Source organism: Cricetulus griseus, chromosome 6 (genome assembly GCF_003668045.3).
Source record: "Cricetulus griseus strain 17A/GY chromosome 6, alternate assembly CriGri-PICRH-1.0, whole genome shotgun sequence".
Classification (NCBI taxonomy): Eukaryota; Metazoa; Chordata; class Mammalia; order Rodentia; family Cricetidae; genus Cricetulus; species Cricetulus griseus.
In genome coordinates this window covers 138,110,068-138,171,015 of record NC_048599.1, presented here as the reverse complement: position 1 = coordinate 138,171,015, position 60,948 = coordinate 138,110,068, and the positions used below count along the sequence as shown (strand labels likewise).

The 60,948-nt window shown below is 45.7% G+C and overlaps 2 protein-coding genes across 2 annotated transcripts; both read right to left on the bottom strand.

Annotated features, from left to right (window-relative positions):
• Window positions 1–19,845: 19,845 nt before the first annotated feature.
• Window positions 19,846–24,091, bottom strand: LOC113836462 (vomeronasal secretory protein 2-like). Its single transcript, XM_027422730.1, has 8 exons — window positions 24,064–24,091; window positions 23,864–23,970; window positions 23,223–23,356; window positions 22,926–22,993; window positions 21,749–21,859; window positions 20,615–20,716; window positions 20,297–20,323; window positions 19,846–19,871 (listed from the first exon to the last, which is right to left on the bottom strand). The coding sequence occupies exons 1-8, from the start codon at window positions 24,089–24,091 to the stop codon at window positions 19,846–19,848; spliced, it is 603 nt and encodes a 200-aa protein (XP_027278531.1).
• Window positions 24,092–51,777: 27,686 nt separating this feature from the next.
• On the bottom strand, window positions 51,778–56,859 carry LOC100768300 (vomeronasal secretory protein 2-like). The gene is made up of 6 exons (XM_027422719.2): window positions 56,767–56,859; window positions 56,170–56,303; window positions 55,864–55,934; window positions 54,210–54,320; window positions 52,715–52,816; window positions 51,778–51,830 (listed from the first exon to the last, which is right to left on the bottom strand). Exons 1-6 carry the CDS (start codon window positions 56,857–56,859, stop codon window positions 51,778–51,780), a joined length of 564 nt encoding a protein of 187 aa, XP_027278520.2.
• Window positions 56,860–60,948: the final 4,089 nt, after the last annotated feature.

Below are 60,948 nucleotides of genomic sequence, written 5' to 3'. Positions count from 1 at the left end.
AAAAACTGCCTGAAATCAACCCAAACCTTCCTCAAAATATCTCTGAGCCTTTCAGAATCTTTTGCTGATTTCTTGGATGCCTTATAAAAGTAGTAAAAACACAGGTGGTTGCTCAGGCAACAAAAACAAAGTCTTTGTCCATTAGAGACAAGCACTGAGGCTAGGTAGGCCTATCTGCTTTAGATGTAGGAAACCCAGACACCTACAGAAGGACTGTAGAGATGCCTCAGTGGCTCCCAGACAGTCTAATGTTAACTTTAACATGCAAATTCTGCACTTGTTGGGCTTATCAATGGAGGATAAGTTTGATAAAGATGGACAACCCCTTGCCTGTCTTCCTGTGACACCAGGAAATAACTGCAGTTATCAATAACTCAGGGCATATAGCTCTTACAGGGTAAGGACACCAAGACCACTCAGCACCACCAAAGTTTGGATTGAAATCTCTATTAAGCAGACCAGAGGCTGCCTTGGGAGAAACTCTTCTTACAGAGCAGCCCAAATGCATATTGCAGGGATTATTTAAAGACAAAGAACACAGAAAAACCACATCCTGGCTGGCAGTTGCATGGAAAAGCAAGCAAGCAAGCAGTTGAACAAGAACCAAGAACTTGAAGTTAGCTGGGGCATCTTGACCCTGAGTTTCTGGAACAGGGTTGGGTGCTTTCCCACAGAATTTGTCAGGACAAGGGTGGAAACCAAAGATGGCTTCAGCTGAGACAAGATAGAGAAACCTTTGTCCTGGTACAATACCCAGTGGACAATGGAATGTTTCATCTCTCCCAGCAGCAACCACAGGGGGTGCAGGATTAGGCCTACCAGCAGCTGGGAATGTATTCTTACAATTGCAGTGGGCATACAAATAGTGCCTACAGTTTTGGGGGATCTATTCCCCAGCACAGTGGGATCAGGTCTGGGAGAAGGTAGTCTAAATTTAAAAGGAGTTTCTGCTGTTCGTGCTGTACTTGATGAAGATGATATTGGAGAAATTAAGGTACTTATGTCTTCAAGAGGAAAATTGTCTATTGACAAGGAACACTCTATTCCCCAATTGCTGTTACTACTTTATGACCCCATGAACCAAAGAAGTTTAGAATGTGGATACCAAGGGGTTGGAAGTACAGGAAAATATCATATCATGTGGGTCATAGTACATTACTAGGAAACAGTGCTCTTTAACTCCTTACTTCAATGATAAAAACCTTTTCTGGTCTTATCCATTCTGATGCTGATGTTACTATTATTGCTGCTCCTTTTTGATTATGAAATTGCCTACTCTGACACCATCCTCTATTTTGATTAGTCATGGTCCTCTTGGGCTGAAAACAAGAAGTTCTGAGATACTAAAATACAGAAGTCAAAGGACATACCAAAACCATATATCCTTTTGTGGCAGATACTCCTGTGAATATATGTTATGTTGGCTGTTCTTGGTTGTCAACAAGACTACATTTGGAACTAACACCCACAATTGAGGGCACACCTGTGAGGGATTTTTACTTAATTTGAAGTAGGAAGATTCACTTCTAATCCAGATCTTGAGATGGAAAGACCACACTTTTAACCCAGATCATGTGAGCTGGGAAAAAGCAAACTTTGTTTAACAAAGATCTAATCTGGCTCAGGCCTTCTGCTGGAAGCTTATATAAGGACATGGAAACAGGAAGCTTTTGCTTTTTGCCCATTTGCTCTCAAATTGCTAGCAAGCCCATTCCTTCACTAGCATCAGAGCCTACATCTATGGGATTCCAGCATCTGTTGAAGACCAGGTGAGACATCCAGCTTCACGGACTGAACAACTATGGGATTCTTGAACTTTCCATCTACAGTCAGCCATTGTTGCATTAGCTGAACTGAAGCCTATAAGTCATTCTACTAAGTCCCCTTTTTATTTATATAGAGCGAGTTTCATTCTATAAGTTCTGTTACTCTAAAACAATGGTTCTCAACCTTCTTGTGACCCTTTAATACAGTTCCTCATGTTGTAGTGAGCCCCCAAGCATAAAATTATTACATTGCTGCTTCATAACTGTAATTTTGCTACTGCTATGAATTGTAATGTAAATATCTGATGTACAGCATATCTGCTATGTAACTCCCAAAGAGGTCAGTCATGAACCACAAATTGAGAAACACTGCTCTGGAGAACACTGACTAATACATATAGGGATGAGATTTGTTGTTACTATCCCTTCTAATACAATTAAGGTACCTATGCTCTTAAAATTGGAATAAATTAAGGTGGTTTAATGTCACACCTTGAGATTTTTGTTTAAAATGGTCAATTTGGTTTAGGATATCCAAATTTATAGGAATGGTCACTGATAATGCACCAACCTAGATGTCGGCTTTTCCTATCATATGGTTTACTTGTTTCTCCAATTTGAGTTGAGCACTGGCCAATAAAAGTGGGAGATGGAACATCTTAAAGTAAGGCATATAGGACCCTCCTGTGGTCCTCAAAATACTCCTGTTTTCAGCATACCAACAAGACCAGAAAAATGGCAGTTGCTACAAGACTTACATGCAGTCCATAGGGCCTTTGAAACCAGGTTTACAATCAACCACAGACATTCCTACAGATTAGCCTCTTACTATAAGAAATTTAAACAGCTGCTGTATTTGCTATTTAGCCTACAAGCATAAAGAAAGTTTGCCATTTCTGTATCTGTACTTAACAACAAGGAACCTCTACAGGGAGATCAGTGGAAATTTCTTCCTCCTGGAAGGATTAACAGCTCCAACATGTGTCAACATTTTATGGCAGAAACCTTGTTGCCAGTGCAGCAATATTATTTCAAGCTCATATTATGAATTACATGAATAATATTCTTTTTACTTCTAAAACAAAAACCCCACTGTTCAAAGTTTTCCAGTGTGATATTAGTTGTCTTGAAAAGGTTGCTCTCAAAATTACACTAGAAAAAAATAAAACAAAAGTCACTTTTGTTCAGGCAGATCTCTGTGAGTTCAAGACCAGCCTGGTCTACAAAGCAAGTTCCAGGACAGACTGCAAAGCTACACAGAGAAACCTTGTGTCAAAAAACTAAACCAAAAAAAGAAAAAAGAAAAACAAGTCACTTTTCAATAGCAGACATATATAATAGGTGCATGTACCCTACACCCTCAACAATTAAGCTTCAAACATCAACCTTTAAAACATGAAATAAGCTGGGCATAGTAGCACTTGTCTTTAGTTCGAGCACTCTATAAGAAGAGGCAAATGGATATCTTTGAGTTCTGGGCCAGTCTGGTCTACAAAGTGAGTTTCAGGACAGCAGGGCTATTACACAGAGAAACCTGGTCTGGAAGACCAAGATAGATAGATAGATAGATAGATAGATAGATAGATAGATAGATAGATAGATAGACAGACAGACAGATAGATGGATGCATCTTATTTAGGGTTTCTATTGCTGTAACAAAACACCACAACAAAAAAGAAAGAAAGTTGGGCCAGGCAGTGGTGGCACACGCCTTTAATCACTGCACTCGGGAGGCAGAGGCAGGTGGATCTCTGTGAGTTTGAGACCAGCCTGGTCTACAAGAGCTAGTTCCAGGACCGTCTCCAAAGCCACAGAGAAACCCTGTCTCAAAAAACCAAAAAAGAAAAAGTAAGTTGGGGGGAAGGGTTTATTTTGCTTACACTTTCAGATCATAGTCCATCTTTGGATGAAGTTAGAACAGGAACTCAAGCAGGGCTGGAACCTGGCGGCAGGAGCTGATATAGAAGCCATGGAGGGGAACTGCTTACTGGCTTGCTTCCACAACAACCCAGGGATGGTACCACCCACCATGGGCTGTGTCTTACCCTATTGGTCACTAATTGAGAAAATACCTTACTGCTATATCTCATGGAGGCATTTCTTCAACTGAGGCTCCTTCCTCTCTGATGACTCTAGCTTGTGTCAAGTTGACAAACAAAACTAGCCAGGGCAAATAAATAAATAAATGAATATTAAATAAATAAGACATAAAAATCACCAGGTGGTGGTGGCAGATGCCTTTAATCCAGCACTTGGGAGCCAGAGGCAGGTGGATCTCTGTGAGTTCAAGGCCAGCCTGGGCTACAAAGTGAGTTCCAGGACAGCTAGAGCTGTCACACAGAAAAATTGTCAAAAAAAAAACAATAAAAAAGAAAGAAGGGAGGAAGTAAGAAAGAAAGAAAGAAAGAAAGAAAGAAAGAAAGAAAGAAAGAAAGAAAGAAAGAAAGTACCTCTCCACTGGATTCTACATTATGGCTCACAACCTCCAGCAGTTGTACCAGAAGCCAGAGCAGTCCTTAGGACCTCAGTGAAGACACTGACCACTGTCTGCTAAACCCTTTTAAGCCTGTCCAACAACCCCAGGCTGCACCCCCTACCCTGGGACCCATTTCCCAGCCTACTCCTTTGTAAGAGGTCTTTGGTTTTACCAGAGGCCAGATAGGATCAAGAAAATCCAGGCAAGACACTGCCCACCAACAGACACTCTTTAAAGGCTACCCGGCAACACCAGACTGTACCCACTCCCCTGGACTTCATAATAGGGCCCACAGCCCAAGCAGCCTTACAGGAGGCCAGGCTGCCCCCAGGAACCCCAGAGGCCAGGCCAGATATTGGAACCCCAGGTCTACAGCTTCAGAAGAATTCAGCCTTGCTGGAACACACCTTTAATCCCAGCACTCGGGAAACAGGGGCTGGCAGGTCTCTGTGAGTTCAAGGCAAGCCCAGTCTACCAAGCTTGTTCCAGGACAGCCAAAACTGTTACATAAAGAAGCCCACTCTTGAGGAAAAGAAGGAGGAGGAGGAGGAGGAGGAGGAGGAGGAGGAGAGAGGAGGAGAAGAAGAAGAAGAAGAAGAAGAAGAAGAAGAAGAAGAAGAAGAAGAAGAAGAAGAAGAAGAAGAAGAAGACTGTCAACCACCGTAAACAGAGAAAACAAGATATTCAGGACAAACCCAAGTTTAAACAATATCTATCCACAAGCCCAGCCCTACAGAAGGTACTAGAAGGAACCCTCCAACTCCATGAAGTTAACTACACCCATAAAAACAAGACCAATAGATAATCTCAAAGCATCAAAACCCAAAAAAAGGGAAACACAAAGACTCTCTCTCTCTCTCTCTCTCTCTCTCTCTCTCTCTCTCTCTCTCTCTCTCTCTCCCTCTCTCTCTGTTTCTTTGCCTGTCTGTCTCTCCTCCCCCTCCCCCATCTGTCTCTCTCTTCTCTTCTGCTGCTCCTTTCCCAGAGGCTGATCTCGCCTCTCCCTTCTCCCTTCCCCCCTTTTCCCAATCACTTTCCCCCAATCAAAAGCCCCTCCACCCAAGCTCTGTCACATGTGTCTTTCTTTCACACAATGCTTTTTTAACTTACAACAATGGTGAAATCCAGACCAGGGCTGCTGCAGAGGACCATGGCAGAGTCCATAGTCCTACTGTAGCTGGGGTCTGTTTTAAAGCCACCAGGGACCACACAGAGGCCCAGGGTCTGGGAAACAACATGTGATCTTCTTGGAGTCTGGGGGCCATGCTGCAGCTGAGGCCAGACAGACCTGAGTGGCCTGCACTGCTGCCCGATGCCATGGAGACTTCCAGGCCAGAGCAGCAACTGAGGGCCATATCTGGGTCTGTAGCTCTACTGCATCTAGAGTCTGTGTTGATATCCAAAGTTCCTGTTGCCATTGAAAACCACGTGAATGCCCAAGATCTGGGGCTATGTTGGTGTCTGGGAGCCACGCTGCCACTGGGGCCATGTCATTCTGGATGGCCTGCACTATCACCAGGGGCCATAGTGACATCCAGACCTGGCTACTGCCAAGGACCATGCCTGGATCTGTGGTCACACCACAGATAGGGTCTGGGTTGCCATCAAGGGTTGCATGGGAGCCATCCAGATCTGAGTGGCCTGTGCATCTACTTTGAGCCAGGATGTCATCAGGACCCAAACTGCTACCAATGACCATGTCTGGGTCCATGATCTTTCTGTGACTGGGGTCTGTGTTGATGGCTATGGCCCATAAAAACCTGGGAACCATATGTGATGGAATCATAGGGCCATGCTGGTCCGGCCCTGCCCTTCATTGACCCTGGGATAGCTGGCCCTGCCCCTTGCTGGATGCTACATCAAGAAGAGCTGGTTCCAGGGGGTGGGAAGCAGCTAGGAGAATGAGAAGGGGAGAAGAGGAGGTATGCAGAGGACATGAGGGAGCAGAAAGGTTGACTTGGGGGGAAGAATAGAAGATAACAACAATGGAGATACCATAATAGAGGGATACATTTTAGGTTTACAGAGAAATCAGGCACTAGGGTATAATGAGAGCTGATCCGTAGTCTGTATGGTTAAGGTATCTTTATTCAGATAAACACCAGCCAAAAGCAAGCCAGAGCGTGCCAGGGGCAGCGTGGCAGGCAGGCCAGAGAGAAGGGTCTCCCATGTGCCTTGCAGCCCCTTAAAAACCATCATGCATCATCCTGACCTCACCTTGACCACGCCCTGACAGGCATGGTCAGGCACACCTGTAGCCAGCCTTTAGGAGGCATGATTATGGTGTCTCCCTACAATTCCCCTTTTGGTCTAAAAGAGGATTAAAACTTAACAGTGTAAAGTATCCAAAACTAACAATCATAAAGGTGAATTACAAGAAGATACAATAATCTGCTATTGCACATCCTAACCATGTCTATTTCAGCTAAACCCTAAAGTCATCTGAAAGAGGTGTCCAAACCTGAACACCTCCTTCCAATCCCAACCCTAAACAATAGGAAAGTAGCCTAACTAAGTGTACATTATCCTTAGTGGCAAATGGGGGAAAGGGGACGTAGCATTCTCCAAGTTACTTCCTACTGAAATCGGACAACAGTAGCCTTGTGGGGGCCTGTGGGAAGAAAATGTTAGTATAGTGAAAGTCTCTAATGGACTATATCCAGTCCATGTTAGATGGGATTTGCTTGATTGAAGATCTAGGTTGAAATCCTCAACTTGACTGAAGTCAGTACTTGAAGCTCTGGTTGGAGTGTCAGTTGAAATGGAGTAAGTTGTATCCAGTGCAGTCTAGAAGGTATGGCCCAATTTCCTTTCAGAGTGTCCAAGGATTGCTGTCAGGCAGGTCTTCATTGGCTGTGTGGGACTCAAACATAAGTGTTAGCAGAGTAATGTTTGCTTGTATATGTATGCATGCTGGAAAAGGCAAATAATAAATGATTATGGAAAAAATAAATGATTTTGAGATGGTGTACAACTTGAAGGAAAGAGCCAAGAAAGACAAAGACAGTCCCCAAATTCTTCTCTCGTTCTGTATTACATCAATTGACTTCTTGATATAATACAGAAACTCTAAAGTTTAGTTAAACGATGTGCTTGGATTTTAGAGGAGGAAAGCCAAATCCAACTCTAAAACCAGCATTGATTTACTTGAATAGGGACTAGAAAGATAAAGAGGAATAGAGTTATTTGAGAGACAGCTGTAAAGTTTACCGTATGGCACGTTTCTTTTTGTTTGATGGTTATAGCTTCCTTCTCTTCTTAAGCATCTACCCATGTAGTGTTCTTGGACTTCTGGAGATGAGTTTTCCTGTGAAGATAGAAGCAAAACACTTCCCTTTCCTTTGGGAGGTTTCTATTTAGTGTATGAGATATACCTTAGTAAAATACCTGTCAGTCGTCCTTATCGAGAGGTTTATCTTTTTCAATTCGAATCTTGATCAACTTTGATGGTATCCAAAGTTTTTCTTCTCCTGTGGAAACAAATGAAAAACCCCTACCCCAACGGAACACATGTCCAGGCTTCCATACTGAGGTTAGTACATCTTTGAAGTATATCGGCTTATTCAGTTCAGCAGTTTTTTTCCCAGAGTCCAGTGCCTTTCTGCAGCTGTTTGTCCTTTTTCATTGGCATTAAGAAAGCTTAGTATCAATACAGCATTATGCAACCTATGTTTGGGGTGTTTTGACTTCCCACCCTGTCTATGGAGCATCTCCTTAAGTGTTCTATTAGATCTCCCAACCACTGCTTGTCCTGTAGGATTGTGTGGTATACCGGTGACATGCTTTATGTTATAATATTTGAAAAACTGTTCCATTTTTGTGGAGACATGCCAGAACATTGTCAGTTTTTATTTGTGCAGGTATACCCATAACTGCCATCACCTCTAGCAGGTGTGTAATAACAGAATCAGCTTTTTCAGAGTTGAGAGCAGTAGCCCATTGGAACCCTGAGAATGTGTTTATAGTATGATGCACATATTTCAAATCTCCAAATTCTGTAAAGTGAAAGACATCCATCTGCCAGATCTCATTCCTCCGAATGTCTTTAAGATTACAGCCTGCTGGCAGTAGAGTTTGGTTATAAAAGGAACAAGTAGGACAGTTTCTCACTATCTCTCTGGCTTGTTGCCAAGTGATGGAAAAGTGCTTTTTTAAACCTTTGCTATTTACATGATGTTTCTTATGAAATTCTGAGGCTTCTAGCACACTTCCAATTAATAAACGATCAATCTCATCATTGCCTTGTGCTAGCAGGCCTGGCAGACCCATATGGGATCTGATATGTGTAATGTATATAGGATTACTTCTGTTTCTGATTGTTTCCTGTAATTGTATAAACGGAGAAGTTAATTCTGTATTATCAGGAATGAATTCTGCAGTCTCAATGTGTAACACGACTCTCTCTGCATATTGGGAATCAATAACTATATTAAGAGATTCTGTAAAATCCATAAGCACCATGAGAATTGCATATAATTCTGCCTTCTGTACAGATGTATATGGACTTTGAACTGCTTTACTTACCTCACCTGCTTTATAACCTTACCTAATTTGTTGGCATCAGTGTAGAAGGTAAGAACTCCAGAAATGGGAGTTTGTCTTACAATACAAGAATCTGGACTGTCTTTTTATGAATTTAATTCTGTCAGTTTTTGGATAGTTGTTGCTAATCACTCCCAAAAAGTCAGTAAGAGCTATTTGCCAATATTCATTATCTTTCCATAAGGAGGAAATTTCTTCATTAGTTAAAGGTACTATAACTTCTGCTGGATCTTTTCCAGTCAGTTGATGAAGTCTTAATTTGCCCTTTAAAATCAAATCAGATATATATATATATATACATATATATATATATATATATATCTGATTTCATACATATATGTCTTTAACTTTTTATTCTGCTTATGTGGCAGAAATATCCACTCCAAGATGGTGTCTTCCCTCTGCATCAGAACTCCAGAAGGATATTCTCTGGATGGCAAGATAACCAGAATACAGTCTAAATCAAGGTTTATCCAATCTACATGCACATCCAATATTCTGTTTTCTACCCATTGTAATTCTTTTTCTGCCTCATTGGATAATATTCCTGGACTGTTTAGGTCCTTATCACCTTTAAGAGCCATTTTTAAGTGTTTTAAGTCATGGCCTTCTACCCCAACAATTGTCTGTAACTTAGAAATTTCTCCTAGCAGCTTCTGAAGACTATTAAGAGTTTGATAGTGAAAAAAAAAGAGTTTGATAGTCATCTATCAAATTTGTACCTTCTGTGGCCTGATTTTTTGTAATTCTATCTTATAACCTAAATAGTTAATAAAATCTCCTCTTTTCCTAATTTGACTTCCCTTGATAATGGACTACAATCTGTAATCCAAATAAATAAATTCACCCTGAACCTCACAGAAGAGAAAGTGGGAAATACATTTGAACACATAGGCACAGGAGACAACTTCCTAAAAGGAACACCAGTAGCACAGATACTAAGAGCAACATGATACTAAGAGCAACAAGATACTAATAAATGGGACCTCCTGAAACTGAGAAGCTTTTGTAAAGCAAAGAAATGGGTCAACAAGACAAAAACAGCTCCCTACAGTATGTAAAAAGATCTTCACCAACCCCATATCTGACAGAGGGCCATTCTTCAAAATATACAAATCACTCAAGAAACTAGAAATCAAACTACCAAATAATCCAATTAAAAAATAGGTACAGATCTAAATAGAGAATTCTCAACAAAACAATCTCAAATAGAAGACAGACACTTTAGGAAATGCTCAATATCCTTAGTCGTCAAGGAAACGCAAATCAAAACAACTCTGAGATTCCATCTTACACCAGTCAGAATGGATAAAATCAAAAACACCAATGACAGCTTATACTGGAGAGTATGTGGAGAAAAGGGAACACTCCTCCCTTGCTAGTGGGAGTGCAAACTTGTACAGCTGCTGTAGAAATCAGTATGGTGATTTCTCAGAAAATTAGGGATCAACCTACTTCAAGACCCTGCAATACCACTTTTGGGCATATACCCAAAGGATACACATTCATACCACAAGGACATTTTCTCAAATGTGTTCATAGCAACATTATTTGTAATAGCCAGATCTTGGAAATAGCCTCGATGCCCCTCAACTGAAGAATGGATAAAGAAAATGTGCTATAATTACACAATGGAGTAATTACACTACTCAGTGGTAAGAAAAAATAACATCCTAAAATCCACAGGAAAATAGGCAGAACTAGAAAAAAACCATCCTAAGTGAGGTAACCCAAAACCAGAAAGACAAGTATAGTATTACTCACTCATAAGTGGCTACAAGACATAAAGCAAAAGATACCCAACCTACAATCCATAACCCTAGAGAAGCTAGAACCCTCTTCCAGAAACAGATAGAAGCAGATGCAGAAATCTACAGCTAACCAATGGGCCAACCTCCTGTAGTTCAATCAAAGTGAGGGAGGAGAGATAATATGAACAAAGGAGTCAAGACCATGATGGGGAAACCCACAGAATCAGCTGACCCAAGCTAGTGAGAGATCACTGACTCAGGTCTGACAAATGGGGAGCCTGCATAAGCTGAAGTAGACTCCCTTAACATAGGTAACAATGGTATGACTGGGGCAATATTTGAGGCCACTGGCAGTGGGCCCAAGACCTAACACTAATGTACAAACTGACATAGTGGAGCTCATTCTAAATGGAGAGATACCACGCCCAGCCTAGACACAGGTGTGTGGCAGTGGAGAGGTACCTTGGCCCTGCCTCAACTAAATGATGGGAAAGACTTAGTAGGCTTCCTGTGAGAAGCCTTACCCTCTCTGAGGAGCAGATGGGAGTAGGGGGTAGATGAGGGAGTGGGAAGGAAGGAGGGAGAGGGAACTGGGATTGGAATGTAAAAACTAAATTAATTTTTTAAAGGGAAAAAAGAAAAAGAAAGCAGGCTGAGCAAGCCATGGTGAGAAAGACTGTTTCACTGGGGTTCTTAACCAGAGTATGGATGAAGGGTTACATACAGGAGCAGGGAAGACTCAAAAGCCCACCCCAGCATGGTGACAATCAAGAACGCTGCAGCCCTGGTGCTCTCTGCCCAGATTACAGACAGCTCTCTAGTCAGGGAGTATCCTCTCTCTGTGGACTGGCTGGTTGAATATCCTCCTCCAACAGCTGTTTAGTCCTTTTATAAAGATGGGGAGGGGCCTTCCAGAATCTTCCAAATTTTCATTTCCCAGATATGTGACTTGTTTACCTCCTGATGTGACAGTGATCTGTCTGTGACATCTGTCACCCCATTGATCAGCAGGGTTGATTCAGCTGCTCTGGCTGTCTGGGGGGGGGGTCCCTTTCCTCCCTGACCACTTTATGTGTGGCTCTCCCAAAGCTACTCTCAGTCAAAGAGGACGACCTTCCCTGAATTGAGTGTGTATTTAAAGCCACTTTTCTGATGACTTTCCCAAGGACCCATGGGAGGTGTTATTTTTGGTTCAGCCCATCACTGATCCATCACTATCTTGTCACTGTGGTCCAATAAGTTGTCAGAACTGGATGAAACTCATTTCCTGGGAGACATGTTCACCCCCTGCACAAAGCAGTAGGCTCCCAGCCTTTCCTTGTCCCAGCATGAGATTCCTGCCAATCATGTGTAGCATTCCCTCCCAATTCTGTAGTTACCTCACTTGGTGGCATCCAATTCAAACCCAACCTGAGGACCAGGCTTTATCTGTCCTGGCCAATTCTAGAGTTCTCTTTACCTGTTGTGTGGTTGGTTTTTTGTGCTTTGTACGAAATAAGAACCTCAAAAAGCAGAACTCCCCCACCCCCACCTTGTGGGATCTGGCATTACCTCCTTGTGATGTTAGCATTGTCAACTTAGCAGGCTCTGGAGTCACCTGGGATCCCAGCCTCAGGCACTTCTATGAGGCATTATCATGACAAACTCCACTTGGCCATGTCTGTGAGAATTTATTCTGATCTGTTTCCTTGAAGCAGAAAAAGCAACTTCATGTTTTTGTCTATTTGCTTGTTTTGAGACAGGGTCTATTTATGTGATCCTGGCTATCCTGAACTCGCTACGTAGACAAGGTTATCCTTGAAATTACAGCGATCCATCTGTCTCCACCACCCAAGTGCTGGGATTAAAGGCGTGTGCTACATGCCCTTCATGGGAAGACCCACTCTAAAGCAGAACCATACACTAGGGTTGGGTCCTGGACTTCATAAAAAGAAGGAAGCTAGGAGCTCAGGAGCATTGTTCTCTGCTTCCTTGGTGCTGATGCCATGTGATCAGTTACCTCAATTTTCTATGTCCAGGACTTCTCCACCAATATAGACTATACCCTACAACCAAGAACCAACATAAACTCTTTTTTTTTCTTTAAGTTGCTTTCGCCAGGGTATGTCATCATAGCAACAGCAAAAGAAACGAAGACACCATTCAATCCAGTACAGAAAATGCACCAAGTCCCTCACATGGCAATGGAGTCTCAGGAAAGAACATTAGTGTAGCCACCTTCCTTTTGAAAAGTGTCACACAACTAACCCTAGCACTTGGTAGGCAAAGGCAAGTGAATCCCTGTGAGTTTAGGACAAGCCATGTCTATAGAGAAAGTAGCAAGACAGCCAGGGCTACACAGAGAAACCAAAAAAAGAAAAGAGAAGAGGAGAGGAGAGGAGAGGAGAGGAGAGGAGAGGAGAGGAGAGGAGAGGAGAGGAGAGGAGAGAAGAGAAGAGAAGAGAAGAGAAGAGAAGAGAAGAGAAGAGAAGAGAAGAGAAGAGAAGAGAAGTTTATCAGAGTTAGGTTAGTATAGATATAGCACATAACCAAAGTCAAGTAGCGCTAGAGCAAACGGTGTAATGCACACACACAGTCACCAAAGCAGGAAAGTGAGGGAGACTGTGCAACATGCTACAGTGTACACCAGAGGGAATTTGTAACTGTAAAGGAACAGGGAGGTCTGTGGCCTCAACTCAATTGTTGGAAAAGAATAAGCTTGTAGTATCATAAAAGAACACACAAACAAAATGAAAGCAACTCAGCAAACCAACTTCTTTTTGTCAAAAGGGTGAGACAGAACCCAAATGCAGCCAGCAAGCATGCATGGCTAAGAAAACATGCATGGCCAAGATGGCCTCTGGCACCCACAGTCCAAGGCCCTGCAGCCAGGATTATGTTGATCTTATTCCTGAAGTCAAGATCTGTGTTGATACCAATGCTTCCTGTTACTATCAAGGGCTATGCAGATGCCGGGGTCTGGCCTGCCACCTGAGGCCATGTTGGAATCCAGGGACCACACTGCTGCTAGGCCCATAAAGACCTGATTGGCCTGTGCAGCTGCCCGGGGCCATGGAGACAACTAGGCCGAAGTTTCTGCTGAGGGCCATGTCTGGGACCATGGTCCTGGTACAGCTGAGGTCTGTGTTGATACCAGCTGCATGTGTTAACATACAGACCCATGTGAACCACGTGTGTTGTGGTCCTAGGGCCATGCTCAGCTGGACCCTCCCCTCATTAGCACTGGGAGAGCTGGCCCCACACCTCACAGGAGATCTGGCCCTGCCCCTCACCAGCCCTGTGACAGCCTGCCACCAGAACAAGAGAGCTAATGTCTCCCATCATAGGAGAGATGCCACCCCATTACACTTAGGAAATCTGGCTCTACCCCCCACCAGGGGAATGGGAAAGCTGACTCCACCCCTTGCCTGAGAGGGTAGTCCCACGGGCTCAAACTGACCAACTCAGCTACCATCTAGGCACACATCCAGGGTCTGAGTTGGCCAACCCCAGCATCTAACCCATCTAAAACCTGCTGGAGCATGCTAAGCGACAGGTCCTGCAGAACTATAGCTGCAGGACCTCCATGACTCAGAGCAACAGCAGGATATATGAGAGGAGTTTCCATGAGGGCCCAGGGATGATGGTGCGCCAGGATCCAGAGGCCTTGAACCTGACCAACAGCTCACTACACGGTGAACATTTGCAAGGAAAGCTGTTTGGACAAAAGGGACTACTGTGTGACACACCTCAGCACCCAGAGCTGCTAGAATGAATGAAGGGGTGATGGAGAGGAGGGGAAAGACAGAGGAGGGGCTTGGTTTTTGTTTGTTTTGTTGTGCTCCTTGTTGTTTTTGGTTTTATTTTCTATTTTATTTTTTAGTTAATATTTTAATTTTATTTCTTTTTAAATTTTCTTTTGGGGGAATGCTACAAGGGTGAAGGGCAAATATGGAGGGAGTAGGAAATGAGTGGGATTAGGGTGCATGATGTTAAATTCCCAAAGAATCAATAAAAAAAAACTTTGTTTAAATAAAAAGAATGACACCCATAGTCTCATATGTCTGAATACTTGGCTCCCAGATGGAGGAACTATTTGGGAAGGATTAGAAGGTGTGTTCTTGTTGGAGGAAGTATGTCACTGGGGGCGGGCTATGAGGCTTCAAAAGTCCATGACATTCTGAGTCTTTCTCTTTCTATGACACCTACTTGTGGATCAAGATATGAGTTCTCACTGCTGTCCCAGCACCATGCCTGCCTGGCTGCAGCAATGCTCCACACCATGGTGGTCATGGACCTTCTGCAACTATAAGGCCCTTTAAACGATTTCCTTGGAAAGTCGCCTTGGCCATGGTATTTTGGTCATGGCAATTGAAAAAGTAACTAAGCTTGTCTTTTATCCTGAATCCTTTTATCTTCCCATTGGTGGGTGAATGATTCATAATCTTACAAAACTGGCTAATCAGTGAGAAGGGGAAGGGATAGTTAAGGCAATATGGGCCTCTGTTGAGCTAAAAACCTTTGATTTAAAAAAAAAAAGGTGTTTCTCAGACAAGGAAAGAAAGTTTATTCCTACAAAGTGAAGAAAATCCAGTAACCAGGCAGAAACACAAAAGATGATGTAGGGGACACAGTAACCATGCCTGCTAGGGGCTAGCTACAGGTGTGCCTGACCATGCCTGCAAGGGCATGGTCAGGGTGACGTAGGGAAGGTTTAAGAGTGAGTGGCGGGCACATGGAAGGCCCCTTCTTCCTTTTCATCATTGGCTTGCTGTACTTACTGCCCTGCTGGCTGGCTAAGTGGCTCTGTAAGACATCTATGTAATAAATACCCTTATATTTTTACCTAACTCCGTATTGGTAATTCCCTCATTATCTGGCTGTCAGGAGTGGGACATTGCAAGCCTAGGCCCTGTTTTGGGAGTGCCTGCGGTCCCACCAGGACAGCGGACTAGCCCACCGGGAAAGCCCCCTTTTCTCCACAGCTGCACCCGCCCACTGCGTGACACAAGTGCATTCCGCTGCCACTGAGTCACTCATAGAACAGTCGGCCCAGCTGGAAGAGTTCTACACACTTCCCCACGGGTTTTACTGCCAAAGGCAGGAAAAACCACACCTCTCTCAGCGGTTTCAGTCCACGTGGAGGACCCAGATGCCGCAAGGCCACACAGGCTCCCAGCTAAGTGCAGCTACCTGTGTGACCTTAGCCCTGCCGGTGCCCCATCTTGCCTGACCAGCTGCTGCCAAAAGCTGCGGGGATATCCAAGTTCCAGGCAAAGCCACCAACCTCTGCGACCTAGCACAATTACTGCCCAGTACCTTTTGAGGGTTCTTCCTAGTACCTGATCTTAACTTGGGTGCAGAGCCCATAGTGTTTTTCAGATTCAACTAGGTGAACGCCTGCTCACCTGCTAGTCAAAGATAGTTCCTGCATCTGGAGCAGAAGCTACCAGGTAAAATCATGGCAGAATATTTATCATTTGCTTCAATTGGTAATATCTTTGCTTCTTACATGAATTCAGTGTTCGAGGAGGTTGCTGATTTGCCAATTACCTGCCTGTATGCAGTAATGGCAGTTAGCATGCAGACCTCTCTGGGTCTGCACTGAGCATTCAGTTTCCTGATCCACCAAGATGCAAACAAGATCTGGGCCAAGTTTCCACAGGCACCAGCATTAAGGAGAAATAAAATAAAGAGTATCAAGAATGTTAACCTTTAGTAAAACTAAGCAAAACTAAAATTAAAAACAATAGATGAAAGAGAAGACATATTGATAACCCATGAAACTCAAGGTCTTGATGATACACCTTAAGAACTTCAAACAAATTAGAAAATATAAAAGAAATGAATAGTATTCTACACTATGATCCACCAAAAATTAAACGAGAGGACACAGACAATGTTAAGAGTTCTACAACAAACAGTGAGATTAAACAGCAATAAAATGTCTTCCAACTGAAACAAACCTGGACCAAATGTGTTCACTGCTGAATTCACCCAAGAATGAATACAACACTCCTGAATCCCTTTCTGAAAGCAGAAAAGGGATGGGGAATGATACGAAACTCTTTGGTGAAGCTGATATTGTCCTGACATACACAAGCAAGAAAATCATAGGCTGATCTTCCTGATCAACCTGGAGGCAAAAACTTCTGGTTACATTTAGACCAAGCATTTAACAATATATTGAAATGTTTTGCTACTATCCATCCAGTCGGATATATACAAAGCAATAAAAGGGATACATTACACTGAAGTATTTAGGAACAGAAATGGCACAATCATCTGAGATGGAAAGAAACCCTTTGAGAAAGGCCAGCCATTCTTCATGATCATAGCTCTGAAGGAACTATTGGTGGAAGGAGTGGATTCATACAGCCAGCATCATCCAAAGTAGAGACAAATTAAAGCAATGTCACTGAAGTCAGGAGGGACAGGGCTATCCTATTGTTTCTATCCTACTGAATGTAGGCCTTAAATATTAGCTACAGCAATAAGACAAGAGCAAGAAATAAAAGGTAAACAAATAGGAAAGGAAGAAGTCACAATATCAAATAAGATTGTTTTTTATTTAAATTTAAAAAGTCAAAATATCAGTATTGGCTGATAATATGATCCTCTACTAAGAGACTTCAGAGACTCCACAAGGAAACTCTAAGAACTAATAAACACTTTCATAAAAGCATAAGGTTACAAAATCAACATATAAAAACAAACAGCTTTCCCACATACCAATAGGGATCATATGGAGAGAAAAAATATTTTAAAAAAATGCTTTAATTAACATTAGCTTCCAAATGATTAAAAAAAAATACCCTGGAATAAACCCAGCCAGAGGAGTTAAAGACCTCAAAAAATGAACTTTTCTGTTGAGTGAAAAATAAAACAATGAACATTTTGAAATCCAAAGAAAAACATGGAATAAGAAACTGGTATGTGGAGCTGGAGAGATGGCTCAGAGGTTAAGAGCACTGACTGTTCTTCCAGAGGTCCTGAGTTCAATTCCCAGCAACCACATGGTGGCTCACAACCATCCATTATGAGATCTTGTGCCCTCTTCTGGTATACAGATATACATGGAAGCAGAATGTTGTATACATAAAAAATAAAATCTTTTTTAAAAAAAGAAACTGGTATATGAAGAGGTTCCTTGCATATAGATTGGCAGAATTAATATCAGGTTAATGGCTGTATTATCAAAGAAATCTACAGGTCCCATGGAATCCCCAATAAAATTCTGTCACCTTTCCTCACAGAAATACAAAAAAAAAATGTAATTCAAAACCTTATGTGCAAGCACAAAAGACCCCAAACAGTCAAAGCAATCCTGAGTAACATGGACAATGTTGGTGCTATCACCAAACTGAGTTTAAGGTTATACATTCAGACCCAGGTTTCAAGTGATTCCACACTAACAACTCATCACACTACTGACAGAACAAAACAGACCCACACCACAACCCTGAAATTCTTAACAAACATGCCAAAAATATACACTGGAGAAAAGATGGCCCCTTCAAAACGTGGTACTGGCAAGTAAGTATCTACATGCACAGAAAGACTCTGGGGCTCCATCTCACTCTGTTCAAACCTCAACAGGTAAACTCCAGGCAGAATGGCCCTGTAGTTTAAGGTGTATGGAGGGCATGTCCATAAAGGAGAGCACAGAAAAGATTTTACTGAAATTATCGTATTTGTATTCAGTATGCTGGAAACCTGGGCCAACAGAGCATTAAAATTCATATTAAAAAGTATCCAAAGAAAAACTCAAGTGTAGCATATGACCACCAAAACTAAAATTAATAATGATTCCTCTAGATGTGTATGATAATTCTCAGAAGTAAATTTGGACTTTGCAACTCAGATTTTTGAGCCATTGCTTCAGGGCTTTGTAACGTCTTCACTTTCCTGACATTGCTGAAAGATTTCTACTGCTTTCATTTTTAAAAATTAATTAAAATATTACATCAATTTTCCTTTTGCTTTCCTCCCTCCAACTCCTCCTGTGCCCCCTTTTTCCTCTCAAACTGATGGCCTCTTTTTATTTGATTATTATCATTACATATGCATGTGTGAGTGTGTATAATGTATAACTACAACTGCTGAGTCTGGTGTTGCTTTGCTGTATATGTTTTGGAGCTGGCTGCTTTGTAATGTATAACACAATTGGGAATTCATCCCATGGAGAGACAAATTATCCTTCTAGTTTCATTAGTTGCCTGTAGTTCTCTGTCTAGGGGGTGGGACCCCATGAGATTGCCCTCTTCCATACTCTTTTCTTACAATTCTGTATGAAGGCCTTTAACTCTTCCATATTTTCTGTGGTCCTGCAGAGTGGGGTGTTGTGCTCACTAGTTTTGTAGGGTTCTGACTAACCCTCACCTCCAATGTGTCCAACCACCTCAAGCTCCACCAGGCACTTGAAAGGGGTTGCTTCCTCTCAGGATGATCTCTGGTCCTCAACAAGAATCACATCCGGGCAGAGAGGGACAAGGAAAGGACAATTTGTGAGGGTGGGAGCTGAAGAGCTGCTGAGCAGGGAACAATCGACCGATTCTCGGGGAAAGATGCCGCCATATGCTCATCCTCCAGAAATCTATGTACCATTGAGGTGGCAGTTTCTGGATCTGCATTTATCATTCAAGGTACAGGGCCACTCCTCCCTCACTTTGATTCCCATATCCCCATGAGGCAGTGTCCACAAAGACCTTGTAAACTGGACAAACCTCATGGTTGGCAAGGTGGGTAATAATGACTAATGGGGCTGTACATAGTGTTGTCTTGCTTGAGGGATGATGATGGAGGATCAGTATTACTCTTAACCCCTGCCCCTTTCGCCCTCACCACTGGCTCTCTCATAGGATCCCCACAGTCCCCACTGGAGCAAGAGCCCTGTGAGAACCTGCACACATTTGCATCTATGATACCATCTCCCCAGTTGTGCCCAACCTAGTAGTTTCCCAGATTCTCCACAGAGTCAAACACCTTCTGAAGCCAAGTGGGAGGGGGTGTCCCCTCAAATGAACTGAGATATTCTATATCCTACAGGGCTGAGGGATATCATAGATCTTGGGGTCTGGTACCTACTGAGTCCCACAGCTCCTCAACCTTGTCATGGAGTTTCTTGGAGCTTACAGGAGACTCCAAAGAAACACTGAATCCAGAATGGCTGCTTAAGGCTTTACTTGGGTTTGGGGCGGGGCAGAGGGTCCTAGCAGGAGTGTGGTCTGACAGGTAGTGAGATGGTCTTGAAGGGAGTGTCTCATGGTTGTGGGTCCAGGGAGATGAGTATTCCAGGAAAGGCATTGCTATGCATTGGTGCAGAGTTGGCTCAGGATTTGCAGCTATGAGGGGCATCTGTGACAGGAAGAGGAACAGAGGTGAGGGCCCCTCCTTCTCCTATGGGAGTAGCATAGTGGGGCTCATAGGAAACAGATGCCAATCAGAGAACTTCCTTCCCACAGATACTGTGGAGATGCTGCTAGCCACTCATGGTCCTCAAACACAGACTGCCACCTTGACCAGGAAGGTCACTAAGCATCATAGGGGGTGTGTCAGGCAGGAGATGAGACCACATGGAGACCATGGCATGGGAAAGAATCTATGAAAAAAGGACAGATTCTTAAGTGTCCTGGAATTTTGCTTAGGCCACATCCTTGAAAGGCCACTCACAACTGGCTATGAAAGGTCTCTCAGATCTCAATTTAAGAGTCCAGAAGAGGGACCACAGAACTCTGTGGTCCTGAGGTACTGAGGAGTCTGTTCTTCCAGAGGTCACTTACCATTGTCGTCTACAGGGACACACATTTCTGTAGAAACAAAGAAAGACCGGGGTTGAAGAGGTGCATTGATGAAGATCTAGACCTCACACCTGCAGCTTAGATGACATCATGACCAAGACCTTAAGTATGGCTTGTCAGGGAAGAGGAAGGCAACTGGTGACACAAAGAGACACCACTGACATAGAAAAACACAAGAGTCACTTGGAGTAATGGCTGACACAGGAGGACATGTGGAGGGGTATGGATAGCTCTAAGTAACTAGGGGAAGCAGGGTCTCTTCAGTGGCCTAGCTTGAGATCTCTAAAGTCACCCACTCACCTCTCTGCTTAGGCACAATGATGTTTTCTTGTGGAAAGCCTTTCCTCTCTGTGAATTTCTTGAAATCTTCTAGGGCCTCATGGTTTTCTGTGGGATCCTTCCCTGGGGACAGATGCCAGGGAATGAGCACAAAGATTGTTACTGAACAGCTCTGCAGGGAACCAGTGGCACAAGGATAGGATCACTTCTCAGCACTAGGGGCTTCAACCTGGCCCAGGGGCAGGCAGTAGAGGAGGGAGTACTTAGAGAAGACAAGGAGGCAGGTGTGGATGTAAGAGATGGGCACACCTGCAGGGAGGTACGGGTGGGTGTTATATATCCTGAATGGCTATGCAGAATCACACTCCGACTGGAAGGACCCTGGGTCACAGGGATACCAGTCTTTCTCTCAAGTCCAGAGGGAGGGACACTGCCAGCCAAAGGGCTCTTTTAGGACCCAACCCTTCAAACTGACCTTCCTGAAATCTGAGACCCCAGAAATGGTACTTGGCAGTTTACTGCTATGGAATAATCCTTCTATACACTGTGTGAATTTATGTCGATATGATTGGTTTCATAAACAAGCTGACTGGCCAATAGCTGAACAAGATAAAGTTAGTCAGGAATGCCAAACTAAGAATTATGGGATGAGGAAGGGTGGGGTCAAAGGAGTCGCCAGACAGGTGGAGTTAAGTCAGACACACAAAATGGGATAGAGGTAAAAGCCACGAACCTTGGGGCAGCACATCAATTAACAGGAATGGGTTCAGTTGTAATAGCTAGTTAGTAACAAGCCTGAGCAATCAGCAGAGCATTTATAATTGGTATTAAGTCTCTGAGTCAATTATTTGCAAAGTAGCTGCCTGTTATTTGGGAACAGACAGTCTGGACAGGAAAACTCAGCCTATGGTTCACTGCTTGAAACTTCCATCCTGAGTTGTTATGGCCCTGAGGATCATATCTGCTCTTTTCCTTGAAAGGCCCCATCAGTCTGACCCTTCTCACTCAGATCTTGCACGCTACACAGGCAGCACCTAGTGTCCAGAAGCTAGACACACATCAGGTCTTCCATGCTAGCCTCCTGTGACAAGCTGTAGTGACTGCACATCCTCTGGCTTCTGGTTGTGGAGGACACACAAGAGATGAGGTGCCTACCTATGAGCTCTCCCACATAGACTTTCTGCTCAAGAACCTTCATTTCACTGTAGAAGATGTAGTGGTCCATCACAGGCAGTTCATAGATGTACAGGAGAAACATGTTCCAAACTGTAGATGAACAGAGAAAAAAGGTCTGAAGTGTCCTCCTCCAGACACGTTATTCTGACTGTGCTAATGAACTGTCTAGCACAGTGGTTCTCAGCCTTCCTAATGCTGCAACCCTTTAATACAGTTCCTCATCGTGTGGTGACCCCCAAACATAAAATTATTGTATTGCTACTTCATTGCTGTAATTTTGTTACTATTGGGAATGATAATGTAAATACCTGATATACAGGATATCTGATATTCACTCCCAAAGGGGTCACAACCCACAAGTTGAGAACCACTGGCCTAGAAGATATTAGTAATGACCCATGAACTCCTAATCTTATGGAGCCTGAGCAAGCTATGGTCTCTTTACAGAACCAAAATTCTCTCCAGAAAAGGTGTCATTCCCAGGTATGGAGTCTGGACCAATGGTGTCAGGGAAGATGAAGCCTGGGGTTTGATGTGGCCCCTTAGCAGCTGCCCTGCCCTGCTTCCCAGATCCTAAGCCTCAGGTTCCCTATGGGTCCAGGGACAGAACAATCTAGAGGGAAACATGGTCTCTTCTGTGGACTAGCCTGTAACCTCTAAAATCATCTAGAAGTTAACTGGATAGCTTCCTATGGGAGCTAAGCAGGGCAGAGATGTTCCAACCCCGGGAACTAGTCCCTGGGAGGGAAGATCACATGCAGCCTGGGAGGCTGTGATAATTCAGGTTAGAAACATCCACTTGACAAGTAGGAATCTCCTGGGAGATGTGCCTTTGGTCAGGCCATGTGTGCATTATCTTGAATATGACAATTGAAATGGAAAGACCCATCTTGACTGTGGTGGGACTTTCCACTGGGCAGCAGACCCTGGGTGTGTAACATGGAGAAAGGCAGCTGAGCACTTGCGGGCAACTGTCCCTCATTCCTTTCTGCTGTAGATGAAATGCAACCAGCTGTTTCGAGCACCAGCTACCATGGATTCTCCACTATGATGGACTGTACTTGAACGGTGAGCTAAAATAAACCCCCTTCCCCTAAATCCTTTGGGACAGAGAATTTTATCACGGCAATGGGAGGAGAAATTCAGACAGACTCACAGGCAGTGTATTGGCCAGGCTTCTTTTTATCCATCATGAATTCACGCTGGATGCACTCACCATTAAGCCTAGAAAACAGGGAACATACCAGCAGCCTCTTGCAGAGCCCACACCTGTGCTCTGCTCAGCTTGCAGAATGAGTCAGTGACCTCCATGTCCAATATCAACTGCAGCGGTGATTTCAAATGGTTGCTGTGATGGTGTCCCCTTAAAGTATGAACCTGCTTGTCATCAACACTCAGAGCACAGATGAGAGGAGATGGGAAAGCTAGGGAGACTCATGGTGGTAACACTCACATGGTAGTGACCGTGATCTCTATTTTTCCCTTTTCCAGGGTTCTCATTACAAAGGGGAATTCTTCCATAGGTCTCTCCGACTCTGTGATGTTCACATTACTCACTGTGGCTTTCCTGTACCAGGTCCCTGAGACCTGTAACAAACAAAGCCCTGTACAATCTATACACTCCATTCCAAGCCAAGTTCTCCCCCAGGCTCCTGCACATGGGCAGGGGCCTGAAAAACATTCCAGAGCCCAGGCTGAAGCCCCTGACATGGTCTGGTCCCACTGCCCAGTCCCTGTGTTCCTGTGTTCGCCTGAAAACTCATGTTCCAGTTAGGCAGGAGGTGTCTGTTCCCAAAGTCCCCAAAGTCATTTGGTCTATAGCAGGGCATGAAGGTCCACCCCTGAGAAACATTCTGGTTCTTGGAATCACTGCAACTAAGACCCTTCCATGCTCCAGCTCTGTGGTCCAAGAGGGCCCATGCCTGCTGGTAGAACAGCAGTAAAGAGAGCATAGCAGTAGAGAACAGATACAATTCTAGGCGGAGGTGCAGTGCTAGAGGCCTAAACAGCTCATGAGTGCTAGCTCCAGTCCTCGAGGACTGGATAAAGTCAAGCCTTCCCTCTACCCCTGTCCACCATCACTCCCTGCCTCACATTCTTGTCTTCTGAGAGGAAAGGCAGGTCATCCTGGGCCTGTAGAACAGCCACCAGGACAAACAGTGTGACAGTCAGAAGCAGGCTCTTCATCTCCAGGCTCTGTCCTTTAGACAAGGCAGGTCACACAGGTGACAAAATGAGGCTGTGATGGCTCCTTGGAGAATGCCTTTTATGGCCACAAATGGCACTGCCCACACCCCTCCTAGACAAATCCATGTCCGTCATGGTGATGGAAGTTATTGTTGTTAAGATCTGGTGATCATTCTGTGGCAACTGCAGATAAAGGACACAATGCCCTGCAATGTCTGCACCATCCAAGGGTGCCACATACACAGAACTCACTACATTGTACAAATGACTCCAGGACAGAAGTAGAGAACAGGCAGCCAGGGAGGGAGGGACCTGGCTTCCTCCTGCTCCTTCTCCACACCTGCACTCACTCTCCAGCCACCCCTGGCTTCCTTGGCCATCTTATCTAGAAGCTGGCTTCTCTCCCACAGAAGCTGAGAAAAGGACTGAGCTTCTTAGCCACACACAATCCTGTCAGTACCCTGGGCACAAGCTCTGCACTAGGAGCCCACCACATAGCCCTGCCCCAGAAGTGAGCATGGAAACATTTGATGTGTCAGGATCTAGTTGACAGCTCAGGAGGTCCTGCACCTAGACTGCTCTGAGGGGGACTGCATAGCAACATTAGTGACCACAGTCCCCTGAAGAGCTTCACCCTGCACACCAGGCAGCTGTGTGCTCTAACAGCACTTTTCACTCTACAATGTCTCACCACTCTCCCTTCTCAACTCCCATCTATCTACTCAATTACACCCTAAGCTCCTGAGGAGTGGAGCCTTGATCCCTGGGCTTTACCCTCTATTCCAGAAACTGGAAATGCTCTATTATGTAAAGAAGCCACAAATCTGTATCTGTTAATGGGAAGTGTCTCCACTGTAGTTCAGGGTTTCATCTCCAACAAGGATACTTAAGTCATGTGCTGTGTAGATCATAGGGACCTCATGATAGGACGTATGGAACTCCTGGCCTCCTTGACACAACTCGGGCTCCTTCCACACCTTCTGGCCTTTGATGGACCCATGAGGTCCATCAAAACCATCTGAACCCACAGATGTGCAACTCTCTTAAACACAAGAACCCATGGTCTAACAACGGTTTTCCCTACCTTGTCAGTTTAACAACTAGCAAGCCCTAAAGGAGACCATGAGTCTAACTTTCTTTGAACAGGGAAGCAAGAGAAACAAATGGAAGCCAGGGACTGACATGGGCCCAAAGCCCAAAATTGAGCTGCGTTAGCCACCTCATCTTCCGGCCTCAGCCTCGCTCACTCTCCAGCAGGAACTCTTCATCCTGATGTCCTGATAACCATCTGACCCCAGCTCTAGAGAGAGGTTCTAGTCCTACAAAGGTACCTTTGTGCCTCTGAAGACCAAGCTTGGACAGCATCAAGCATCTATAAACAATGTTAATGATCACTCTATGACAAGTCTTGGACTTTGCTGAGGAGCTGCCATAATCCAGTCCTGCAAGCTGCTGATGAGCAGGAAGCCTGACATTCTGGGTGTGAGAGGGTGGAGCCAGTGATCTTTAGGAACAGAGATTAGTGAGCAGCCTGGAGTCTGCATTCAGGGTGCCAAGAACTTTCTGTACTCTGTCCTGCTGACCACACCATAGATACCTTCCACGTCACTGTGTGGATCACTGATGTCAGCACTTATGGCAGTGGTGTGTGTAGTGTTTCCCTTAGCAAAATAATGAGAGCCGCATGCAGATAATAGACAGACGAGGTCTTGTGTGTAATATGAAGGGCAGCTCATGCACTCTACAGCTGCTTCCCATTATCTATCTACCTGTTCTTCCCTGTGTCCCCATAGACTCATTCTCATTAAACTATGCTCATAGACACCTGTTAAGTTACAGTGATTTTTTTAAAAACACCATCAGGAGATGGAAGGGCAGGTATTGCACATAACCGTGGGAGGATAAGAGATAGGACAGGAAGTTGAGGTCTATTCATGGTAGATGCCCTCAGGAGTCAACGGGTGTCTGTGGCCACGCCTGGGTAGACCTTAGGGAGGTAGCAGGACGGAGATGTCCTGGCCTGTGTTGTTCTCATACCCTAAGGCATCTCTCTTCATTCCACCCCTTTCTTTCTGGTGGCAGTTCCTGCAGGGATCCACAGTTCCACAACTTTAGCTTTCATTACTCCAACCTGTGTCCCTAACTATCTTGTGTCCCTTCTCTGTCTGGGTAATTCCTAGGTACCTCACTGCCAGGGACAGAGTCTGGGCCTTACTCAGCATTAGCTAATAGAGTTTTTGATAGCATCTCCAACAGCACCAGATGGAAGGGGAATTGTCTAGGACTGAGGTGTCTTTTCATTAGGTTTCCATCGACTTAAGAAAACACCATGTCCAAAAGCAATTTGTGGAGGAAATGGTTTGTTTCAGTTTACAGTTCATAATCCATCATGCAGAGAAGTTGGGGCAGAAATTTGGAGGTAGAAACTGATGCTGAAGCCACGTAGGAGTGCTGCTTACTGGCTTGTCTCTTACAGCACCAAGGACCACCAGCCCAGCGGTCCTTGTACACAGTGAGTTGTACACTCCCACATCAACCACCAATTAAGAAAATACACCACAGGCTTTTCTACCAGCCAATCTTGTGTTGCCCTTTTCCTGGTTGAGCTTCTCTCTTCCCAAATAACTCGAGCTTGTGTTGAGTTGCCATCAAACTCGCTATAACAAGATGCATCTAAAACTCCTGGGGAGCAGTCTGGTGTGAATATCAGTAACACCTAGAAGATGACCAGCATTGAGTGTACTAGGGATTGTTTCCCTAAGTGGTATAATTTTAGTCAGCTTAGATTCGTTTGTTTTATGTGTATAAGTCTTTCTCATACATTTATATGTGCCCTACATGGTTTCCAGGTAGAAGAGAAGGAGATCAGAAAAAGGCACCAGATCCCCGGGAACTGTAGTTACAGACAGTTATTATCTCTCCAGTCCCTCAGTTACTAATTAAGAAGCTGTGTTTCCATAACTCTGAATGGGCAGCTATAGAATAAACTCAGTTTGAAGCATAAGTGTGTCAGTACAAGAGAAGGACTGTTGTTGAGTGGCCGGTGATTCTCTTGACCCTCTTATAATTTTTTGTTGTTGTTGTTGTTTTGAGACAGGGTTTCTCTGTGTAGTTTTGGAGCCTATCCTGGCACTCACTCTGGAGACCAGGCTGGCCTCGAACTCACAGAGATCCACCTGCCTCTGCCTCCCGAGTGCTGGGATTAAAGGTGTGTGCCAACAACGCCCAGCCAACCTTCTTATAATTTTTTAAGACAGTGACTGTCACAGTGATCATAGATCCATTTTTAGTGCCTGTGTCCTCTTTTCTGTGTTTCTAGTAACACACTCTGGTGAATCCCAGATGTGCCATGAATTACTACAGCTAATTAAGACAGTTCCTACTTGGATCAAAGCAGCGTAGCGTGGTAGTGAACAATCCCAACACTTAGGAGGCAGAGATGGAAGGACCAGTGCCAGCCTTGGATTCATATTGAGTTTTAGGCAACCAATTTAACAATTGTAGTAGAGTCATATCAATCAATCAATGCTGGAAAATCTTTTGGCAAGATTCTGAGTAAGAACTGTCAGATGAAGAGCTTCTACAAAAGGTCTGAAGCCTGTGCAATACAGCCCTCTCTGTAGCCTGTGGGACGAGTGAAGATGTCCTCTCTCCCTGTGTACATGTAATGCAACGCAGAAATTTCCAACTACAAATTTAAGATTAAAGGGGGAATGAAAGATATACAGATGTACAGGGAGAAATAAGACCCTATGTGGGGATGGTGCAATTGTCTCTGTGAAAGGATCTAGTAAGTCTAAAAACAAAACCAGAAGTGTCAAGTGACTTGGCCAAGGTTCCTGGCTATAATACCTTCCCCCACTGATTTCCTGGAACCCTCAGTTAGAGTCTCTAGCTCTCCTTATGCTTGTGTTAAGTGTTCATTTTATTAACTATACCTGCTCAGTCCACTGTGTGATGTCTCCTAATTACTTACTTGTATATTATTACACGTATGGCATGTTCCATGAGGAAGCCCCAATTGGAGCAAGTGGACAGCAACTATAGACACAAAGGTTATGAATTAACTTGTGTGAGTCATCTGCACAAAGGGGGCATGTAAACCTATAATTGAAGGTAGGGAAGGGAATGAGCCATGAATGAGTGAAGAGGAAGAGGACTCCAGCTGGGAGGAACATTCAGAGGGGCCTGGGAGGGGCAGCGGGAGCCTCACTGTGCCAAGAACAGACTGGAGGGCCGAGAAGATGGAGCAGACAGCAGGGCAGGGAGAGGAAGATGGCCAGAGATCAGGTTAGAGAGAGGGTTGAGCCAACAGTGATGATTTGGGAGCCCCCTTGTGGCACTTACACTTTTACTGAGAGTAAAATGAAGACTAGGACAGACTGTTGTTGTCATGGTGGAGACATACCTCAATGCCTTAGAATATAAAAAAATAAAAAATAATAATAAAAAATCCAGTAGTTGATGGAAAGATAGCAAGAGTCAGAGAAGATTCAAAGGGCTGGAACATCTGCCTTTCGGTGGCTTTATCCAGCTTCCACTGCATGTTCTTCCTCCCCCTTCCTCAAGATCCCAGCTTTCCCCCATGTGAGGTGGATGCTGTCTCTGGGGGAGCCCCTGTGGATGCTACCTTCTTCCCGTCACATTCCCATTGCTCTGCATGTCTATGGCCACACAAACCGCTGTCCAGGTGTGGTCTCTGACACTGCCCTACATGCCTTGCAGGGTTCCCCTTGGACTTCAGAGTGTTCTTGGCAATTTCCCAGTCTGGTTACCTACTTGGGTTCTCAGCTGTGATTGGTGGCACCTGGAAGGCGGCAAAGAGACCTGGGGGCCTGAGAAGTAGTGTGTAGCTTGCCTGGTCACCCTCCAGCTCCTTCAGGGATCTTGGTGCCTGGTGCACAGACTATTACACTATGTTGTTATAGTCCCCCACAGAAAGAGCCTTGGGTATCCCATAATAGTCATATTTCATTCTTTTTTATTGCTTTTACACTTTCCAAAAAGTCTTTATTGATCTGGTTACATGGATGTAAATCATACTACATTAGCCAAAAGTTTCTGCTTCCAGAGAAGTTCCGTTCTCCAAGTATGGGTGGTGGAGCCAATGGAATAGAACTGTGTAAGCATGACGTGTTGACTCAGCTTTTAGGAGCTGTCATTTCCCTGTGTTCCTGAGCAGCTATTGAGTGCTCTCACATTCTGGGGACAGACACATAGCTCTGATTGCACCAGAATAAGAGACACTGTGCCCTGGAACCCCACAACTTAGTCAACACACATGGAGCCTAATAAAACAGCTACATACCCAGTGGCCATTAGATCTAACTCTCCTAGACCCTGTCCCACAGACAAGCCATGCTGTGACTCAGTCTCCCAAGCTGTGCTATACACTGGGGCTACAATCCATAAGGAGCCTCGAATTTCCCTGAGGTCACTGTAGGGGTGGCTACTACAGTGCATTCCTCCTTATAACACACTCTGATCCAGGAAAGACCTCCAGTGAGTTTCCACATCAGAGAGCTCAGCATGTTAATCTGTCTGCTGGCTCCCAGGGGGAATCTCTTCAATATGCGTGAATCTTGTGTCTGCATCCAGGCTGGAGGAAAACCCTTCTGAAGAAAAGGCCAGTTCCCCTCCATCAGGGTCCTGCCTGCCAGTGTTTCCATCCCATGGTCTGTGTTCTCTCAATGAAGGAAAGGCTGTCTAGCGTCACAGTGTGCTCCAATGTACAGAGATAGTCAGGATACCGATCAAGTCCCACACCCATGATCCTGGTCCTAACTCCCAAACAAACCAAACACAAGTTTTCTTACTCCAGATATAGGGTGCAAAAGGCATTTGACTCTGTGGCACAACTCCCATGTGAATGAGCCCCTGGGAGCTCATAACCCCTGGGTAGTTCTCACATGCCAAGAATCCAGAGAATGGGCTAAATGTCTCCTTTCTGCCTAGGAAAGGAGAATGCAGAGCTCCTGGACAGTTGTGGAAAACTGTCCCTGAGTATAACGCCCACCACCATTGTGTGCAGCACTGTGGCTATCAAGAAATCAAGACCAGGTCTGTCCAGATCCTCACAGAAAGAGGAGGTAACACCAACAGACCATCTCCTGAGTTTCCATCCACTGCCTCCTGCTGTGTGTAACTCTTCCCCAGACTATACATGGTCTCATTTCAGGAGGTGCTCTAGAATATATAGAGTGCTAAAGCTTACTTGAAGGAGACAAGCTACCCATGTTCCTGTGGGGAAGTTGCTATCAAGCTGTGAGAGACACTTCAGTAATACAGCTGGTTTGGAGTCACCTGCACCCCTGTAAGTACCACTTGACCCACGCACTGCAAGCAAGCACGGCATTCACTTGATCACTAAGTTGGACTTTGGTGGTCTTTCACTGCTGCTGTAGGGACCAGTATTGGCTCAGGACACCAAAGACCAAGTTCTCAGCACAAAGGAGATTTATTTGTCCCAGAGGGACAAAGGGCAGGGAATAAAAGACAAACACGGGAGATAGAAGACAAGGGAGAAGGGGAAGGGAACAAGGAAGAGGACAAAGGGTTATTTGTCCCAGGAGGGTTTGGGCCTCTGGGTAGGGGAAAAACAGCTGTGGCCCATAGGCAAATGATGGTTTTTAAAGGTAAAAGGGGAAACCCCATGTTAGGATGAGGTGTTTAACTTTAGTTGGACATGCTAATTAGATGAGCCAAAGGGGGCTTTTGATTGCTGGACTTTAATACTTTGATAGCTGAACCTTGATAGTCAGCCTCAGGAGGAGGAAGTGTCCAAATAAGGGAATAGACTCTTGGGTGACTAGCTTTTAGAATGTAATCTAACAATTTTTAGCAAGGCAAAGAGAATAGGGGAGTGGGCAAGGCCTGCCAGAGCCCCATTTGCCATGTTCAAGTTGGCTAGAGTCCCTTCAGGTGCCTTATCTTGGGTAAGTAGACGTTCGTTATGGTTCAATAGGCAATGCTCACACAAGACACATCAGAGGCTCAAGGACACCTTGACTCATTTGACCACAAACACTCTATGAGGGAGATCTGAAGGGGACAACACAGTTGTAGGAGGAGATGTTTCATGTCTGTGACTCCCAGGCTCTCCATGAGCAGGTTCCATCTTGAAGGCTGGCCAGTGGAGATGTTCATCTTGGAGTAGAGTTGGGTCCCCTGAGCTCCTCTCCCCACTTCCCTCATCCAGGGAACACATTGTCTGTGATTGACAACCACTGCCTGGCACTGCACAACTCAGATGCACTGAGTTTTCCCAGCACAAACATCAGCTCATAATCACCTGTCAGGAAACTAACCCACAGGCCTACTCCAAGCTCACTTGTGTCATGTTGTCAAAGCCTTCTGATGCTATGGGTTTGGGAAGATAGTCCAAGGATCTGATTGCATTTTGTATGTGAATAGCATCAGCAAACAAGATTATTATATTTGAAAAGACTAAATTCTGATTTTGAATCTTTAATGGAAATGTGGAGTGAATTTTTCCCCTCTCTCTACCTGGGCTTGGCCTCAGGTTTGCATTTTTGGTGTTCTGGTCTCTGAACCTCTTTGTCCCTGCAGAAGATGACTATGCTTAAGCTAATTCCCAGATGGTAAAAGCCTCAGTAGCAACCCCACCTTCCACATGCACAGAGGTCACAGCCACACTCCTCTATGGCTTCATACCAGGGACACCATCCATCACAAGAAACAGAACCAGAGAGAAGTACTGAGAACTCAGGTTCTTGCAATGACCCACATTAGCCAACATACACCTGCATCCCTGTGACCCTGCTCAACCTCTTCTTCCCTTGCTACTTACCATGCAGGCTCCTACCTCTGTCCCTCTCTCCACCTGCCCACTACTGAGCCCAGTGACCTTACATACCATAGCATGCAGCCTGCATGGAGACCTGTGAACATAAAGTCCTTTCTTCCTGACAATCAAGGTCAAGTCTGATCATTAGCCAACATCTAATTATAGAGAGCTGGAGCCTAAGGAATCATTCTTGACACAGAGCCAGGAGCTATCTACCCTAGTTATTGAAAGAAGACACCTAAGGAGGTATACGTAAGAAGCCTTATCTCCCTTGGCATCTGGAGTTCCACCTGCTAATGCAAAGGGAAGAAGGGCCCAGCACCAGGATCCTGTGTAGTCTCTGCAGGGGGTTCATCTGTGCACTAAAGTTCTTTGCCCAGTTCACATGAATCTATTTTTAGATCCATAAAAAGATAAGAATTGGAGCATGTTGGCATGGACACTGTCATACAGGGAAATCATGAATAGAAGGGAAGGAAAATCAGCAAAAGCTTTCTATTACCATCGTAAGGAGGGTTAGTGATGCTTGTTTTGTTCGTGATAGTAGGCTCACAAGTGTTTAGAAATACGTCAGCAACATTGGGTTTGTGGTCTGATTATGGGACCTGAAGACCAGGTGAGGGTGGCAAGAAGTACTGGGACAAACTCTCACTAGAGACAGCTCACACACAAGTCCCTTGGGAGATCTTTCTTCTGTGACACAGACAAATTCAAGGAACAGACAGGGTGTTTTCACACCAAACTCCCTGAGAAGGATGCCAGCCACATGGGAGCAATCAGGAGGAAATCAAGTTCACATCTTATTTGGGACAAATGCCACCTGAGGGCATAGATCTCCTGAGATACTTGAGCACTCAGTGGGTATGTCTTCAATGTCTTCTTTTGAAGGTTCCCAGCCAGCCAGCCATGGAGTGCAGAGGACAGAGGCAGAATTCCCCTCAACAGGGACATCCTCAACCCAGGGAACACAGACCCACTTTCCTCCAGTCCTCCTAGAAGCAAGTGCTGAGTTTGACAGCTTGGGTAGCATAAGGTGGAAAGGGAGGGACCCACCAGTGACTGACTACCTCTCTGTCTTTGTTCTGTTCCCAGGTCCTGTTAGCAGGACACTATCATACAATAAGGCCCTCAGTAGTCTATAGCCTTCCCCCAAATACATGCTGGAGGAGGGCCTTTGGTTCCTTCTTTTCCCGGGGTGATATTTCATGTTAGCATGGTAGATGGAAAGCTAGAGACACCAACAGGATCTGGATAGTACCACAGCCCCTGGAGTCCTTGGTTACAATGTGAAGATGGGACCAGTGGGCATTAGTGGGTGTTTCTGTTGTGGTCTCCTTTTCTGGGCTAAGAAACATCTCAGGCTCCTGTTAGAATCTCATAGGCACAGAGCCTGAAGTAGCTAATGGAAAGAAGCAAGGATGTGCAAGAATGCTGAAGTAGAGCAGGAGGGACAACCCAATGGGAGCCGTTAACAGGAAGGATCCTGGGAGCATAGTGCCACAAGAATGCTGGCAGAGTATTGAAATGTGGTAAAAGCTGTAGGTACCAAAAAAAAAGGACACGGTCTCGGGGTTTGCTGGGGTGGTAGGTGGAGGTCTGGTGTCCAGCTAATACTGGACACATTGGAGCCCTGTACCCTCCATGGGTACAGCAGTGCCCAGAGGGCCTCAATAAGAACAGAGACAGCCTCGTTCATTGACCAGGACAGTTGCCTTTATCCTGACATGACTGATCTGTCTCACAACTAAATCTATACATGCTTAATTTCTTACTCCTCGTTAGTGTATGTGTGTGTGCATATTTGTGTGTGTACCCGTGCATGTCCATGCACTAATCAGAGGATAATGATAGGTTACTGTCTTGAGAGAGAGTTTTCAACTGAACCTGAATCCCCCTTTTAGGGTCTGCTAGCTGACCAGCAAGGACTCTAGGGATGTGCATGGGTATCAGGCATGCTCAGCTGTGGCCGGCTTTGCATGTTACAGTTGGATGTTGGAAGTCAGGCCCTGGCACTTTCAGAGACAGTACTCCTAGCCATAAAGCTAACACTCCCATCCTGTCTAGTCCTTTCTACAAGCTGTAAAGTGTCTTAATGAAAGACAGAGAGAAATCACATGTTTGTTCTCCCCAGCACTGACCTATGCTAAAAACTGAGTCCCCTTCACTTATCTGTCCCTTTTTTTTTCCTTTTAAATTAATGGTGAGCTGTGGACTTCAAGACCTCAGAAATATCTGGACAAAGGGGAGCATCTGGTGAACAACAGGGTGTTGAGCAGGGCTCTGGCCTCATGGTACTGGATGTTGGGACCCCAGTCCTGCTACCATAATAAGAGCACAGGTCTTCAGTAGATAAGCAATATACCCAGGGACAAAAGATCCCAACTCCATCCCTGCTCAGAGTAGGACTGCACCAAGGGCTGACTGAGAGAGAAGGAAGTGTGTGAGGATGGGTGGATGGGGCTTGAATGTGGTCTTAGACATCACAAGTGGTCATCTGAAGGCTGAGGATGAGATAACTAACAAATCCTTCTCCCAAATATACAGGAATCACAGCAATGAATCCCAGACCAGAACTAGAGGTAAGGGAAAAGGAAGTAGAAAGCAACTCCATACCCTCAGGAAGCCAGGCCAACACCCACAAATTCAGGCAGGGCAGAATGTATCCACCAGCCGTCTTCTGATGTATGCGGCGTCCACCCTTGACCAGCAAGAAAGACGCCACACCAAGGAATCTTCTTCAAACACAGTTTAATCGGGAACCTCTTTGCTTTGTACAATGTATAATGGCGGCGGCGGCGGCGGCCCCGGGCCGAGGGAGACGGGGCCTGATATAGTCTACATCTACCAATCACCTAACCCTACGTGGCACGCCAGGATAGGTTGTCTCCAAGCAGAATTAAGAGGATACATGACCTTTGCCTAATTTGGAGTTGTTTACCACAGAGAGCGCTCGCCGTCGGGCTGGCGGAAGGCGGAAACCGGCGCCATCTTTTGGGTGCGGTTTTCTGCAGCTCCCTACAGTTCCCCCTTTTTGTTTTAATATTATAGGAGTAGCAGTATCTATCTGTTGTCAGATTTCAGTCATCTCTGTCTTAGGTTCAACCCCAGTGTCCCTATCTTACCCGTCAAAGAGTCACTGTGTCGCCCTCACAGGCTCATGTCTTAGGTTGAAGGGAACACATGTATGCTTATTCGCTCAGCATGAGGGTAGGTGCCCGTCATTGAGCATGACTGATTCAGATACGCATCACTCACTCAGCAAGGGCGAGACAGACATCTATTTGTCTGTCAGCATGGATAACCATGCTTGAGGGGACTGTCCTGCTTCCACAGCAGCAAAGGCCTGTACCAACATAGCAGCTTGGGATTTTTGCGACTTCCTGATCCTGCATAGGCACCACAAGCAAACAAAAATGGCTAACAGCATCATGGAAAACATAACCCCTACTCCAGCCCATTCCTTAACTAAACTAAAGGCTTGTGCAATCATGGTATTACTTCTCTGCTGTGTGACCCTCATCCTGCAGATACACCATAACGCTATGAAACTAACTAGGATAAGCATTCCTCCCAGGGCACCCATTCCTGCCCACTCTTTCAGATGATTCATGGCTTGAGTGATCCACGCAGACAGTCCTTCCGCAACCGAGATGTCGACCCTGGTGGAATTCACATGCACTATGGAGAGTCTCAGCTCCTGCATCAGCTTGTCAAAATCCCCAGACCAGTTGCCTAGAAGATACTATGAAGGTTGTTTAGACATGTTTGCTGCTAAGGAATAATTCTGATAGGAAACAGCTGTTATACACAAACCAGGCATTCTCCATTCACATCCCAACTGTGCCAGTTACCATAAAGTATCCAATTGTTCCTGCAATAGATCAATGTGTTGATTCAAAACCATAATGCCACCTTTCAATTGAGCATTAAGGGTAGATTGGATATCCAATGTAATCTCCATATGCTAAGTGCAGCAATTTCAACTCCTTACTAGTTAAGAGAATGTCATCCATATAGTGAACACATCTCACAGCAGGGTATTTCTCTCTAATAGGAGCAATAGCATGACACACAAAAAGCTGACACATAGTGGGGCTATTGACCATACCCTGGGGTAAAACCACCCACTCATATAATGGTATGGAGAATAGAAGGTAAAGTAAAAGCAAACCTAACACTATCCTGCACACATCACAAATCAGGTTCTTCATGATTGGGTAGGGCTGACAGCAATGGTAAACCACGCTGCACAGGCCCCATGACTTGCATCTATTTATTTCCTTCAGCTGTTCTAACGTCTCCTGCCCCTCTTCTACAGCCTTGCGGCATCTTTGATCCTCTAGACAGCTGCGAACCATCTTCCAAATAGGCCTCGTCCCTGGCTTCAGCGTTCCCTGTGCCCAGACAAAATCTAGATCTTTTCCAAGCTTATCCCAACTATCCACAGTGAGATTGCCCGAAGACCACGTTGTACAGGGCCCATAATTTGCATCTGCTGATTAATAGCTCTAAGATCGTGAAGCAATCTCCATTTACCAGATTTTTTCTTAATGACAAAAATAGGAGTATTCCATGGAGATACAGAGGCTTTTATATGCCCCAGATCCAGCTGCTCCTGCACTAGAGTCTTAGCAGCTTCCAGTTTTTCAGAGGAAAGTGGCCACTGAGGAACCCATACCGGCTCCTCTGTTTTCCAGGTAATAGGAATACCTCCCTCAGTGGCCCCTAGGAAAAACCCAGACCTAGATTCTTTGGTCTTGGTTGTGGGATAATAGGACTGGCACGACCCTACAGATGTTTCCCGAGGCCTCGGCCTGGGACGTATCCCATTCGTTTCATGATACCTTGAGATGTTTCTGAGTATTCATTTGTGAGTTTAAAACCCATATCCTTTAACAAATCTCTTCCCCATAATGAAATTGGTAAGTCTAACACATAAGGTTGCATGGTCCCTGAATGCCCTTCCTGATCTTTCCAAGGCAATTGTCTAGCACTCATATCAGGAGCTTTAGCATAGCCTAAACCTTGTAAAGTTTGAGAAGAAACCTGTATAGGCCAGCCAGAGGGCCAATCTTTAGTGGCTATGATGCTCTTATCAGCTCCAGAATCTAATAAGCCTAAGATTTTCTTATCATTCATTATTAACTCAAGGGTTGGACGTTGATCAAGGTCTAAAGCTAGGAAAGTTAAGTTTGATCCAGTGGAGCCAAAGTTTCCCTCTCCTCTCTCTCTGGCTTGTGCTGGAAACTTGTCATGCAAACTTGGCAAAAGCAGTAGCTGTGCTATCCTGTCTCCAGGAGAAATGGCTGTAATCCCTCTAGGAGATTCTACCATGATCTTTACTACACCCATGTAATCAGGATCTATAACTCCAGGATGTACTCGTAAGCCTTTCAACGCTGCAGATGATCTTCCTATAAGCAAACCTACTGTGCCAGGCTCAAGGGGTCCCTTAAAATCGGTGTCAACAAGCTGGACCCCCATTCTGGGAGTTAATACGAGTCTGGTGGTGGAGCGTAAGTCCAGCCCCTCGGAGACTGTAGTGGCTCTCCTCGGTCCCTCGGATGACGAAGAGAGGGCCAGGTTTCGGGACTCTGCTCCTGGTTCTGATCCTCCATGGCCCCATATATTTGTGGGCCCTGGGGTCGTGGGCCCCGTCGTCCATTTTTTGGACGGGCTCCTCCATACCCCTGAACAAGAGGCTGTCCACTGATGTCTTTTACTGATCTACAATCCTTAGCCCAATGATTTCCTTTTCTACATCTAGGACATAAGCCAGGTTGCTTAGGGCGCGGAGCAAAGTTATTGACTTTAGTGTTTCCTCCCTCGGGGCATTGCTTTTTCAAATGCCCTTGCTTGCCGCATTTAAAGCAAGCTCCTGAACCTCCACCTTTCTTAGTTAATTGCATCACAGCAGCTGCTAGGCCAGCATTAGTCAGCGGACCCCCTAACTCCCTACAGACTTTTATCCAGACTTCAAGGCCTTTACCCTTATATGGAGTTATTGCAGCTCTACACTCTTCTGTACACTGTTCATAAATCAGCTGTTTGATCAAAGGCATAGCAGTATCTGGATCCCCACTCTTCCTGCAGCTTCTACCATTCTTGCCACAAAGTCTGAAAAGGGTTCCATAGGACCTTGTAATATCTTTGTAAGATTTCCACTGACCTCACCTTTGTTAGGCAGAGACCTCCAAGCCCTAATGGCTATTTGATTAATCTGATCATACACTTGAGGAGGATATCCTGTTTGTTGCTGTGCAAAACGTCCTTGACCAAGAAGCATGTCCACATCCCAATATTGATCACCAGCTGCGCGATTAATCGCACCTTGATCATTGGCAAACTCAATTTGAAAAGCTCTCCAATCTAAATATTGTTCTGGTGATAAGCAAGCTCTTACCAAATTTGTCCAATCACTGGGTGTCATACAGTAGCGACCGAGCGCTTCTACCTGAGCAATTGTAAAAGCTGCTGTCACCCCATAGGTGCGTACTGATTCTGCCAGAGCTTTGACAATTTTAAAGTCTATTGGTTCATGATATCTCTGTTGGTTACCGTCTGTAAAAACTGGATAAGCCAGTGGTTGAGTAACCTGAAGCTCAGTGCGAACCGTACGCCACACTTCCGGACAGAAGGTGGAGCAACCAGGACCTCCTACTTCCTCTTTCGAGCAGTAGGGGGGAGGAGCGGTAGGGCGGTGCCCTTGCTTTACAGTCGCCATTTTAGGACGCTGTTTTTCTGATACTTTTAATGAATGTTTTTCCATGAGCTCAATAATCTCTTCCTCCTCTTCCTGCATGATGTCCTCATCCTCACATATATCCTGCTCTGATTCTGAATCCTCTCCTGGTTCTTTTAACTCCTTTCTCAACCTTCCTAGAGAAGGATAAACTCGCTTCTTATCCCTTTTCTGTTTCTCCTTTGATTTCTCACTGCAAGTCGGATAACACCACCAGAAAACAAAAGCCCACACTGCGATGTCAAAAAGCAGCCAAATCACCACTATAATAGCGAGGTCCATTAACTTACTCTCACTCTGCAAATTAAAGCAGAAGCGAGGTTTTTTACTTTCGGTTCGCTTTTGTCGCGAACAGTGTTGCTCCTTTCCGGAGACTTTACCGCCTCTTTCCCGAGGACCTTGGTGCTCCTTTACCGGAGACTTTATCGCCTCTTTCCCGAGGACCTTGGTGCTCCTTTACCGGAGACCTATCTCCGCATTCACCGCGGACTTTACAGTTCCACTTACCTTGGGAACTTACCCCCGACTGTGAGAAGTTCTGATTCCCCGTACGGGCCACCACTCGCGGCGTCCACCCTTGACCAGCAAGAAAGACGCCACACCGAGGAATCTTCTTCAAACACAGTTTAATCGGGAACCTCTTTGCTTTGTACAATGTATAATGGCGGCGGCAGCGGCCCCCGGGCCGAGGGAGACGGGGCCTGATATAGCCTACATCTACCAATCACCTAACCCTACGTGGCACGCCAGGATAGGTTGTCTCCAAGCAGAATTAAGAGGATACATGACCTTTGCCTAATTTGGAGTTGTTTACCACAGAGAGCGCTCGCCGCCGGGCTGGCGGAAGGCGGAAACCGGCGCCATCTTTTGGGTGTGGTTTTCTGCAGCTCCCTACAGATGTACATTGTTGGTTTACCACTTAAGAAGGCCACACTGAAGTTCTCACCTCCAAGGATCACTATAGTGACAAAGAGCCTCAAGCCTGTAGACAAAGAACAAGCCATGTGGCTATCAGAATTTCCCAAAAATCATCTTTGAAATGGAACAATTAAATATAAGCACTTACAGAGAGTGAAGAAGCAAGGTTTGTCTTTTGCTTCACTCATGGCTATCTTGAACTCAATACATCCAATGGGTTTCCTGGACACAGAGAAGAGACATGTTTCTCTACTTCACACCTTCCTGGTCCTTTGCAGCTCACATGCCCAGTGCCCAACAGTGAGGAGAGCTCAGCCCCACCCCACCCTCAATACATGCAACAACCAGTCATAGTCCCAGGTTTGGCAACATGTGTTCCCATTTTCTAAGTTCTCCATATCACACTATTATGGAAACAGCAGATACAGATAGGTGTAGGGAAAGACCCCGATACCTGTATCAAAGACCACATCAGGCTGGGCATGGTCACAAGTACGTAAAGGGTAGGATAAAGGGTGAGGAGGAGCCAGGCTCTCTCTCTCTCCGGGTGCAGCCAGCTTTTGGGAGCATTTGGGACCGGACTTCTCGGAGTGCCAAATCTGGTTACTGATTCCTCATGTGAGTATAACTTCCCAATAAATTACCAGTTAATAACCTATCTCAGGCTCCATCTTCTTCTTCGTTAGATAGGTGCAGAGCCAATGACCAACCCATATTCTGAGTTCAGAACAGTCTTCCAACCAACACACCCCAGACCATTTTCCATGAAGAGGGCAGGCTACACCCTTCCCTTGGTCTCCAAATATTTCTCCAAAGTCCTCTCCCAGATGGCAGGATCCTGAAAATGCCCATACTCCTGCGGGGTCCTCATTAACCTCAGAACCCAATGAATTTCTGAAGAGTGAAAGACTCCCTACATAGAAATGAGTGGTGTCAACCCCACATCTGACAGAGAGCTGATCTCCAAAATACACAAAGAGCTCAAGAAACTAGACATCAAGCTACCAAATAATCCAATTAAGAAATGGGGTACATGTATAGATTTAGTTGTGAGACAGATCAGTCATGTCATGATAAAGGCAACTGTCCTGGTCAATGGACCAGGCTGTCTCTGTTCTTATTGAGGCCCTTTGGGCACTGCTGTACCCATGGAGGGTACAGGGCTCCAATGTGTCCAGTACTAGCTGGACACCAGACCTCCACCTACCACCCCAGCAAACCCCGAGACCTTGTGAACAATACCACTGAGTTTTGGGTCACTGAAGACCACACCCACACAACCTGGTTGTGCCTTGATCCTTGGATTCAGTCCCTGCCTACTTCCACTATCAGGGACCACTCTAAGGATTGGAGTCAACAATGTTCTTCCAAAAACTTATTCCTAGTTAGTGCTATCTCTGGATCACAGAATTGTGAAGTGCCATTTCTGTGTGCTTAAAAGAAGGTCCTTGGGGACCCAGGACTGACAGAGGAAGGCAGTGGGTCTCTGTGACAGAATAGCCAGACAGATACCCTCATAACCCGTCACTCTGCCTGTGGGTACCACCCACCTAGCAGAGAGTATGAGGGCAGACCCAAGCATGTAAGTAGAGGTAGCCTACCGAAGTCCAGCAACAAACCCAGACTCTCACCCAGTTATGCGTCGTCATGCAGGAAACCTGGTTCCCACCTTCAGACCTCCCAGAGATCTCACCTTGTCTGTTGTGGCGGATTCACCATGATTGGTGTAGCCAGCCTGCACCACAGAGAACAGGGTCAAGACTATGGTCAGCAAGAACAGCAGCATGGTTGCTATGGTGCCTCTGTTACCTGAACTCTGAGAAGCACATTTATCCTATAATGGGTGCCAGACACCCCATCCCAGGAAGTTCTGCCTGAGAATTCAGAGCCAGGGAGAGAACCAGGGTTCCCGTGTTCCCACCCTCCCGTGCACAGGCATTATTCCCACCAGAAAGGGAGACTCCATGCCTCCCCATCTCTCCCAGAAATCCCAGATCCAAGCACAACCACATTTCCTCATCACACAGAGATGCTGTATTCTGCAGCCACAGCCCCCGAGAACTGAGCTGTACCCTCTCCTTCCAGCATCCTGGCTCCTGTACCCTGTCTTCCCCACTGCATCAGACTCATGAGAACCCTGCAGACCTCTCTCATGATCCCACAACCTCACTGTGGGCCCCCAGTCACCCAGCACCTGGACCCCAACAATGTCCCCAAATTCAATGCAGCTTTTCTTAGATCACCTGCCTTCCTCTCTCCACACCCTAAGAGACGTTGGGAGTCAGGCCATGGACTGTAGCTGCTCAGGGGTCGTTCTTTTCCACACATGTAAAAATGTGTTGTTCTGCTTTGTGGAGATATGAGCCAGTGTATAGGTGTGTGTTGCATTTGCATGTCTTTGTGTAGCTATATGTAGGAGTGCACCAGTCTATTTCTGTCTGTGTGGACAAGTGAATGCCTATCTCTCCATGTCAATGTCTGTGTCTGTACGAGTGCACATTGTACCTATGTGTGTCTCTGTCTGTGTGTCAGCAGATCAGTGTATGTGTGTTCATATCTGTGCCTGTATCATGTTTGTGTGGGCCTGTGTGTGATCCTGTGTCATTGTGCATTTGGGGGCCTGTCTGTGAATCAGTGATTGTGTGTGTGCCTCTCTCTCTCTCTCTCTCTCTCTCTCTCTCTCTCTCTCTCTCTCTCTCTCTCTCTGTGTGTGTGTGTGTGTGTGTGTGTGTGTGTTGTGTGTGTGTGTGTGTGTGTTCATGTGAGAGGGTCTGTGTGTGGAAATCTATGTGCATCTGTGCATACATTTCTGTGTTTATGTCCCTGTGTGTTACCTGGGTGTTTCCCGAAAACTCTTGTATCTGAACACCTCAGTACTAGATGGAGGCACTTTTCTGGGGAAAAGTGTGAAACTTTTGCCCTGAAGCCTCATGAGAAGACATGGGATGCTGATGGAATCCACCTCTGGGTCTAAGCAGTTCTTGATCCCTCAAGATGTAAACAAGCATCGAGGACCATGTTGGGGTCCATGGTTCTACTGTGGCTGGGGTCTGTGCTGAAATCCAGGTCCTTCATTGCCACCAAAGGTCACATAAAGGCCCAAGGTTAGGACCACAACCATTCCCACCTGAGTAGCCAGTCCCTCTACCCAGAGCCAGGATGTCAACCAGGCCCAAGCAGCTGCTGAGAGCCATGTCTGGGTCCATGGCGCAGCTACAGCTGGGGTCTTTATGGATGTTTGTGGCCTGTGTCACCTCGGGAGGCCTTAGAAACAATGTGAGATGAAATCAGAGGGTCATGCTGGGCTGGCCACGCCTTCACTGGGCCTGGGAAAGCTGGCTTTGCCTCTGGCCCCTGCATGCTGGAGAGACAGCCCCCTCCTCTCACCACAGGCCAGGGTGAACCAACCCTGAGGGCATGCATGTAGGCGGGTGGTCCCAGGGGCCTGGACTGCCAGCTTGGCTACCATCCAGGACCACAACTGGACCTTGGATTGACCCACCCTAGCATCTACTCCGCCTATGACCTGCTGGAGCTGGTGAAAGGACTTGTCCTGTAGAACGGTAGCCACAAGATCTCCAAGACTCATGGCAGCCACAGATATCCCAGAAGAGTTCCTGTGGGGATCCAGTGATGGTGATATACCAGAAACCAGAGGCCTTGAACCAGATCATTGACTCATTGCAATAGACATATGCCAGTAAAACTGATGGGACCAAGGGGTATTCTATATGGCACATTAAAGCCTCCATTGCCACCAGGACCAATGAAGAGGTGTTGGAGGAACAAAAAAGAAGGAGAATCAAAGAGATTTTTCTGTTGTAGTTTTTGTTTTGGTCCAGTTGGGGGGGGAGAGGGTTGTTTTTGTTTTCACCTTTGCTTTTGTTAGCTTGCTTGATTACTTTGATTTGTTTCCTTTGGGGGGCATGGCGGGGAGGTGAGCAGGGATAAGAGTGTCCGCATTCTTTACTCTTACTCAATAAACGGCATGAATCTTAGCTAATCAATATGACAAGAAATAGATGTTAAAGGGATATAAATAGGAAAAGAAGAAGTCAAGACATCAGTATTTTCTGATGACGTGATCCTCTACATGAGAGACTTTGGAAACTATAAGAACTAATTAACTCTTTGCCCAAGTGTCAGGTTAAAAAAAACAAGGTAAAAACATGTGACTTTTCTATAAATTGTATCACTATGTGCAGTAGTGAACACATGGATAACATAATCAGGGGAAAATCCCATTCTAAACAGTTTTTAAAATAATGAATTTAATGTCTTGCAATTAACCTTCCCAAAAAAAGATGAAATAACTTTAAAATCAAAATTTTTAAATTGAAAATAACAAATTGAAGAAGACACTAGAAGATAGAAACACCTCCCAAAGCATTGTGTGGCTGACAGCAAACAGAAACATAGACCAAAGAGAAAGAATAGAGGACTTAGGAATGGAGCAACACCTTGTGACACCTAGTTCTTGACAATTATGCCAAAAACATACAATGAGTGGAAGGAAGCCTCTTCAACCGGTGCTAATGGAGGCCTGAAGGTCAGGCCCAAGAATGGAGCTGGGTCTCTATCTCATCCTGTCAAAAATCTATGCAAAAGGAGTCAAAGATCTTAATGTAGGACCTGAAACTATAAAATTGACAAAGTAAAACACAGACACTTCAAGAGATGGACATAGGGGGAGGTCTGGATATGAGCACAGTTGCTCAGGAAACAAAGCCAAGAATTGATTAAAGAGATTGGATGGAACTGAAAAACTTTTCCAAAGCAAGCAATAACATGGGTGAAAACTGGCCTACAGAATAGGACAACCTCGGCAGAGGATTAATAACTAGACTACATAAAGAACTCAAAAACCTAAATACAAACATCCAAACCATCCAATCAATAATTGGGGACTGAAGCAGGGTCCTCAAAGCTGAAGTCTAAATGGACAATAACATATGATAGTGCCCTCATTGTTCACAATCAGGGAAATGCTCACTGAAATCCCACCTCAGCCTAGCCACAATGTCAATCATTAAGAAAACAAGTAACAACAGATACTGGTGAGGATGTGAGAAAAGGGAACCCTCACATACTGCTGGTAGGAATGTAAATTAGTTCAATCACTATGGCAAGCCATACAGAGATTCCTCGGGAAACTTTTTATGATAATAAAAAGCACCACTTGGCTCACATGCACTCTGGTAAACACACCTGAAGGAGTCTCAGTTAAACACATAGAGACACTGGCACATCTGTGTTTACCGCAGCAGCATTCACAACTGAGTTTTGGAACCAGCCAGGTGTCTGTGAACAAATGCCGGAATAAAGAAAAAAAGAAGAGAGAGCTCTGTTTATCCATATGAAGAACAAAATTACGTTGCTTTCAGGAAAGTGGATAGAGATAAACGCTCCTGTCAATTAAATGAAGTGTCAGACTCAACAAAGGTCACATTTCCTTTCATTTTGGATCCTACATCTTTTATGAATAGAAAAATAAATCATACATAAAACATGACACTGTGAAAGGACCCTGGGCTGAGCAAACCGTCTCTACCCAGACAAGAGGGAGAACACAGCCAGAAGCATCTGGAAGAGTCCAGAGCAGAGAGAGAAAGCAGTAGACTAAACATGGCCAGTAGAGTGAAATGGGCCGTGAGAAGAGAGGGAGCAGGGAAGAACAAGAGAGGAGGACTGAGAGAGAAGGCCAAGAGAACCAAGAAGACTAAGACAGTGCGAGGGGGATGGGTGGGAAGCACATGAGCAGGAGTTTAGGGTAGGAGGCAGGGTGAGAAAAGGAGAGAGAAGACAGGATGCCAGCACGCCCTCTGTAATGGGCACTCAGAGATCCTGGAGGCCAGCCTGTGCTTTGGTATGCTAATAAGCCCACAGTTAGCCATTTGTCTGGGATTTCTTTTGGACCTATAATGCTTGCAGCCATGCTGCAATACCCAGCATGGATCTATTGATGGAGTGATAGCTATAAATTCTGAGACCTTTCTGTGCCACAATGGACCTGATGTTTCTTTTTTATTTCCTCTTAGCCTTCCAAGATCAACTGGAACTTGTTTGTAGTGGATGGCAGTAGATTTGCAGATCTTGAGCATTGTCTGTAGAAGGGCTCCATTAGATAATGATACTCAGTGAATGCCTTTCAGATTTCGAAAAGTATCTGAAAGAATGGTTAAAACAGCTGTAAGAATGGCAGGTAAAGGCATTTGCTGCAAAGAGTTCAGTTCCCAAAATCTACATGGTGGGGAGAGAGCCTATTCCCATGAGTTGTCCTCTTTCCACACGTGCACTGTGGCATGTAAACACACACATAATAATCTTTATGTTTTAAAAATCTTTAAAAAAAAAACAGCTGTAAGAGCTGAAATGTGGGGGATGAGTACTCTATTCAGCGGGAATGTGCTTCCTAGGCATAAATGAAGACCTGAATTCAAATATCCAGCACCCACTTAAAAGGCAGACAGGAAAACATGCATCCACAACCCCAGTGCATGGGGATGGGGGATAGAGACAGAGATCCTGTGGGTTTGTTGCTAGCTAGTCTAGCCAAAACTCCATGTTCCAAGTTCAATAAGAGATGCTGACTCAAAAAAAGAGATGGAGTGAGTCAAAGGAAGACAGCCATGACAAGCTCTGCCCTGTGCACATGCATACACACCACACATACACACACAAACACACCTGCATATACATGCATATTCTACACACACACACACACACACACACACACACACACACACACACACACACACACACAAAATATTTAAATATTAAAGTTACCTTGAATTGCTCGAGGAAACACAATCCTAGGAGCCAAAAAGAAAATGTTGGCTAAGAATCTCAGTGAAACTCCCTAATAGTCTGTTGACAGAGGATCTCAGAGGCCCTACAGACAAAAAGGGCTCTTGCCCGTGGCCACATGTTAACAGTAGGTAATAAGAACCTATTGCTGAAGACCCTGAACACTGTGGCTACAAACATGGAGAAATCAGATTGGAACTGAGCAGAAAACCCTCCACCCCCTGCCACAGCTGATTGGCTCTTTTAGTGCTACAGGGTACATACTGATGCAGAATTATCATGTGCTGTCCTGCTTGGTTATGGACAACTTGTGCTTCACTACCAACAGGTCGGGCAATGTTTCTCTGGTAGTGCTGAAGTGGCAATGCTGTGACGGGTGTTAGCTTCTGCCTCACTGGCCAGCCTGTTTTGCCATCACCTGCCAACAGGTGCCTGTCGACTATTGGCTATGCGACTCCCACACCCCTTGGAAGTGCCCACCTGGCCATCTCCTGTAATCAGATTGGTGACTGCCCTAATTGTCATCAGAGAGCCTTCATGTAGTAACTGATGGAAGCAGATGCAGAGACCCACAGCCAAGCCCTGGGCCGAGCTCTGGGAACCCTGTTGAAGAGCGGGAAAGAGGATCGCATGAGCTAGGGTGTCAAGGTCATCACAAGGGAACCACAGAGACAACTAACCTGGGTTCATAGGAGCTCACAGACACTGGACTGCCAGCTAAGCAGCCCTCACAGGACTGACCTAGGCCCTCTATTTATGTGTGATAGTTGTATAGCGTGGTCTACTTATGGGACTCCTTGGAGTAGGAATGGAACCTGCCCCTGATGCTTTGGTAGGCTTTTGGGAGCCTATTCCTCATACTGGGTTGCCTTGCCAAGCCTTAATACTGAGCGGCCAGACACCAGCAGGCAAGACTAATGCCATTTTATGCTGGACACCATCTTGAGAAGCTGCTGATCAGACCCTGAACCCAGTTTCCAGAAAAACCACAAACATCTAATAGTTGCTTCAGGGCCCCCAAATGCTGCTAAATCAGCCTGATGCTGAGGAAAAACATCTTATCATGGTCACCTGATGTCCCAATAGCTCACCAGATGCTCCAGTGGAAATTTCCAAATGCTTACTTATCCCCAGGACCAATCAACCCAGGAAGCATCTCCCCTGAACCAATCAGAAAAGGCCAAGGCTTGTACTTCCCCGGCTTCCTGTTTTCCCCATCATAAGCTCACTCCCCTGCCTCTCATCCCGTGTCAGAGTGCTGCATGGATGCCCCAAACTCTAGTTTGTTCTTAATAAACACTTGTGTGTTTGCGTCGGCACTTGGCACTGTGGTGGTCTTGTTGGGTGGGGGGAGGTTCTGCGACCCTGGGCATAACAATATGAGGAGAGGAGCTTAGTCCTGCCTCAACTTGATATGCCATGCTTTGTTAACACCCATGGGAGGCCTGCCCGTTTCTGAACAGAAATGAAGGAGTAGATTTGGGGGGCACAGAGGGCTGGGGGTGTGGGGGGAGAGGAGGGAGAAGAAACTGTGGTGGAATATAAAATAAATTTAATTAATAAAAAAATAATAGCAATTTTAAAAAGTGCCCGTCTGTCACTGTCCTCTCTCTCTTGCTCCTCTTGCTTTCCTGTCTGTCTGTCTGTCTGTCTGTCTGTCTGTCTCTCTCTCTCTCTCTCTCTCTCTCTCTCTCTCTCTCTCTCATGTCCCCACTCCAAGACCAAGATGGCTGTTTGCTCTTTCACTCTCGCCCTCCCCCTCCCCCAATAAACTTCTTGCACTAACCCTGTTGCACATGGCCTGTTCTTTTAGGGGCATACCTTGGCAGGACCCACCAGAGGGACCCACCTTGTCACTTTTTCTCCTTTCAATCGGCACAACCAGCCGCTTTACAAGGGAAATTAAGACAGGCTGCACAGGCCAGGCGTTGGTGGCACACGCCTTTAATCCCAGCGCTTGGAAGGCAGAAGCAGGCGGATCTCTGTGAGTTCGAGAGCAGCCTGGTCTACAAGAGCTAGTTCCAGGACAGCCTCCAAAGCCACAGAGAAACCCTGTCTCGAAAAATAAAAAAATAAAAAATAAAAAACAAGACAGGCTGCACAGGAGGGAACTCTTGTTCAGTTCTGTGAGCAAGGGCAAAACTTGTAGCTACAAAGGTCAAAATCTTGGGATGTGATTAGTGCTCTTGTTTTATTAGACAACAATGATTTTCCCAAAAAAAAGTCTTCTAAACATACGTGTTCATGCTCATAGATTACTGCCATATGCAGCCTCAATCACAGAGGGAAACCATTACTTTTTCTTTCCAATCAGTACTGGTTACTGCAGAGCTTCATAGCTTCCCAAGTTGCTGAGACTATATAACTACTACTGTATATGAAAGAAAAGGTGTCTGCTATCCACGTATCTCCAAGACTCAGTGAGCTTCTGAGGAGACTGAGCAGAAAGAATGTAAGAGAGGAACAAGGTGGAGAACTGTGTACCTGTTTCTTTCAGACTGAAGTATTGTGGGATATTTGTACACTGTGTAAAGATGTATTCTTGTGATTAGTTTAATAAAGAGCTAAACAGCCAATAGCTAGAAAAAATATATAGATGGGACTCCCAGACAGAAAGAGGAAGTAGGAGGAGATAATTGGGGAACAGGGAGGACACCAGGAGACATGGAGAGGAAGCAGAAGATGCAAGATGGAAGAGAGGTGACACCACATGATGGAAAGTAGATTAATATAAATGGGTTACTTTAAGTTATAAAAGCTAGTTAGGAACGAGCCTAAGCTATAGGCAGAGCTTTCATAATTATTAAATCTCTATTGTGGTGATACATTGTTTATGACTTATTAAATCCACTGAAAATCAAAATAGCAAAGCAGTCATACTAGTTAGCCATAGAAGCCAGGCAGTGGTGGCACACACCTTTAATCCCAAGACTCAGAAGACAAAGGCAGATGGATCTTTCTGAGACTGAATCAGTCTAAAAGAGTAACAGAGCTCACATCTTTCATCCCAGTACTAAAGAGGTGTAAAAGAGCAGGGTCTTCAGTAGTCAGTATCGGGCAATGATTCTTCAGCCACACTGAGGAGAGGCAGCAGTCTGAGGCTTGATGGACAGCTCATGCAGACAGGATCAGACCTTTGAGCCTGAGGTAGAGGCAGCAGTCTGAGGCTTGATGGACAGCTCATGGAGACAGGATCAGACCTTTGAGCCTGAGGTAGAGTTTGGCTGCTTTGCTTTTCTGATCTTCAGCTTGAAGCTTGAACCCCAATATCAGTTTCTGGGTGTTTTATTATTGATGTTACACTCTGTGTCATTAAAATTTGTGAGCTGATAGCTCAAAGAAAAATCTGACAACAATGAAACATTCCATTGTGGAGAGAATTGCAGGAAGCCCATAAAACTCACAAGAAATGTGCAAGATTCATGGCCCTTTCCTACCACCTATGTTCTATAAATAGTAAATAATTGCTAGGAAAGAGGAGACTCTTTGCTGGAGCTGTCTAGAACCAGTGGACAGAGAGCAAGCTACTCAGTGTTTCATGCGGCATCACCAATGGAGAAGGAAGTTTTGAGGATGCAGCATCCCGAGTCACACACAGTATTCAAAATAGCCTCTGACACACTGTACTAATACATGCAATGGGTCAGCCAGATAGACTTGGGTGAAATGGATTCTTTACTTATTGTCGTTGCTCTGTCTGGAGTGAATGGACACTCACATTATCCCCAGGAAAAGTCATACAACATTGCACCGGTTCCAGAGGATAATCTAAAGGCACCTCCATGGGTGGAGTGTTGAGGAGGACCTGCCCACAAATGATACCACAGAGGAAGATTTGGGTGACAAACTGTGCTAGAAGCACAGATTAAAATGCATAAAACATGGAATGGAATCGTGTATTAAAACTCCTTGAAAAAATTCAATGAAAAATCAACTGTCTTAGACACATGCTAAGTTTTGGTTTGTTTTGAGACTGCATCTCTATGTGTGGAACTCCCCACATAGACCAAACTAATCTCAAGCTCACAGAGATCTGCCCGCCTCATTGCCCAAGTGCTGGATTCAATCCAGTCAGTTTTAAATCTTATCTACTTCAGTAAGTCAAATGTATTTTTCACATAAGATTTTTTTACCTTACTGCTTCAATAGTATGAAATGCACTTTTTATCCTGAGCTCAGTGAAATATGTCTACTTATTTTTTTTATATTCTTGAATGCAGGCCTTTGATATTTCCATAATATACTTGGGTCTCACACAGCAGAGACACACACAATACTCAGCTTTGTAATTTTCTTGCTATCACTTCCTTCCAAATCGTCCCTGCTGCTTCAGGTTCCAGCATATACCTGAGGGGTTGACTCCCTTCCCAGGGGACCAAGTCCAGGCAGAGAGGGGCAAGGAGAAACAACAGATGGGGGTGGGAGCTGGGCTGAAGGTTGCTGCTGATGCTCATTGAAGAGCAATGGGCAGTTTCTCAGAGGAAAAGGATGATGCACGCTCATTCTCCAGGAATTACATGTCCCACTGAGATTGGCAAATTCTGGGTCTATCTTGATCATTCAAAGTATTGTCCCAGCCCTCTATTACTGTGGTCCCACCATGCCCCTGAGGCAATATCAACACAGACCTCAAATACGGACCAATAACAGAAAAGCCAAGGTAAATAAAAATACCCAGAGATCTGCATCCAGGTCTTCATTGCTTGAGGGTAATGAGGGAGGGTCCTGCAATCCTCCTCCCTCCACCCCTGCCACTGCTCCTAGGTTATTCAAAGCTAACTCCCTCATGGGATTCCATGAAGTTCACCAGTGTAGCAAGTGTTGATATCCTGGCATTATGCTAGCCCTGCTCCCTGCCAATTGTCAGGGTATGCATACCAGCATTCAGGCAAATACTTAGACAGCTCAAAGGGCCGTTGTGTGGCTACCTCATGCATTACATGGCTGCATAAGGACTTTGTATGCAAGTGAAAGCTTTCCCATTTAAGCAAGCACCTCTGCTTGTTCTCTCTCCATTTCCACTCCTGTCACTGACACCAGCCCCTTCCTTTCCCAATGAACTCCACGTGGGTTTTGTTGAGTTTTGTGGTTTGTGTTTCATTGCCTGGAGCTGCAGCAAACAACAACAGCAAGATCTCTGTAGGGGACCTTCAGACATTTGCAACGATAATGCCATGGCCCAGTCCTGCCCACCCTAGTTGCTATCCAAATCCTCCTGCCCCAGTGTCAGACATCTTCTGAAGCTACTTAGCATTGGAGGCACATAACATAGCTCTACAGGACTGCTGAGTGGCATGCTACTTGGTGTCTGGTATCTGTTAATTCCAATATTTCATCAGACTTGAACTAAGAAGACCTACCGCAAAAATCTGAACACAGAAAACATGCTCAACTCTTTATTGGATTCAGACATCGCAGAGACAGGGCTTAAAAGCTAAAGCAGGATGATGGTCCACTGGGGAGTAACCATCAAGGAAGGAGTGGGTCTCAGGGAAGGGAAACACAGCTCAGTGGAGTGTAGTCCAGAGGAAGAGTCGTCCAGTGAGGTTATTGCTGGGTACTAGTGGCAAAGATGGCTTGGCAGTTGTGGTCCTGGTGGGCTGTGACAGAGAGAGGAACACAAAAGAGAAACCCTTCCCTTACCATGAGGATAGCAGTCAGAGAGTAGCTACATGGTAGGTAGGTGCCTATTAAAGGTCTTCCTTCCATCAAGCCTCTGGGAGGTCCCTGTGAGAATACCTGGGCCCCTAAACAATCCTGATTCCCTTGACCTTGTAGACCTCTGATTGTGTTTGGTGGGTACCGAGGGCATGGAATTAGACCAAATGGAGACCATGGTATGGGAAAGACTCCAAGAAAAGAAAGGGCAGACTTCTTGGGAATTATCTTCCTGGAACGGTCACTGCTTCCTGACTAAACAGCGTCCCTCCTGAATGAGAGGATTGGAGGAGGGCCAAGAACAGATAGAAAGTTTAACCCTGAACTGAGGATTCTGGGTTCTGTCAGATGCCTTCAGAAGGTTGCTTACCACTGTCATGTCTGGGAACACAGCGTGCTGTAAAAGCAAGAAAAAAAAATCAAATATAAGAAGGTGTCTGGGGTGCTTCGGGAGCTCATTCCCTGCGGAGGGATACTCTCAGCCTAGACACATGGGGGAGGGCGTAGGACCTGCCCCACATGAGGTGACAGACTTTGATGATCCCCCATAGAAGGCCTCACCCTCCCAGGGGAGTGGATGGGAGTGGGATGTGTGCTTGTGGGGGGGGGGGAGACTGGGATTGGTATGTAAAATAAGATTGTTTTTTATTTAAGTTTTTAAGTTTAAAAAAAAAAGTGTATCCCCAGGGTGAAGACCCACATTACACCTGCAGTTTGGATGGCCCCGTGATTAAGATCATAAGAAGGGCCCTGCTGGTGAAGGAAGGCACATGGTTACACAACAGTTACAGAATCACGGTAGGGAAGGAGCAGAGCGTTTTCTCACCTCTCTGCTCAGGCACAATGATATTTTCTTGGAAAAATCCTTTGAGCTGTGTGAAATTCTTAAATTCTTCCAGGGCCTCCAGGTTTTCTTCTGGACACCTTCCTGTGAGCAGAGACAGAGAGGGTGTGACTGCTCAGCTCTGTTGGGAGCCAATGACACCAAGACAAAAGCACTGTCCAGCACTAGGCCACTCAACCTGGAGAAGATGGGAGCAAGAGGGGAGGAGACTTTAGAGTTAGCATGGAGATGGGATTTGTTAATTAGGGAAGCCCAAAGGGGACTTTTGATTGCTTGACTTCAGTACTTTGGAAGCTTGAACCTTGGCAGCCTCAGGAGGAGGGAGTGAACAAATAAGGGAATAGACCAGGTGGCCAGCTTCAGGAACATAATCTCAGAGTTTTTAGCTAGTGAACAGGAAGTGGGTATCGCTGACGCATAGGGCCACTGTATGACCAAACATATAGGTGACATCCTAAGCAGACAAATAATGTCACGTTCTTTTTTAAATTTATTTTATATTTTACATACCAACCCCATTTCCCTCTTCCTCCCCTTTTCCCACCACCCACCCACCTACCCCCACATTCTAACTAAGAAGGACCTTCAAGGTCACTAGTCTGCCTCCTGTCCATGGGGGTCATTGCCCATTGGAATTGGTTTTTTTTTTTCTCTTTTCTTTTTGAGGGACCCACATCTCAACTCCCAAATAAATATATAGACTTTTTCTTTCTTATGAACGCACAATCTTAGCTTGGCTTGTTTCTAGCCAGCTTTTCTAACTTAAATCATCCCGTTTCTCTTTAACTACATGTGTTTCTGGGCTTTTTACCTTTCTTTATTCTATATATTTTTCTTTACTTCTTACTCTGTGGTTGGCTGGGTAGCTGGCCCCTTGAGTCCTCCTCTCCTCCTTTTCTCACTCCTCACTCCCCTTCTTCTCTCAAACCTAAATTTTCTCCTCCTATTTATTCCCTCTGCCTGGCAGCCCCACCCATCCCTCTCCTGTCTGGCTATTGGCCATTCAGCTCTTCATTAGACCAATTTAGACAGGCAAAGTAACACAGCTTTCACAGAGTTAAACAAATGCAACATAAAAGAATGCAACACATCTTTGCATCATTAAATAAATGTTCCACAGCATAAACAAATGTAACACATCTTAAATTACTATTCCACAACAGCCCATAAAAGATATCTGTTAGGACACAGCCTTTCAGTGATGCCTGTCTGCTATGAAACCTGAGACCCCTGGAAGTGCCATGTAGTAAGTCACTGGCTGGAACTTCTGTCCTATTAGTCAGGGCTCAAGGCCCCATCTGGCCATGTCCCTGGAAGTTCTGCACAATCCACACCTTCCCACTTCAGAGCATGCCCACTTACCACACAGCACCTTATGCAGAGCTGCTAGAGGGACACACAGGGTGCCAGGGGATAGCTGTGCACATTCAGATAGTAGAGGGCATGGGCAGGAGGTGGAGTCTCTGGAATCCCTCACCTATGAGGAATCCCCTTTGGGATTCTTTCTCAAGCGAAAGGTTTTCCATGTATATGATGTAGTGGTCCTTCACTGGAAGCTCATAGATGTAGTAGAACATCTGGCCCGAAACTACAGAATAAAGACAAACGAGTATGTAGTGTCTTTTTCAAAGACAATGTTCAGACGACACTAAGAAACAGTCTAGAAAGTTTCAGCAATAACCCATGAGCGCCCAGCTAACTGGCTCCAGGCCTTGCTGCGGCCCTATCACAAGACAGATGTGCTGTGGCCCTATCACAAGGTGTCATCCATAGCTACGGAGTTGGAACCACAGGTGTCATGGAAGACGGAGGCTCTGCTTGACTGGTTCCCTGGAGGCTACAATGCCTTGTTTCCTAAATCCTAAGCTTCAGTCTCCCTATTGGCCAGTGGGTCAGCACTATCTAAAGGGAAGCATGGTCTCATCTATGGACCAGTCTGCAATGTCTAAAGTCATCTGAGAATTAGCTGGGTATGTCTTCCTGAAAAGTACATAGGGCAAGGATGCTGCAACCCCAAAGCTTGCCTAGCAAGGGATAATCAAGTGCAGCCAGGTGTAATAACCTGGGAGATGCTCCACTGGCCATGACCGTGGGTGTGATATTGATTATGTTAATAGATTGTGGAAGAATCATCTCAGTTTTGGGCAGGAGCATTCCTCGGGCATCAGATCCCGGACTGTGTAAAATGGTGAGGCCATCGGAGCACTGGTGTGAATGCATTCATTGTTGTCTTCTGACTATGGGTGTAGTATGACGAGCAGCTGCTTCATGCTCCAGCTGCCTGGATAACCCACTATTTTGTACTGTACCTTGAACTGAGAGCTAAAGCAAACCCTTTCTCCCTTAAGCAGTGTTGATTAAAGTAGATGACCCCAGCAAAGACTCCCAGCAATAGTGGAGAGGGTGTCTGAACAGGCCTTCCCCTTTAATCAGATTAGTGGCTATCCTAATTGTCATCATAGAACCTACACCCAGTAACTGATGGAAGCAGATGTGGTGCCCACAGTCAAGCACTGGGCTGAGCTCCGGGAGTTCAGATGAAGAGGGGGAGGGGGAACCATATGAACAAGGGGGGTCAAGATCATGATGGGGAAAAGCACAGAGACAGCTGGCCCGAGCTAGTGGGAGCTCATGGACTATGGACTGACAGCTGGGGAACCTGCATGAGACTGAACTAGACCCTCTGATTGTGGGTGACAGTTATGTGGCTTGAACTTTTGGGTGGCCTGGCAGTGGCACCAGGACCTAACCCAGGGGCATGAATTTTTGGATCCCACTCCCTATGGTGGGTTACCTTTCTCAGCCTTGATTGGGGGGGGGGGCTTAATCCTGCCTCAACTTGGTATGCCAGACTTTGTGTTAGCCCAAAGAAGGCTAACCCCCTCTGAGGAGTGGATGGGGGTGGGAAGAGGAAGAGGCTGGAGGGAGGCAGAAGAAGGGGAAGGAGGAGGAACTGGGTGGGTATGTAAAATGAAAAATAATTTTTAAATAAAAAAATGAAAAAAATATATTGTGTGAAAAGTTTTTAAGCAAAAATAAGAAAAAAGTAAATAAAATAAAATCTTGAAACAGGAAAAAACAAAGAGAGTTTTATCAAAGCAACAGGAGAAGAAACTGAGACAGGGACTCACAGGTGGTGTATTGACCAGGCTCCTCTGTTCTCTGGATGCGAAATCCTACCTTAATGCACTGGCCCTCAGACCTGGAAAACAGGAAACCAACCAGCAGCCTCTTTCAGAACACATGCCTGTGCTCTACTGGGATCACCTGGTTCATCAGCCTTAGAACAATGACCCCTGAAATCCAGTATCAAATCCTCCAAGTTTTAGGATGCTGAGACTGTGGTCCCTCAAAGGAAGGGCCTTTTCTGTCACCAGTGTCCAAACACAGACAGAGGAGGGGAGATAAAGTTGAAAAGACACATGGGGAACACTCACATGACAGTGGTCCTGACCTCCAAAGTTCCTTGTTCCGGGCATGTCACTCTGTGAGGGAACACTACCACAGGTCTCCTCTTCTCTGCCAGGTTCCTTTGAATCGCTATGGCCTTTACGAACCAGATGCCTGAGAGCTGTAGCAGACAGAGTCCTGAGCCCACATTTGCCCAACCCAAGTCTCCACCAGGTTGTCCATAGGCATGCAGCCTGAACACACATCCCAGAGACCAAGATGCAGCCCCAAACTGGTGAGGCTCCATTCCCCAACCCCATGCTCCTTAAAATTCAATTATAACTACAGTTTTGTGGTCTAGTTGAAGCAGAAGCTGTCTGTCTCCAAAGGCTGAAAACATTCAGGAGCCTAAGAAACAACACACAAAGGACCTATCAAGTGAGACTTTCTGGTTCTGGGTGTCACTGCTCCAGGACCCTTCCTGCTCCACCTCTGTGGCCCAGGAGCCCATGAGTGCTAGAGAACAGCAGTGTCTGCTCAGACTCCAAAGACCTAAACCTCACAAGTGCTAGCCCCAGTCCTCAGGCACTGGACAGCAGTCAAGCCTTCCACATACACCTGTCCACCATCCCTCCCTGCCTCACTTTGTTTTCTTCTGAGAGGAAGGGCAGGTCATCCTGGGCCTGTAGGACAGCCACCAGGACAAACAATGTGACAGTCAGGAGCAGGCTCTTCATCGCCAGGCTGTGTGCTCTCAGACAAGACATGGCACTGGGGTGACTCAATGAGGCTGTGCTGGCTCCTCAAAGGATGCCCTTTATGGCCATATGACACTAGCCACGCCCCTCCTGGCCATCTGTCATGGCCAAATCCATGTCTATCATGGGGGTGGATGCTGTTACCTTTGAGATGTGGTGGTCATTCATTTCCACCTCCAGAAAAAAGATCTACAATGTCTGTACCATCCAAGGGTGCTGCTCCTGAAGGACCTCAGAGAGTATAAGTGACTCAGGTGTGGGGTGGGAAACAGAGTCTGCACTCTGGGCCAGTAAGGGAATGCTGAGTTCAATCGCTAGCTTTGCTTTACCCCTTGGGCACCGTGACTGGCCTGGCCACCTTCTCTGGAAGGTGGCTTGTCAGCTCCTCCTCATCAGAAAGGGACTGAGCTTCTTCTCCGTGCACAGTCCCATTGATTCCCAGAGCCCACATTGTTCGAGGACATCACCTCACTGCTGCTCATGCCTGGAAGCCCTTCCTAAATGTGGGTAGGGTCAACATGTGATGACTCGAGGTCTCCTGAAAGAGAAGCCGCTAGCCACTCTCAAGCCCGCAGTCACCTGAACTGCTGCATTCTGCCCCTGGAGCCATCTGGGCTCTATTATTGCCCTTCTGACTCTCAAGCATCTCACTCCTTCTTCCTCACCACTACCCATCATCTACCTTCTGTGTCACGTTCTAAACTCCTGAGAAGTGTGGAGTTGAAACCTGTGCTCCACAGTGTTACAGTGAAGCTCATACACATCAGGGGGTCATGATTGTGTGTTCACGAAGGGATATGTCAAGGGCAGCGACTTTAACAGAGGATAAGCTGCTGTGCTGGTGATCGGAGGGCCTGCTGAAAGAAGTGATGGAGCCTCAGCCCATGCTGCACAATTGAAGCCCCTTCCGCATCTTGTGGCCTGTGATAGGTCTTAGGTCTGACGCAGGCAGTTGAGAGCCAGTGTTTGTACAATTGCATCACCTTTCTCAGACAGGAGTCCCCATCAAACTAAAATTAACACTCCCATTTGTCTGAACACCGACAGGCCACCAAGGTGACCACAAGTCTAGGTCCCTTTGAATCAAAAGGGCAAGAGGGGCACAAGGTGGCCAGAGCCCCCTGAATCCAGAGTCTATGGCTGAGCTGCCCTGTCTGCCCTCTCTAAGGACTCAGCCCAGCTCCCTCCCTAGCAGGAGCTCTGTCTGCTGCCTACCCATTCTGCAATTCTTGGCCCTCAATGTCCTGTTTGGAGACCCAGCTGGCCCAGGATCTGTTGACAGGTCCTGGTCCCACAATGGCATCTTTGTGCCTCTGTGGACCCAGGCTGGATAACCTCACTTACATATAAACAATATAGACTCAGGATAGACAGCTACTCATATCTATAAACAATTTTAATGAGCACTCTCTGACAAGCCTTGGCTCTTGATGAGGTGCTCGCATGACCTAGACCTTGAACCCAGCACGCCAGGTGCTGCTGAGCAGGAAGTCTGTCATCCCAAGGGCAGAAAAGGGCAGGGCCTGTGCTCTTTAGAAGCAAAGAATAATGAGAAGGTTGCAGTCTCCAGGTCTGTGGTGCCAAGGATTCTTTTGATTGTTTTCTTGCTGGTTGAAATCAAATAGCTTATACTTCAGCATGTGGATCATGGATGAAAGCATTTGTGACAATGGTGTATGTGATTCCATCCTTTACAAAAGCGATGGGAAACAATAGGCACAGGTGATTGACAAATCATGAATCTCACGCGTGGTATGATTGAAGCCGCTTGCACTCCTATCACCTACCTGTCATTCCCTGTGAGCCTGTGAGCCGAGTTCTGCCAACTATGCTCAGATACCCAATAGTTAAAGCAATGAGAGAATCGATCCAGAGTAGGTGAGGCAGGGATGGCGGTCACTCCCTGGTGACTGAGACAGGGCATCATGTGGAGTCCTCAGACAGTCAATGTTCTCAGGAGTCAAAAAGCAGGTGGCTGGTGTCAACCAGGGTTGACAATCTGGAGAGATGGTAAGGTAGGAGAGAGAGGGTTCCCTGTCCACAGTGTGCCATGGCACAGTCATTTTTCTGGTGACCCCATTTCATTCTGGCAGTGGTCCTTACAGGGTTCCCCAACTCCACAGCCCCCAGTCTCACCACCTCTGGTCACATCCTTCAGTGCCCTGGAATGTGAACCTCGGTGTGGGCGCCTTTTAGATGCTTCTAAGTCCTAAGTGCCTCACTGCAAGGTCCAGTGTCTGGGTGTTACACAGCATTTATAGACAGGGAGGTCTTGATAGCTCAACTGACAACACCAGGCCAGAATGGGGCGTTGGGGGGACTGGGGTGCATTGAAAAGACATGGGGAGCAGTCCTGGGATGAATACCAGTAACTCCTGGAAGACAGACTACACAATAGGGACAACAGATGTTGTCCTATAGACTCCTCTATTTTTGAGGGAGCACTTGGACCACAATGAATGCCCAGTTCCAAAATAAGACAATGTGATGCATGACTGCTCAGTACAAGAAGTGGAGGATCCTTGAAGGTGCTGATAACCAACCCTCTTGGATCTCTGGGGTTTTCAAAAGTAAGGCCACCCACACTGATTCCCACCTCCAGCGCTGCATACCCCTCTTCTGTGTGTCAAGTGACACACTCTGGTAAAGCCAACATGTGTCCATATTAACATACTCAGTTCATAGAGAGGAGCCTGATGTGTGCTGCACACCTTAATCCCAGTGCTTGGAAGGAGGAGACAGGTGTTCAATGCAAGCCTCATATGCAAAATGAGTTATAGGCCAGACTCACTTACATTAGACTCTGTTTCCAAAAAGTTTTGGGGGTTTTTTGGGTCTTTTTTGTTTGTTTGTTTGTTTTGTTTTGTTTTGTTTTTCGAGACAGGGTTTCTCTGTGTAGCTTTGGAGCCTATCCTGGCACTCTCTCTCTGGAGACCAGGCTGGCCTCGAACTCACAGAGATCTGTCTGCCTCTGCCTCCCACGAGTGCTGGGATTAAAGGCGTGTGCCACCAACGCCTGGCTCCAAAAGGTTTTTTAAGGAAAAAAATCTGTTTCTGTGTTTTTTCTTCACCTCTCCCTCTCCCGCTCCCCCTCCTTCCCTCCCTCTGTGTGTGTGTCTCTTCCACTCTCTCTCTCTCCCCATTTTCTCTCTGAGAAAAATTAAGCAGACTGAGTCAGTCTCCCACAGTGTTTATCTTCTGGGTGACATGTTTTTCATGTTCTTTGCCTTTTGATTTCTTTCTTTTACTGGACTATTTTCATTGTGTGTGATGTTCTGAGTAACAATGACCCCCATAGGCTCAGATATTTTGAATATTTGGCCCATAGTTTGTGGCCCTGTTTGGGTGGGTATAAACAGTGTGTTCTTGGCCTGGGTATTGGTGGCGCATGCCTTTAATCCTACCACTTGGGAGGCAGAGGCAGGTGGATCTCTGTGAATTCCAGGCCAGCTTGTCTGGGGTGGGGGGACAGGCTTGATGAAGGAAGCATGTCACTGGTGGAGCAGGCATTTTCAGTTGCTAGCAGTGCTTTCTGCTTGTGTTTGAGATATGAGCTCACAGCTGTTCCTGCCACCATGGCAGCCTGTCATGATGGTGATGGACTCTTAACCCTCTGAAACTGTAAGTCCCAAATACACCCATTCTTCCATAAGTGGCTGTGGTCTTTGTGTTTTATTACCTAAGTAGAACCAGGTTCCAGGAGTGAGAAATTGTGGTGACAGACCTGGCCATGTGTTTTGGGGAGGATTGTGGTGGCATTGGAACTTTGAGCTACAAAAGCCGTTGGCTGATAAAAGCTCAATGGTGCTTCCATGAGAGACAGGAAGGAAGGAAAGGTGAGAGCAAGGCAGATGATGAAGGACTTCCTTATGAAGGTTCAGAGGGAAGCAGAGACTCTACCTGGACCAGTTTGTGATATTTTTAATTAATAATCTATGGTGTCTGATCGGCTGGAGCGGAAGAATGGCTGTGATCAGCCAGAGATCAGCACCACTGAAGAGAAACCACTGCTTCACTCGGACAATCTGCGCTGGTTAACTGGAGCTGAGAAATTAGCAGATTGAAAAA

Bases quoted from the DNA above. Each gene is read 5' to 3' on its own strand.
- LOC100768300 (XM_027422719.2), bottom strand. From the start codon at position 56,859: ATGAAGAGCCTGCTCCTGACTGTCACATTGTTTGTCCTGGTGGCTGTC. The intron at 55,935-56,169 runs GTGAGTGTTCCC...CCTGTTTTCCAG, and splicing joins GAGGTCAGGACCACTGTCAT to GTCTGAGGGCCAGTGCATTA. The intron at 52,817-54,209 runs GTGAGGGATTCC...CTCTGCTCACAG, and splicing joins CCAAAGGGGATTCCTCATAG to GAAGGTGTCCAGAAGAAAAC.
- LOC113836462 (XM_027422730.1), bottom strand. From the start codon at position 24,091: ATGACGGACATGGATTTGTCTAGGAGGG. The intron at 23,357-23,863 runs GTGAGGCAGGGA...TGTTTGTTACAG, and splicing joins TCCTCTCAGAAGACAAGAAT to GTCTCAGGGACCTGGTACAG. The intron at 21,860-22,925 runs GTGAGTCTGTCT...GTTCATCTACAG, and splicing joins GCCTGGCCAATACACTGCCT to TTTGGAACATGTTTCTCCTG.